This window comes from Phalacrocorax aristotelis, chromosome 1, assembly GCF_949628215.1.
Source record: "Phalacrocorax aristotelis chromosome 1, bGulAri2.1, whole genome shotgun sequence".
Taxonomy (NCBI): Eukaryota; Metazoa; Chordata; class Aves; order Suliformes; family Phalacrocoracidae; genus Phalacrocorax; species Phalacrocorax aristotelis.
The window spans coordinates 88,582,206-88,653,485 of record NC_134276.1 but is presented as its reverse complement, the minus strand read 5'-3'; the positions used below and the strand labels follow the sequence as shown (position 1 = coordinate 88,653,485).

Below are 71,280 nucleotides of genomic sequence, written 5' to 3'. Positions count from 1 at the left end.
ACCACCATGTGCCAATATCCTTTCTTTTTCCTTCCAACGCCTAGCCAATGTGTTTAATTTCTACCACATGTCCTATAAACTTTCCCAGTGCCACTCATCTCCTTTCACTTTCCTTAATTATACCCTCTGCCTGGTTTGGACCTACATGTGATGATTTGCCTTTTAGCAAAGCAAAGCAGAACAGGTAACTGTTGAGCTCACACTGGAGATGCCATATCTTTTTCATTTATCTAGCTGCCAATTTGGGGAAAATTTGTAGAAATTTAATAAGTTGGAGGTTTCTGTCTTTCTGACAAATGAGGTTGACATTTGGCAACGAGGTCAAAAGCTATGTGTCTTGAACAAACGGTCCAATCTCATTAATCTCATCTTCTCAGAAGATGCTAAATGTATTAACTAAGTTAACAATAAACATACAGATAATAGAAAGCCAATTGTAAGGCATACCTCCAAATTAAGATAGTTGATTAAAATATTTTTTACTAATATAGTTTAAATGCTACTTATAGCTTATTACCTTTTTATTATGCTAAAAATTTATGACGAGTCCAAACGCTTTGATATAAAAAGTAGGATTAGATTTTTGCCACTAAGAAATACTTAACTTGCTACTTTCCTGCGTAAAATGCACCATGATTATCTTCACAATGAAAAAATCACTCTTTATTAATAGTATTAGCCACAAATTTATATATGTATGGGATGTTGGCACTCGGGTTGAAGCAGTCCTGTCTGCTTTGAGAGCAGTGGTGGATCTGTAGTTTTCAACACTACCATCATTTAACTCTGAGGTATTCGTGAAACAAGTTTTTCTGCTTAAAAGACAATTCTCATTCTTATGGATCTATTAAAGTATTTTATACTGGTCACCTTTTCCGGTATCAATAAATGTAATTGAAAGACCACTGAGCTGAGCTTGCTCTATGTTTGGGAGGGTATTTTTGTGTACAGGTGTAGTGATGCAATGACCTTTAGCCAGGTGGTTTAAACTGTCTTAATGTCTGCGAAGTGCAGTTATGTCATCCATGTAATGGACTGACATGATGAGAAACTAATGTATATCTCATCGATGTTAATTCATGAGACAGAAGTTGAGCTTAGATTCAGTTGGGTGAAGTTAACCTGGTCAAGTAACTACAGCTGATACATATGTCTGGCAGTCTTAAAGTGCTTGTCAAGCATGCACTTTCATCAGAATCCTAAAACTTGTTTTGAGAGCTGAGCTGGGGAGCATATTTTACTCTCTGGTGGCTAGTGTTGTGGAATGGGAAGTTTCTGACGTATGATCGATTAGTATTCACCTAGATTCAACATATGTGAAAACTATACTCTTCGGTATTTTAAAACAAAATGGTTCTGATCTTTTGTGTGTCTGTGCTTGTAACATTTTGGATCCCTCTGTGCAGAAAGCCTAAACTGGGTTATAGTGTAAGTTTTTAGGAACAGAGAGTAATATGAGCTGAGAAACCTATCCATTATGAATACGTGCCTATGAGAGCACCAGCACATCAGCTTGAGTTAGAGGTTTCTCAAAAAGAAAACTGAACAAAACAATGTCTCCTACTACTGTACTCTTATGAAGATAGCTAAAGACTACTCAGCAGGGTTTTAGCAAACTTAGGGTGACATATAACCATACTGAGCTGAGGCATGATCCGTACTGAGTTTTAGTATGTTTGGTTATACCTAGTTCTGATAATGCTTCTAGGATAACCATAATGACTTCAGAGACTCTTAATATGACCTGATGCAGATTGCTCAAGAGATAGCAACATGGGTAAAGATTGTAAGAGGAGCTGTCGTGGTCAGATATGTGCCCCTAAGAAATTCTTCGTGCAGTGTGGACAGTTTTGAGGAGTACCCAAGTTTTTTAATTTCTAGAGTTCTGGCAGTCTGGTTCCTCTGACTGGCAGCAGCAATCGCTAAACTCCTAACTCCTCGCTTCTAGAGTAATCCACCATTTTTGGAATTCTCACCATGGATTGGGTGACGTCTTTAGTTAGCGTGAACCTCCCGATGTGCTCAAGATAAATTGTTTCCCAAACTTCGCGTATTCATTAGAAAGGGCTTCAGATAAAACACACACAAACTTGATGTGTTTCTTTGTTTCCTACGTTTGCAATAATTGTAGCAATGGAAAGTTTCGACATCACTGATTATTGATCTGTCTCATTTTTACATCATTCCTTCTGTTGCTGTTAGTGGAGAATTATGATGAAAAATGGTGGTTCAGACAAGGTTTTAGTGTCAAACCATGTAAACAAAGGTTTAATTTGGGGGGGATAAATTATACTGTGTAAACGTATGTTTGTACACTCACTGCATTCTCACTCGTTGCAGTACGCTGCTTTCAAAGGCACAGTTTTTGGTGATGAATGTGCTGTTGTGAATGTTTTGCTTGTATGTGCAAAATGCCTGTGTGTATTGTATATTTGTACATGTGTATAACATTTGACTGTGGAGAAATGGGCTATTTGTGCAGGAAAGTGTTTGTTTTAACAAAATTAGGGTCAGAGAATTCTGCTCAAAGCAGTCTTTGCTGTGGACCTCACTAAATAAAGCATATCTAATGGCTTTAAAATCTGCATTTAAATGCACGCGTTTGATGGATGAAAGAAATGGGATAGATGAAATGGATTATTGGATTTTAAGCTCTATTTTAGTACTTTGTGTAACCAAAGTATGGTTCTGTATGTCTGGTGAAATATCTTTTCTTGTAACTCATGGATACAGTATTTTATTATCTGAAAATATATTGTTCAGCTGTGTTCACATAGGTGCTTTCTCAGAATTTTTATGAGGTGGGTAGAATGAACAAGAACTTCAAAATCTATGAACAAAGGAACTTGCCAGTTCTGCCTCAGCATCTCAAATTAGTTATTAAGGAACAGCAGTAAAGGAAAGCAGAAATCTGCCTTTCAGCTGGTGTGCTGAAATTGCGTATTGGCAATGCTTTCTCAGGACAATACATTTCTATCCCTAGAAAGTGCATATAAGCTTATGTATTACATAAATGCACTTATTTAGAGGGCACTTTTTTCAGGAAGTACTGCTTTTGGATAGATTTTTAAATCAAGCGGGGCATGAGCCAAAAGCTGGTATTCCATAACTTCCTTCTCCTTAGCCTGTGCGTTTAGACTCCATTTCTTCTGCTTGTGACTAAGAGCCTCAGACACCCTGAGGAAAGAAGGTTGTTCTTGTTTAGCAAGAAAAAGCAGTCTGGAACAGGGTTTTCAGACTTTTATTACAGCTGTGGAATAAAGATGAGAAATCAGTGTTCCAAGTAAGTGCTTTTACAGTCATGGCAGAGTAGGCTCTGTAATGCATTATGTGCCAAAAGAGAAAGAAATGTCAGGAAAAGCTAATAAGCTTAAGAGTATTTCTCTTTTGGCTTTTCAGCAGAGAATTTTCCTTCCTGTGCTGCAATATACCGACCAGCTCTAGTATGTGCAGAACAATGCAGAACGTCAACTTGGATCTCCCCCCCACCCCCTTTATTGTTTATACATTGGAATTTTTTGTTCCAGTTTTCTTACAGACCACTGCAGGCTACGTGTCTTCCTTAGGATTAAGTGTGCTATTGTGATTTGCATGGGTGAAGAAAATCTAACTCTGAGTTTTGCATTTTTACTGAAAATATGAAAAAAAATTCATGATGTTATTGTCCTCTGGGAAATAAGCTGCAGCGTTTGAATAGTGCATAGAATTACATCTAAGATTGCAAGTCTGTGTGTGGGAGGAATGGCATAGCTACGCTTTAGAAAAATGACTTAATTTGAGAGTATTCTGTATTGCTTTTTAAATATTTGAACTACCACATTGCTATTTGCTTTTGACTGAGGATATTAGCTACAGAAAGGAACATTTTTACTAGTTAATCATAATATGCATTTACCTATCTAGTTTCCCAGTCTCTGCTCTTTTAACCCCCTCATGTATTTGCACTGGCTGATACTTTTTGGTGTTGTAAAGAAAAATGTATCTGCTGATATTGTGTATGGATTTATGCCAAAAAAAGGGTATTTATTCCTTTTATTTAATTCAGGAAGACAAGCAGTCTTTTGCTTTTCCCTCATAGAATTCTGCAGCTTCTTTAGATGGTGCTAGGGAGAAGTCTTATTGGTTTTGTCTCTACTTAAATATTCCATTAAATGCGGCCTGATGTTCAGGAGGAAAAATATTTTGAGATTGAAAACTGTAGATTTAGTATGAATAATATAGGCAGGGATGTGAAAAGAGGGCTTAAGTGACTTAAACCCTCACGTATTTAAAGTATTCTGAAATAATAATTTCAGACTGTAGACCACTTTGTTACCATTGTAGAGTTTTGGAGCTGACTTCTGGTTTTAATATATTTTTGCAGAATATAGCCAGTTTTAGGGAGATGTGAAAATTAGAACCCTAAAAGGTGTTCCCCAAATGCAGGGTTTTTTTTTTTAAACATATTCCTAACACCTTATTTTTTGATAGATTTAAAATTTGAAGGGTCGTAGCTTATATCTGATTTTTGTGTGTGTATCTTACTGCTATTTAATCAGAATTAAAAAGGATGGTTGAAAAAAAAACCCAGTGCAGTCTGTATGTAAAAGCAGCTTGATCACAGAATCACAGACTAGCTGAGGTTGGAGGGGACCTCTGGAGGTCATCTGGTCTATCCTGCCCCTGCTCAGCAGGACCACCTAGAGCCAGTTGCCCAGGACTCTCTCTGATGTAGGTTTTTGGGTTTTGTGTATTATTTATTTGTTTTGATCCTTAAAAGGAACACTGGAGGTGCTCCTCTGGTTTCTGTGTGTTTACCCTCTGCCATTTGTCTCTGCTTATCTTCACCTGCCAACTTTTCTTTTTTGCTTGTTTGAAAGAGGCCTTTTAAAGCCATCCTATGTAAAAGCTAATTTCTTTTCTTTTATTTGCAGAGTGCCTATAATGTAATGATCTTTCTCAGGTTAAGTGGAAAGACCCTAGTATGTGTTTGGAGCTTACTGGTATGGTGGTTCTGTGTTGTTCATGTACACAGTTACGTATGTACTGTTTTGAAGAAATCCTTTCCGTGAGATTGCTGCTTGCATGAGCCTGCGTGATGGGAGATCCCATTATTTTCAGATTAATATGCATTGCTTCAGTCACCTGGTGAATGTTGCTTTGTTTCTGATTTTTTTTTCCAAATATATTGTTGTGTTGTTCTGTTCATGTCTCATGTTTGTAAATTCCAACTGTCCTGTCCAGTCTCTTTGATTGAAGCTAAGCCATATGTCTCAGTTGGTCTGCTAAAGGAATGTAACTTGCATAGTTGTACTGTCTGAGAATCCTAGTAAACTTTGAACCTCTTGGCCAATTTCAAACAAAATTGAGACATAGTTATTTCAAATTGCTGTACATTTCATGACAACGGGTGGCCCTTTTAAAGGCAAGTGACCATTAAATCTCTTAAACAGGAAAGAATGAAGTATGAGCTCAACTAGTATTAAACATCAGAGAAGTGGGGCGGGGGGGGAGGTGTTACAAGTGCTCTAGTGAAAGAAAAAAAGCTAATATTTGTGTTTACCTTTTATTTGATATCAGAAATACAATTAGAAAGCAAAATCCTGAAAAGTCAGGCTTTATGCTTCCTCCTCCGTTGCTTCTTTTTGAGGTGCTAAGAGTTAGTAAGTAATTCTCCTCTTGTCTGCTTTTGTGCAAGAATTAGTAACAGCTTAGAAAAATATTGGATAGTAATTTTTTTTTTCTGGTAGGCATGTACTGTGTTCAGGAATAAGGGACTTGTGATATGAAACTCCAGACCAGTTTTCATTTTGTTTTCTCTCTGTCTTCAGTGGCATTGAGGGGAGTGTGCTGGCGAGAAAGTGATTGGATTGTCAGCTTTTCTCTTGCTTCTGCTCTTACTTTCAGGAATTTGAATTTTGTCATATTGCCTTTTTGCCTTAATTTTTATGAATGCTCCCAGCATTAACTCCATTGTGCCCAGAACCTGTAAGCAGGCTTCACCAGCGTGGGAGCAGTGCTCGTTCCTTGAGGTGTTGCAACAAACACCCACTCACCATTTTAGTTTTGCATAGACGAAGAGAGTATCTCCAGTGTTGTTTCCAGGATGTGTGCTGATGAACTAAGGAGAGGAGATGATTATCTGTTGATGAAGACTAATAAAATACATTCCAGTTAAAATGGCAGCAGTCAGGATGTGGTGCTTGAGGAACTGGGAGTAACATGATAACTGATCTCTGAAATTGTGAAACCTGGGCCAACCTAGAGTCGCTTCTGTGTCCATATACTGCTGTAAAGTTCTATAACTTTTAAAATTAGCAGGTTTTTAAATGTGTTGGTGTTGCTGTAATTTAGCTTTTCTCGTAGGTTACCAGTACCAAAATATTAACTTTAATTGTTACAGGAAATTCAGTGTTAAACACACAAATAACTGAGTGAATGTTGCAGTGTAATTTAAGGCGGGATAAAGTGCAACAGAATCGGTTGAACCAGTTCTAATAGCTGATTAATGCCAAAAAGGGAAGACGTTACTCTTCTTCCCTGATCCTGCCCATGTGTTATGTCCTGCCCTCTGCATCAGCTTGGTTCATGTGCCAGCCCCCTGCTGTGTCAAGTCAGGAGTCAGCTCACAGATAAGCAGAAAGCTCTCTGGTTTTGAGGTTTTGTGTGTGCTGGGGAGTGGTGGTGGTTGTTTTGTTCCCCCCAGCCCCAGTTTAGTTTTCTGTCAGGTTTATGAGTTGAACTGGCTTTCTAGAGCAGTCCAGTGAGCCCCAGAAATGGCTCCAAGTAGGCAGCAGGAGCTCAGACCCCAGAATAAGGACAGAGAGGGAGAATGGAGTGCACTGTTCACCTTCAACTAGTGATAAATTGTTAGATTGGTTCAAGCTGCCTTGTGCAACTTCACTCTACCTAAACACAAGGAAGTTGAGCAAGATTTTGAGGAATTCCTGGATTTTGAATAGTTTTTGATACAGATTTTTATTGAATATTTATCTTCCTTAACTTTAACAGGGTAGGATCCTGCTAGTCTTTAATTTCTATTTAGCTTTTTTACAGTTTGACTGTAGCTTGTGTGTAAGTAGCACTGCATCTGCAAATGTTCAAATGCTTAATAAGCAATTAAGATTCACTAAAGCCAGTATACAGGGTATTATTTATTGTGACCTAATCTTGTCAGTGCTTCCTGTTGCCTTAGTATTTTGCACTCTATAAATCTCATCACCTAATTAATCCCTTTAGTAAGAAATGGGATGGGGGGGTGGGACATGGGACACAGGACGACTATGTTGTTACAGAGGAAATGAAACAAGTGAACTTAAATAGTGCCTCTGAAAATGTTCGGTTTCCTAGAAATAACTTTTGAGTAAATTGACATATATTTTTAAAGAGACTGAAAGTTTTTTTAGGTTATATCTTGTACAGGTTTACTGAAGCTTGTTGCTGATGTTAAGGAAGTCCTGCTTCCTTTCAGAAATCTTTGACATTCAATAGTGGATGTTTTAGTGCTCCCCTGAAATGAATTCTTCAGAAAGATTGGGGGTTCGGGAGAGGAAGAAAACCAGGACATTTTTAGGGTTGCGTATTTGCTTTCTGACCACTAAGTAGCTTGGAGTGAGGAATCACTCTAGCAGTATCACATAGTTATTCTTGTTTATTAGCCTTTCTTTAAAATGAGAATATTTTGCGGGGAGAAATATTTAAAGTTTGTGTTTTAAGTTGTTTCTTAGGTTGATTTTTCAGCTGACGAGAAAGCAAAAAGGGTGGTGAAGACTTCTAAGTCTTAACGAAAGCAATCTTAGGATTTATCTGGTCAGGAAGGGCTTGTGATGTGTTATTAGAAATAACAATTTATTTTTCTTTTTATTTATTTATTTTTTCTTCCCCCCCAGGTGATTCATGGCAGGGGACGTGGAAGGGTTTAGCTCCTCCATCCATGACACCAGTGTCTCTGCTGGATTCAGAGCACTGTATGAGGAGGGATTGCTTCTTGATGTCACACTTGTCATTGAAGACCACCAATTTCAGGCCCATAAAGCCCTGCTTGCCACCCAGAGTGATTACTTCAGGATTATGTTCACAGCTGATATGCGAGAACGAGATCAGGACAAAATCCATTTGAAAGGTCTGACAGCTACAGGCTTCAGTCATGTCCTGCAATTCATGTACTATGGAACTATTGAACTGAGTATGAACACTGTTCATGAAATCCTTCAGGCTGCCATGTATGTCCAGCTTATAGAGGTGGTAAAATTTTGCTGCTCTTTTCTCTTAGCTAAAATCTGCTTAGAAAACTGTGCAGAAATTATGAGACTTCTGGATGATTTTGGTGTAAACATCGAAGGAGTCAGGGAAAAACTGGACTCCTTTCTGCTAGAGAATTTTGTGCCACTCATGTCCAGACCTGACTTCCTTTCATATCTGAGCTTTGAGAAGCTCATGTCTTACTTGGATAATGATCATCTGAGCAGGTTTCCAGAGATAGAGCTGTATGAAGCTGTTCAGGCCTGGCTGCGCCATGATAGAAGACGCTGGAGGCATACGGACACCATCATTCAGAACATCAGGTTTTGTTTGATGACACCATCCAGTGTTTTTGAGAAGGTTGGTGCATTTGAAAAGCAATAGGCAGGATTCATCATTTAGCTAGGGCAGCATGCCATTAAATAGGTAATATTCCCAAATCTAGTAGGAACAACAAAAAGACAGCATTTATTTTTCTAATAAACCCATAGAAGACAAACATCTAAAAGTATTGTCATCTGATTATTAGACAATAGTATGTACAGTGGCTGGGGAACAGGTACGTTTACGATACATGTTTTTAAGTGACTTCAAATGGAAAGGACATTTTAAAATAAGATCACTTAGATGAAGTTTTATTTTAATCATTCTCTTTTCTATAAGTTGCTGCTTGCTTTCCAGAGGTTTCAGAGCTGCATACAGTATGTAGGGCACATGTCATGATAATTGTTATCAATATAATCAAAACATAGTTATTGTAGATTTTACATGTTTTAAGTACAGATTTCTTGTATTTACAAATGAAAACTAGCATCTGCTGTTAAATCTGCAGGGTGTTGGTGTTGTTGTTTCTTCAGTGCTTGTGCTGTTACACAGCAGTTGGAAGTAAGCCCTGATTCTGCAAAGTTACACATACATTTGGCTCTACGCAAGGCACATAATACAATCAGAGGTTACCGATGGTGTGAAATGTAATGATTTACTTTAAATATCAGAGGAATCTTCGTAACAGGTGATCTAAAATTCAGCTGACCATTGTATGTATTAAGAGGTTAAAAGAGAATGTGTTTTTTCTACTGTTCTGTTGAAGAATAGACCAAAAAAAATATTGTTTTCTAGTTCCTGAGAATCTCTGAGTATTTGTCAACAGCAGAGAATTACAAAGCTATGTAAGCAGCTCTTGCAGGCTAGTAACAGTAAGGATATTCAGGTTAGGAATTACTTTAACTTTGCTGTTTTGTTTTAACACTGTTAATTTTGTGTGATAGGATACAACTTTAACTTCTGTGTTTTTCACCTTTCAGTGAATTAATAGGATTTAAGACCCTGTGCTTTTGTTTGGCTTCTAACAAATTAATTTCTGATACATTTTTACTTTGGTATCTAGTGAATATGCAGATAAGGTTGTATTGTTGTTGGTGGTTTTAAGGGCTACTGGATCATTTCTGCAGTAATTCTTATACTTTGTATTTTAAATTATAAAAGCTATTAATTACTTCAGAGACCAGTGAGTTTTTATATTTTGGATTTGGGGTGTGTGTGTGTGAGTTGAGTAGAGTAAGTAATACATAAAATATAGTTATGATCCTATATTAGCCTATAGACATTGACAAAGTAAATATGTAATCATATTTTAGAACAGTGATGTAATGTTTATATTGGGTTAAACATTTCCAACTAGTAAGAGCTGAACTCTGCAAGATGCTGTGTAGCATGTTGGTTTTAATAACACTTTTACCTTATTAGATCATATAAGCCATTCAGCAGGAAAACTGATAGGATTCACAGATTATTCTTAAGGTCAGCCTAATAGGGTAAGACTTGTCTGAAAGAGTTTGCGTCAGCTCTTTGAGTTTTTGATATACAAGTTCAAGCACCAAGCTGTCTTCAGTTCAGTTTCTGTAAGTGCAAGTGGAAAGTGTATGTTGACCTACAGCATTATGTTTAGGTATAACTTCTGGAGCTGTTTTTGGTATCTGTGGTATAAATCCTGCATACAGTGCTTCTCATGTTTTATCTTGACAGCTAGCAAATGGCCAGATAGGTACCGCTTAAGGAGAGAAGTAATTTTCCGCATCCCACACGTAAAAGCTGTATCTACAGATAAATAAATAAGTATAAAGATAAATAAACAAGTAAATACCTTTTCCATTAATGGTATGTGGGAACACAGAGAAGCCAGTGCAGATTCTGAAGTGGGACAGCTCAGCAGAGGGAAGCACACCTAAGTATGTCATTTGTTGCTGCAGCTAAGAATGTATTTGTGTTTTGCCCTGGCTAGAGAGCATTGAGTAATCTAGCATGACAAGTGACAAAGGACCACTGCAGTTGGAGCTAACATCAAGACACAGACCACTTTTTTTTTTTTTTTTAAATAAAAGAGCAAGTCTGTTAACTGTTCTGGAAGTAACCTGAGGAGAAATCTTCTGTGTAGAAGGGGGAAAATATTGGTAAAACTGTTTTTTTTTTTTTGGGAGATCCACAAACAGAATTCACCCTTTTCCTGAAGCTGGCACATACTGAATGCCTGCATGAATGTACCAAATACAATCTGAGTTTGACTCTTACGGTTCAGCGAGCTCTGTATCCGCTATATGCTGGCTTGCTTGTCATATGTACTCTTATGTAATCTTTCTAATACACATTTCTAAGGTGCCTGTTGTTATAGTATTTAAATAACTTTTGCAAGTCACAGTAAGGATACTTTTGGCCTCTTAAGCCATTCTATTTCTTATATCATTTTTTGGAAGAGATTTACAGTCCGAGTGGGATGGCTTTTCCTTTTAAACAGGAATTGATGAGCGACTCTAGATTTATACCTTGACGCTGATGTGCATTTGGAGTGAAGGTGCAGCCTGTTCGCTTACTCTAAACTGTCCTGGAAGAACTGCATCTGAAGTATGAACGGATACTCCTTTTGTTCCTCATCCCTTAAAATAGATATAGATGTGTAAGGGGAAATGACAAGATAGGTGTCGTAAGGATGTGGGGAATAGTTGGAAAAGAAAGGCAAAGTGTATGGGGGGAAGCACAAATTCCACTAGCCATGTTATACTTTGCGTTATTTGAAACATATCCATGGCTCTGTAAGTCTTGAGGGAGGTTGGAGATAAGTTAGAGGGCATTTCTCCTAGATCATTGAGTTCATCTCTGTGTTATTGGAGGCAACCATGTAATGATTTCCCTTTATATACGTTTAAGCTCCATTTAGTTTCTGTGTACTGCTCAGATTGAAGTCTTTTTTCAAAACCTCTGTCCTTAAAATCAAAAGGGGTTTTCAGATGTCCAATCTGCCAGTTTTGTTAGGGCTAGCCCATACTGATTTATAAATTCCCACCTTAAATCAGGCACTTACTAATTACTAGGTGCATCAGCTTCTGCTTTAGAGGCAGGATGAATATAGCATGTTATCCTCGAGTGGATGCTTTCCTGTGCCTAGAAAATACTAACTTTTGAGAAAAGGTCATTGTAATTTTATGTCATTGTGACTTTACCTTTGATAAATGTGTTGAATTTCTCCCTTCCCCCCCCCCCCCGCTTCCTTTACCTCCATGTCTAGTAATTCATATGTATTTACTTATACAATGTTGTGTGCTGAAGCTTAGGATAAGAAGTGTCTAGTGGATGAGGTTAGTGGGCCCCTGTTATCTTAAATAGGTGCTGCACTTGCTATTTTTATGTCTAAAGGTTATTGCGGACTTGGACAAATTTGCTAGCGGTATTTGTTATGTGCTGAGTATCTCAATTCTGGCATACAGATTGTTGGCTCCACTCTGATTTGACACATTAGATTTGAGTTAGATTCCACCTTGATTGTGATAATTTCTCTCGCCTGTTTCTAAAAAGTAACAGCAAAATAGTTTGAGGGCACAGTCCTTGCTGCACAGGGGCTATGTCGTCTCGTCTTTCTGTGGTTAGGCTGAAAACCAGTATAGGTGATTTGTAGCGCTTGTCAAGTAGCCCTTCAAAGCCCTGTACTGGTACTGACCAGTTTTTGTACTGGCTGTTGGAAGTAACTAAGTAGTGACCCATGCTAGAAAAAGGGAAAGTTAAGTACAGCAGCTTGTCCAATACTATGCATACTGATGCTTGGTTGCAAAGTAGTTTTGGCTGCTGCTGCTTGAGACGTGTGTGACTTTTTCTATTTGACTGAATTTTGATTTGGAATAAATGTGTTAGCATTTTGATAATGTTTGACAGGCTTGTGATTGTGCTTAGAATATGACCGGAGAGAAGTAGAAGTGAAAATAATAAAATCATATATATATAAAATCAAATAAAATCATAGAATCATTAAGGTTGGAAAAGACCTCTAAGATCATGAAGTCCAAGAACTACCATGCTTCCTAAACTATGTCCCAAAGTGCCACATCTATATGTTTTTTTTAACACCTCCAGGGCTGGTGACTTCACCTCTCTGAGCAGCCTGTTCCAGTGCCTGACCACTCTTTCAGTAAAGAAATTTTTTCCTAATACCCAGTCTAAACTTCTCCTGACACAGCTTGTGGCCATTTCCTCTTGTCCTATCACTTGTTACTTGGGAGAAGAGACCAACACCCACCTCGCTACAACCTCCTTTCAGGTAGTTGTAGGGAGCGATAAGGTCTCCCCTCAGCCTCCTCTCCTCCAGACTGAACAACCCCAGTTCCTTCAGCTGCTCCTTGTAAGACTTGTTCTCCGGACCCTTCACCAGCTTTGTTTCCCTTCTCTGGACACGCTCCAGCACCTCAATATCTTTCTTGTACTGAGGGGCTGAAAACTGAACACAGTAGTCAAGGTGCGGCCCCACCAGTGCCACATACAGAGGGGCAATCACTTTCCTGCTCCTGCTGGCCGCAGTATTCCTGGTACAAGCCAGGATGCTGTTGGCCTTCTTGGTCACCTGGGCACACTGCTGGCTCATGTTCAGCTGGCTGTCGACCAACACCTCCAGGCCCTTTTCTGCCAGGCAGCTCTCCAGCCACTCCTCCCCAAGCCTGTAGTGTTGCATGGGGTTGTTGTGACCCAAGTGCAGGACTTGGCACTTGGCTTTGTTAAACCTCATACAGGTTACCTCTGCCCATTGATCCAGCCTGTCCAGGTCCCTCTGCAGAGCCTTCCTCCCCTGAAGCAGATCAACACTCCCGCCCAACTTGGTGTCATCTGCAAACTTGCTGAGGGTGCCCTCGATCCCCTCATCAGGTCACTGATAAAGATATTAAACAAGACTGGTTCCAAAACTGAGCTCTGGGGAACACCGCTTGTGACGGGCTGCCAACTGAGTTAAATCAGTAAGGATCCTGGTTGTTAGGATTGCTGGATCTTTAGTTTTGATTCAGCTTGATCTCTAGTAACATATCAGTTTTTTTGAAAGTAAAAGGAAGAATGTGCTGTGATACAGACACCATCATTATTCATTGAAAAGGTGTAGCATAGCTTCTGTATTCCTAGTAGTTGAGTTTGAGTTGCATCACTTACCCATTCCGAATTGGCAGTTTTAGAAAACTTAAGTAAGCACAATTTTGTGACCTTTGAAGTAGTTCTCTGCTTATTTAGCTAGAGACGATAGAGTCACATTTATGAGCTATCCAGATTTTCCTGTGTTTTTTTACTGGTTCTACAGAAGGAGCCAAGCTAATATCTGCCCCACATAACAACATGTTAAGATTTAGTTACCAGGTGTACAAATAATAGATGTTTAGTTTGGGCACTTCAAAAGTATCCTTTCTTTATGATTTTGAAAGGCTTTTCCTAAAAGCCCAAGTAACAAAAATACAAATAGAGCAATAGCTGTAAATAGTCGTATGGGGAAAAAACCCCAAAACTATATTCTGAAGTCAAACCTATGTTAGAGAACGTTAACCTTGCATTTCATTGCTCTTCCTGCAGCTTATTAGTTTGCTTAATTGTTTTAAGGGAGGGGAAGATGATTAACATAACATGTGATACATCTGGTCTTTTGTGGGGATCACTTTTCAAATCAGAAACTAATGGATTAAATTTTTGGCTATACTTTTTCATGGAACATAGATGGGAAGTTCTGAAACTTGTATAGCTGCTGCAACTAGAAAAGCATGCACTGCAGTATGGCAGAAAAATAGACAGTGATTAATAGATGCATTAATTTGGAAAGCCAGCAGTTTTTACTGAGTGTTCTACTGATTCAAAATTAAGAAGAGGAAGTGCATTTAAGCTTCAGTTTACTGTGGCTGGAAGGATGGTGGTGATTTTGGTGAAGTCTGGATGTTTTTGGTATTGACTACCTAGGGGATGAGTAGAGGTGGATGTTTTTAATTATTTTCTGCATCTTTTTTTTATGGAATGACACATTTGATTTTGTTCATGCTGTTCCCTGTGTAGCTGAAAGTCCAACTGTGAACCACTGTAACTGGTAGATGATGCAATGAGATGGTTCACATCAGAGTTCTTCAGGGAGCTCCTACATTAGCACTGTGTCCCAGCAGAACCTCTGTAAGGTCTTGCCCGGAAAACTGAAGAGAAAGAGTTGGAAAGAATGTAAAAATTAATGAGCAAAGCTTTATCACTTGGATTAAATTCCTTTTTTTACAAAAAGACTGGGGTTGGTAAGGAAGTTGATGATGTACTCATAAGAATGCACATTTGTTTTACTTCCAGGTTTATCAGTTCAGTGTGTGTTTCCATCGGTTTTGGATGTTATACAGAAATTTGTGAGCATTCTCTCTAATTTAGTATGTTGGTAATTAGGGGCATGTTCCTTCTAGAGCTTCTCCATTTGAACTTAACAGGAAAATTAGGCTGTTGGTAAGCTCTTAGATATTTGTTGATCAACTACTTGTTGCTACTTAAGGTTAATGGCAGAAGTCTATTTCTGGATGCTGAGGGATTTCCTTCAGTGTATTTTGGGTATCGGACAGTCATTCCCACAAAAGGCTTGCCGAAGACTGTGTTCTTTAATCTACTAAAACTAAAATATATGCACAACTTATGGTTGTGTTTTAATACCTAAACACCTAAATTTTAATGCATCTCTCTGGTGATTATGCACACAAGTGATTAAAAGTACCGTAACATTATTCAGAATTGTAGGTGTTTGGAGGGTTTTCCTTACTGTGGGCTGAATAGGACTTTCAAATAATTCTGGAAGATTTCACGCAGACAGTGTGTGAAGGTGGAAGTAGGCAAACTGTCCTACATTAGCTTAGTCTTCATTTGCATTAAGCAAGTGTGAGCAGTCAGTCCTTTCATACAGGCATATCCTAACATTCATCTTAGACCATCATCTGAGCCTCAGGAGAGGTACTGCTCCTCTGTGGCAGAGCTTGTGCTGGTCAAAGGTAGAAGGCTAGAAACACTGAAGTTTTTCCTCAACAGCGAAGTCTAGGAAGCCTCCATCTACCTTTTCTTACCAGAATTTAGATAGTCCGTCACTCTGTTTTGCTTTGTGGGATCTTTATTTTTTTTTCCTGAATATTGTAAGAATTGCTAGTGCTTATGTATTTTCATGTTCACCTCTTCAAGATTGTGCTTGTGGATATTTCCTCCCGAACTTTAGTCTGAAAGAGTTGTTTATAACTGGTAGTTACATTTGCTTCTTGATGTCTTTCTGATTTAAGGTAAGCGATTGAGGCTTTGCTTTGATGTTAGTGTCTTTGTCAAGATAAGTAGTAGTAACCTAGATTGATTCTCTGGTCTTGAGATTCTGTCTCTGGAATTAGAGATATTCCTTGTTTCCTTTTGCACGCTGTCATGGGGTGAGATTTAGGCTACGTGAAGGAGTTAGAGTGGTGAGGGTATATGAGGCTTATTTTAATTCCAGTTTCTGGCTGGCATTTTAATTTCTCGATCTCAAGACAGAGTTGTAAATGTTGAGGGGGAAATAAAAAACACTTTCCATCTCTGCCGGGCTTTGCTGGCATGCTTCATGTTGTAAGCGTGTTAATCCTATTGTTTTCCATAATCATCCAAGAAAGCTTGAAATGTATAAAGGTGGAACAAAAATTGTTTCTCTTTGTTTAACTCCAAAAATGATAGCTCCAGTTTGGGAATGCGTGACATAGTCACACTGGTTTAGAATTTGAAAGTTACTTTTAAGGGTAAAGTAACCCACCCACGATTCTTTGTTATTTTAACTCCCTGCTTCATTTTTTGTAACCTTTAAGGCTTTATGTATTTTACCATTTTTCTGTACTGTGGTTTTCCCCGCCACCCCTCCCCCAGCATATTTTTCTGGAATTTATGTTCAGCAGTCAGACAAGGTATGTGGTTTATTCTAACAAATGCCATATGAACAGATCTTCTGTGTTTGTATGATATAGTCTTTATTTGCAATAAGAAAATACATCTGTTATTCCGCAGAAAAGTTGGGCTTACTGTAGGTGTTTTATGAGCACTATACCCAAGTAAACCTTTTTGCTCCATAATCGCCCCCAGTAAAAGTGGCAGAAAGAAGTTGGATATTGCTCTGAGAATAATATATGCAATTTGCATGTGACCATCCTCGTTTTCCAAGCAAAGATAAGTTGAACTTGTCAAAATAAAGTGGGACAAAGAAAAAGTGTAAATAAAAACATAAAATCACTATAACCCTTGAGCTTTACAACAGTAGGTTAGTATTTGGGGCTTTTTGAAAATCTGCTGTGTAAAACAATCTCAAAATCTGTGCAAATCATGTGCAATAATAACAGTTCAAAAGAGTTTAAAAAAAAAAAGTTCATCTGACAGCAGAATGTCTTAATTACTATACAAGGAGAGAAATGATTAACAGAAAGCTAACAAAATTTGAGTAGTATGTGTTCATGGAACAAGCGACTACTTTATTCACAAAGTATAAAGAGTTTGTTTCCAAATTGGTTTTCATGTACATGAAAACTCACACCACCACCCCTTAGGTAAGTGGTGGTACAGGCTTTTGTCCCTTGGGACAGGGAGTAGGAGGAGTTGAGGGAATAGATATTGAAAAATAGTAGCTTCTGATGTGATACTGTGGTCGCTTTGAAATTTTAGAGTGGCCTGACATTTTTTCAGAGCATTGCTTTTCTTTTTGGAGCGGTGGGAACTAAAGGCATTCAGAGTGTTTGAAAGCAATCGAGTTTTATGTGAAAAAAAAAAAACAACAAACCTGGGACTTCAGATCAAATCTGATAGAGGATTTGTGGATTTGGCAGTATCTAGCAAGTTTTTATTTGTTTTAGAAGTGTAATCCAGGATGCTGTGTTAGACCAGACTGTACAAGGGAGACTGAAGCCTCTTTGAAGAGAGTCACACGGTGACCGGAGGGCTGCCTGGAGCTAGAATTATTAAACTGTTCAAGACAGGGATGTGTTTTGGAATTGTCTCAGAACCAGTCTCAGGAAGTTAAATTGGTTTGGATATTAGGAAAGGTCCTGGAACGGTAAATTCTTACAATCTTCCTCCCCTCAAACTGAGCAGGGATAGCTCATTTCAAACTGAGATAGCACCAAGAAGGAGCACTTCACTACTATGTGGTAATTCAAAGGTTGTGACTCTCACCTGGGAAGTGGAAATTTAAACCTACATTTGCAATTTACCAAATAAATGTGCAACCAAAGGATTATAGGTTGAGATGTCTTCCTCTTATGTTGAAGGTGTGCACTAATATGCGGAGACTTACAGAGGGGAAACCATAACGTAACCGTCTTGATGAGTGGTTAGCGCGATCACATGTTCTGAAGGAAGGGGTTTGGGTACCTCCCCTTCCCACCCTGCCCCAATTAAATAGCCCTGTGAGCAGAGTCTAGCACTTGGGAATACCTGCTTGGGCTTGGTTGTGAGAATTCAGCAGAAATTAGATTAGGGTAGACCTTGGTAAACACAGAATGGGTATGCAGAATAGTTTTCAAAGTCAGGAAAATAGTGCATTTTTAATTTAGGTGCTTCATTGATTAAGCAGAAGATGAACAGAGGCTTTTTGGGGGAGAAGGGTAATGATTTTTAGACTTGAGGATTTCAGTTGTGCCGAATTCTGGCATAAATTCTGCATGCGAGTATTCCACTGAAAATGTTAGTCATTGCTGTTAGTCACTAAATTGCCTTCTGGATTTTGGATAACAGTACGTTAGTTTAACCTTCCATGCACAAATGCAATTGCTCTCAAGATTACCTGAATGAAACTAAATAAAATAATCTTCTAATGACACATAGTCATTTAGGTTTTCTGGATTGTTTCTCTTGGTCAGAAATTTATTATCTTTTAAATGTATTCATAGGTAAAAACATCAGAGTTTTATCGATACTCCCGGCAGCTGCGACATGAGGTTGACCAAGCCATGAATTACTTTCATAGCATTCACCAACAGCCTTTGATGGAAATGAAATCGAACAAAATTCGTTCTGCCAAACCCCAGACTGCAGTATTTAGAGGAATGATAGGACACAGTATGGTAAACAGTAAAATTCTTCTCTTGCACAAACCAAGGGTCTGGTGGGAACTAGAGGGCCCTCAAGTACCCTTACGACCAGACTGCCTTGCCATTGTGAATAACTTTGTGTTCCTATTAGGTGGGGAAGAACTGGGGCCAGATGGTGAGTTTCATGCTTCATCCAAAGTATTTAGATATGACCCAAGACAGAACACTTGGTTACGAATGGCAGACATGTCTGTCCCACGTTCTGAGTTTGCTGTTGGAGTTATTGGGAGGTATGTTTATGCAGTGGCTGGGAGAACCAGGGATGAAACGTTTTACTCAACTGAACGGTATGATATTACTGAAGATAAATGGGAATTTGTGGATCCCTATCCAGTCAATAAATACGGACATGAAGGGACTGTGCTTGGTAACAAGTTGTATATCACTGGTGGAATTACATCCTCTTCAACTTCTAAGCAAGTGTGTGTGTTTGATCCCAGTAAAGAAGGGACAGTAGAGCAGCGAACAAGGAGAACTCAAGTGGTCACTAACTGTTGGGAGAACAAATGCAAAATGAATTATGCAAGATGCTTTCACAAAATGATTTCTTATAATGGTAAGCTTTATGTCTTTGGTGGTGTCTGTGTGATCCTAAGGGCCTCCTTTGAATCTCAAGGATGTCCTTCTACAGAGGTTTATGACCCAGATACTGACCAGTGGACTATATTGGCATCTATGCCAATTGGTAGGAGTGGTCATGGTGTAGCTGTTCTGGACAAACAGATAATGGTTCTTGGAGGCCTTTGTTACAATGGTCATTACAGTGATTCGATTCTCACCTTTGATCCAGAGGAAAACAAATGGAAAGAAGATGAATATCCGAGGATGCCGTGCAAGCTGGATGGCTTACAAGTCTGCAGCTTGCACTTTCCTGAATATGTTCTGGAGCATGTTAGACGTTGCAGCTAAAACAGAATGAACAACTCTATGAAATACAAAAAGCTATACCTAATTTGTCAAAAAACACAAACCAGTTGAACTCCTTCAGAGACATTACCTTGTGTATAAGGACAACTGCTAAACGCTTAAGAGAAACAGGATGTACAGGGAGACTACTTATCAAGTTTATTAGAAAAGCTAATAGTTGGTCTGATATTGTAAAAGCGTTGGTTTTGGTTTTTGTTTTTAACAAGCATAATTGTAAGTAGGGGAAAGAAAAAATATTTTTAAGTGTGGGGGGTTTTTTTGGTAACATTTTATGTCCATAATATTTTTTTTTTTAAATGGCCATCATACCACTAAGCTTCTGAAATCAGCTGAGTTTAACAAAATATTTGGGGAAGGAAGAAAGACTTCATTTTCATTTTTATTGAGCATCAAAATAAAGCTCATCTGTACTAGGATACAACCACGTTTTAAAAGAACAAAACTAAACTGTTTCTGTATTTTATGTTGTCTTTTGCATGCTTTTCCCATTAATTGCAAAGTATTCTCAAAACTGCTGGGTGTTTTTGTTTTCCCTTATATACATTGAAGAATAATCTTAAGCCCTTTGCATGACCTTTTTCCTGGTTTTGTATAGTAGTACCAGTAAGTCTGCCAAAATGCAAATTACACATTTTCTACTAAATTGAAAACGAAACATTTTTATATTCAAAACACTATTTCTATGCTGCCTTCTATTGTCTGCATTGAGTTTGTTGGTGAGTAAAAAACACATACACATGCATACACTGTAAAAACTCTCTATAAATACATCTTTTTATGTGCAGTTACAATATTATATTTTAACTAGTGCACAGATTCAGCCATATCTGTTGAATTTAAGGTATAGTACTATCCTTTAATGAGCTAAATAATTTTAAGTTCTTGAGTAACTGGAGGCCTTGTTTGGTATCAAAGTATCTTATCTTTAGTATATACTGATTGATTCAGTAACTTTAAACTCTTTATATCGATACTACATAATGAACTGTTGATCATTTGTTATTTTATAAATTATTTTTTAAAAAGTAAACACATCTTACCTGAGTTTCTTTTATGTTTGAATGTGCTGCCCAGTCGTCTTTTTTATGAAAATGGAAAATGTCAATAAGCAAATGCTCAGCACTGCTTTGACCCACAGTTATTTTTGGAACTGGATAAATTACAGTTTATTCTCAGTACTTTGCTTGTACTCGTACTTCAATACAAGTATTTTGTTGTACTTGTACTGAAGTGGTAGAATATTTTTTATATTATTTTAATTATTGACTGCTATGAACTACTGTGTTTTGAAAATAGGGAGTTAGGTGGCTGGATGGTTAGTACCATTTATGTTCCTTTCACAAAAAAACCTACACAACTATAGCTACTGACCTCGGAGTGCCTGAATCAAGATGTGTTGTCCAAGAGGGCTTTGAATAACTGCATTGTCTTAACTCGCAGGTATTACTGACAGTAGATTGGTAAAAATTATCTGCCAAGACATCAATAATAATAGTAATTACATTCTGATTATATTTAATGATATGAAATTAGCCACTTCTAGAATCTGGAGGAGAGGTTTGGAGAAGTTAAGGCTCACGCTTAGTTCGGATGTGTAGGGGCAAAATGCTGAAATGTGCACCTGCGTATTTTGTAAAATCTTACGCTGCTGTGTTTCACTTTGAGCAGTAGACTTGACTTTATATGCAGCAATGCAAAACCACTTTATTCAATATCTTCCAGTCAGAAATCACTGTAGAAAAGGAATGTATAGTACTCAGGGAGTTCAAAAGAATGCACTTAAAAGGGACCAAAATCACCCTAAATTTCCTATGTTAAAAATAACACCTACTTGCCTAAACTAAGTTTGAGATAACTGATGGAAGTTAAAATAACATGTAAAGCTCCTCATACTTGTATTTTGACATTTTTTTAGTAATTATGTTCTGGGTTGAGATGTGAGGATTTGGAGCTATATGGCAAGTTGGCAGATTTTTTTTTAAATTAGAAATGATTTATTGATGGAGTATTTTCTTTCCATATGTTTTAACAGAAAGAGAGAATGTACGCCATCATAGCTGTAGTGGTAAGTTGCTTACACCAGTAGTGACTGGACCAAATGTTGATTCAGCCTTCTGATGCAGACTGGTTTTCAGTTAAATTCAAGTCTGTTTTTAAATAAAAATTCAGTTTACTGAATTGGAAATCTAATTTACTTTCTGCATAGCTTACCTTAAAGCCAGCACGGCTTACGCTAAAACCTCAGTTTCACTGTGAGACTTGTGTGTACATTACCCTGCATGGGTAGGGAGATAAACAGACTCCAGTAGGTGCTGGCTGTGCACAAGTAAAAAGGTTCTGCTGTACATAGTTAATGGAATATTGGGACACAAGAAGAAAACCAAGGGTTTTTTTAATTGTTGTATTGCTCTTGTCACCAGCTCATTTCTCAATAAGTTTATGGGGCAGCAAAAACGAATCCTGCCTGAGAAGGCTTTTGTGGGCATGTTGCGTATAGTACAGAGTATTTCACTTTTATCTAGGGCCAGCCTGGGGAATGGACATGGTTCTGGATATCTGGTCTTCCATGATTCAGGTGTAGTAAAGAGACATGGCCAAGACTTTATTAAAAATAATGGTAAGGATGAGGGTGTCTCAAGCTATGTTTCTGAGTCTGCATTTAAGCAACTGCTGCTAAAGTCATTGGTGAGTATTGACACTTGAAACATGAAGAACCAGATCATTTTTAGGTGCTCTGCTTTTAAGTTCGTATGTATCTTCAGGCACCCAGTTCTGAAAGATCTTGTTCAGGACGGTGGTAGTAATTATTCTGTGAAGTTCTAACTTGAACTGTTGGTTTCAGCTTCCCTGAAGTTGTGTGTCCGTTGAGAAGCTGGCTGTAACCTTTTGACCATTAGGTATGATTGGAATTTGCTTGGGTTTAGAACATGGGGGTATGTGAGAATGTTTTGTTCATTTACATTTCTACTGTGCTTTTATTTTTTCAAACATGAAATATAAAATTAGCTTATTCTCTTCTCCATTGCCATGGAACTTTTGAGGCAGTTATTTTTTGTTACTTTACATATCAGGGGTGTTTTCTTTCGTTTTTTCTAAACTGAAAGTTTCTGTTTGTGTTTGCTCTTAGTATTTAGCTCCAGATAATCTAGTGTTTAAATAGAAACAAAAATTACTGGCTAAGAATTGCCTATTACTGTCAAATTTAAAGTAGTATAATCAGATTAATACGACTTTTAAAAACATTTAAATGCCTCTCGTTTGTCAAGGAAAAGGTAAGTTATGATCTTTGATTAGTTAAGTTTGGGTGTGTTTCTTCTATTCCCACCCCAACCATAATGGAATACCAGCAAATCTGATCTCACCCGCATATTTAAAATTTAACATATGACCTTCTTTTAAACAGCAAGTATACTTGCCTTTTCTTAACAAGGTGGACATAGTGAGTTACAGCCTAGGGTTTTTTTCCCCCATGTTTATAGCAAAAATGTATCAGCTTCACGTCTTAGTCTAGCAACTAGCTGCAGGAGGAAATTTTGTTTTCAAATGAGCCAGAATGGACAAAAAGCACAGTGCTCCTCTAAAGGAGTTGGATGTTGCCAATTCCCATTCCGCATGCTGCTATATCTGTTTTTAGGGGACAGATAACTTTTCTCAAAGAACTGCATAAGGAAGAAATAGCTCATTTTTCCCCACAAAGTGTTGGTAGTAGTTTCATAGTGGGAAGTATTAAGTGGCAAAAAATCCTTCTGAAATGTTCTTCTGCATTGATTCAGCTGGAGGAAGGCATGACTTGATTTTACAAAGGCTCTGCTGTTTCAGTAAGCACTGCTAGCAAGAGGGGCTAGTGGCAGCGTGTGAGCTACCTGGCAACCTGCTTTTATGCTACTTTCTTTTTGAAAAGTGTGGTTGCCCTACTTTCTGCAGTATGATGGCAATCCTGTTGTAACTGGCTCTAAGGGTTTGTGACTTCAATATTTCTCTGTTTTCTGAGATTTGCAGCCATTTTTTCTTGAGGACCTCCTGCTTTATAAACCCAAGTGCTGCGTTTTTTCATGCTGATAATATGATATCATCCCTTACATCAGGGACGAAGCTTCACTTGACACTCAGGAAGCAAAGGATAAAATTCAGCAGGTACAAATTCCAATTGGTTTCAAAAGAAAAACATTGCTTAACTCATTATGTCCGTTCTTTTGCAAAAGGAGGGTAAGTGTTATGGGGAGATGCTAACGGCTCTTTAAAAATAAACTTCAGGCTTGTGCCAGCATTTATATGACAAAGCCTTTTTAGAAATAGTTGCATTTATACAGGTATTTTGCCTTTTCCTTAAAAAAAAAAAATAGTGAATCGGGCCCCTGATTCTTTTAACACTTCAAATGTGTACTTCACATATGTGAACAGTCCAATATAAAGAAAACAGAAAACTGTAAGGTACTTAAAACATACAAACGCAAACATTACTAAGCCTGTGCTTAAGTGTTTATAGGGTTGGGGGCATCAAAGAAAACACCTGTCCTGCCCTCCTTCCGTTAATAAAAATATAGCTGGTGAGGTTACTTGAATAAGCATGGTCCTTCACATGTAACAGGGCCCGCTGGAGGAGAGTGGGAAAGCACGTGTAATCTATTTAAAACAAAGCTTGCTGGTGTCCTGTAGCTAACATTTTGAGATTTTAATGTTTGTAAAACAATCTGAAGCTGCTTAAAATCAATACTAATGACTGCTTTTGCATCTGTATTCTATTTCTGAAAGTTGGTGAGTAACTTTAAAATTTCCATTTGTGTGGGTAAACTTCATAAAATGTAGTTGTATGTGACAGGTGGCAGAAAAACTGACTTGTTTTGAGCACAGTTTTCCTGGATTTCCCTCTACTAATTATTTTTTTCCACTTCCCAAATTCCAATTAATGTTTATACAGTCTTTTAAAAATAACTTTCAAAGATCGATTTCAAATACCTTTGGATTAATATTAAGTTGCTAGCTAGGGGAAAACCACTCCTGTTTGCAGATGGTAGTTTTTATTTATGGCTCTGGTAGAAAACCTTACTGTAAGTCTAGGAAATACAGAATTATGTAGGACTGTAAGGTTGGCTATACTTAGAGGGCTTTTATTACCTCAGTGGGACCCACCTAACTTTTATGTCAATTCTGGGAACAGGTGAAAGGAAGAGTGAGCTATGTTTTTATTTTAAATATTTTTCCCTATATATTGTTATTTTTGTAGATCTTTTTAAAATAAATTATTATATGCTGGAGATTGCCATTCCGCTATAGTATCCCACTTGATTCCAGTGTACAATATCAGATTGTTTGTATTGAAAAGAATGTATTTGATAAGTATTTGATAAGTTAACAGGAAAAGTTATTTTCAAACTGTGCCATGTTTCTGTCTAGCAATTGGAAATACTTTTCCTAGAGAAAATTAAAATTATATATATATGACCTCATATGTACATTTGGATTAACTGTCTAATGATTACCCCAAGGCTGCTATAGACTTCTCTGAATAATTTAAGAATTGCCTCTTTTTAACTGTTTTAAAGCCTTTTTTCTTGTCTTTTTTTGGCAGAAAGTAATTTTCCCTAGCTATGGATACAGTATGCTCAGACTTGCATATGCGCTCTGTTTGGGTTTTAAACTGAAAAAAATGTATAAAATGTGTATAAAGAAAAGTGTAAATAAAATATTTTTAATCTTTAAACACTCTTGTGTAAACTTTGTAATACTGAAAGTGTAGTGGACTTGGATTACTTTCTACGGGACTTCAGAGTTTACACGGTTAAGCAACTCTTCAAAAATGCTGTGTTCCTATAATTCATAACATTATGTTAAAGTTATCCCAACAAGAATAGCTGCACGTCCTTATATAGCATCAAGTTCGCATCTTTAGCTGTATCTTACAATCTCCTCAGTTTTAATTGCTGTAGTGCATGCATGTGCCTACTCTGCATTTCAAGCTTGAAATAATGTTTGGAGTTGGCTTCATCGTTCTATTTGTAACTCGGTGTCAAGGCATAAATTTAAACTGTAAGACTGAAAACTGAAGCCAGCCTTTGGTGTTGGCCAGCAGCCAGAAGAGACTGTTCCCCGCTGTCAAGCACGTGGAATTGAGGGCTCCGAGACAACACGTGTTCATCTCGCGCTTGGACCTCAAAGCACCAGAAGTCCAAGGCATACCGCTTAACATGTCCCATAACAGGAACGGCAAACTTCATTTCAGGATTAAAGTGTCAGATTAGAATGACATTCAATAACAAGAAGTGGGGAGGGGGGTGCACGGGGCAGGTAAAACAGGATGTTATGATCTTATTTTCCCAAGCAGACTGATGAAAGCCTTCCTTGTCAGCCCCTTGCCACCCTTTTCTCAGCTGCTATTTTTTGGTAACTCTCTTGCTGTCAGATCAAAGCCCCTGGTTTAAAAATCTACTATCAAAAATGTTTGAAAATAACTGGTCTTTTTTTTTTTTAATACTGAGTTCTAAAATAGCATTTTAATACTTTGAATGACTTAAAACTATTTGCATGAAGTAACTTTCACTGCCCCCCTCTCTGGTAACTTGACTTCATTCTACACTTAGTGGTACCATTTAATGGGAGGATGCTCTGGATTAATTTGTGCTGGTCCCAGTGGGATGGGTCATGGGAGGAAAGGCCTCTCTTAATTGTGAAGTGTCCCCGTGTTTTGGTTCAAAAGGAGACCAAGTGTCTTAGACTGCTGTCACCTTCTCTTCCACTGTACCAATCTTTTCACACTGTAAATGTTATTTACAGTTATTTTGTTCACCTATTTAATTTCCCTTCTCTGAGAGCGAGTTTGCATTTTTGGCAATGCCTTTCTTCCATGATGCTATGCAGGCCAGCTTGACTGACTTCTTAGCACCTCTGGAGCTGATAAGGAGTCTCCAATCATGGTTCCATTATTTCACTAAGGAGAGCTCTCACATTTTAACTGGTTCATAGATGCTCATACCAAATTCTTCACTTTTTTGGAATATGCGGCCTTATTTTTTGGCAGCAGCTCAGTCATCTGTGTTCACTTGTTCTGTGTGACATGAAATTAATGTTAGTTTGGCAAAGGGTTTTTTCAGATAATTCCTTCCAGATTTTTTGGTATAAGTTATCCACCCTTGTTGACCTGAAATCCTGAAATTCTTAATTTCAACAGATGTTCCCCCTTTGTTACAGATTGGGTTTTGGGGGTTTTGGGTTTGTGTTTGGTTTTTTTTTTCCTTTTCTGACTCCATCAGCTTCATAATATAGAAAGGAAAACTGTTGCTGTGGGTGTTGCACAGATTCTGTATTAGTTTTGTACCTTTGGAGTTCATAACATGCTCGTGGATGCGTGATCCCCAGCCAGCCTGTAGCCACCTTTAGCCTATCAAGTTTTACTGGTGTTTCAGGGGCATTTTTTAATCCAAGTGCCTTCATGTCCAAGGCAACTTTCTTGGCATGTGCAAAATTTTTGGTCTTTCAAGGGAGAGGGTAGGGAATATGTGTAAAGACAGCTCTAACTTCTTTTCATTAACACTTTCCACTTCTATGCTCGATGCTTTAGTTGCACTGACAGGTGCTTTAGGCGATGTTTACAGGTAAAATTAAACCTTATCATGGTCTCTGTTTCAGTACCCAGTGACTCTTCAGTCATCTCTTCATTGGAGTGAATGCCAGCGTTAAGTATCGCATGCTGAGCACCCAGCCTTCTAGACTGATGCTATGTAGTACTTGAACTAAAAAAATATGCTTTTTGCCGTGTATCTGATGTCTGTCAGATGTGGCTCCTGGTGATGTTGCCCTTGGTAGCAGTTCCCCTGTATTATGGATAAATGTTGCTCAGTAAGCGGTGCTGAAAAAAGTACTCATGATATAATGAGATATATATATGAGATAGATATATATATATGATATATATATGAGATATAATGAGATGGATGGCTTTAATGGTTAGCCATGTTATTGCACTGTTTAATTTTACCAGACAGATGCGTCTTTGGCCTACTCTGGCAGCCTCATTTCCCACACTCATTTCAGTATGTCCTCAGGCATGCTCTAAGCATCGGTTTGTTTGTGCATTTTTTGTCACATGGCTCATCTTACAAGCTTGACTTACACCAACCATATAATTCTTTTTCTATGTGAGAATCTTTAGCTCCTGTGGTGAATTGTGCATGTTTTGGGCCTGTTTGTATGTATTTGAGTACTACTGATGAGACTTTCTGACTTCATCATCCCTTCTTTGTCAAAAGAACTGAATAATGCTAACTGAAAGCAAGTATTTCTCCCATTTTTAACTTCCATAGTCTCAAGGTGGTCAGTTTACTTTCCCATATTGCTGAAGTCATACAAAATGCATGGGATTGTGCTTGAGGTGGTGACACTTCTGCCAATGCAAGGCATGGCCTAAGCGCTTTCCCCTATGTTGGTGTAGTGATGGCCTTCATTTTCACTCCTGGAAAGCAAGAAATTGCTCTGCTGTTGTCTTGTACCTCTCGGAAAGCCCTCATGGCTAATTTATTCCCAGGAAGACGTCATAGTCACTTGGGTGTCCTTGGTCGGCTGAGGATGTTCCATGGGATTTGCCTTGTGTCACATGTGCTCTTACTTCTTCCTCTGGCTCTTACAAGGATGTTCTACAACGATGTTTTTATCTAACGCAGGGGGTAACTTGATACCAAGAACTTATTTTAACTTACTATAATAAAACCAAAACATCAAAAATTAAAGTTTCAGGTGAAGATGTTTCAGAGTGCAAAGCAATTTATATGTGTATATATTTCTTCTGATTCTCAGTTCATTTACTGCAATCAGGAAGAGTAACTGTCAAGTAATAGTTTTTCCTTCCACTGGTTCTCCTGGCAGATTATCCAAAACACTGAAAAGAATTACATAATCAGAAAAAAAATAAGGTGATGATAATTAGTTGAACTATAGCTTTTGATTTAATGACTTTTCACGGTCTTAAAGTTGGAAGCTGATCCCGTTAAGAGCTTTATTGGAAGTTTTTTAGCTGATTTCTGAAAGAGCTGGATTTTGGCTCAGTACTGTTCTCTGAAAACAAGGGGAGTGAGGCTGACCTCTACATAAATTAAATAAATCCTCCAGCCAAAGAAGTCTCAGTACAAAATTGTTAACACCCAAATAATCAAACAGCTGTACTTTGCAGAAGTTACAAACCTTACGAAATGGTCACAGTTGCTCGGTTTTACTTTTGTCCTAGCTTTGCCGTGCAGAGATTTTTATTTTTCCCGTGGTAAAAATTAATTACAGGAATGTATGTTTTGCTAAACTTGTTAAACCGGTGAGGGAAGCCATGCTTTCAGATTTGCAGCCTTGTTCGAAGCAGGGCAGAATGCATTAAAGTGACTAGGAGGGTTAGCAATTTTCCAGTGCTTTAACTTTTGAAGATTTTTGCATCTGCTGTGGATGGAAATTGCCCAATATCCTCCAGAGATAATGCCTGGGACCAGGCATACAATTTACCTGCTTCATATTCCCAGTCTTCTCTAGCAACAGATTGATCCCTCGGGCTTTTCAATTCATGAAATTGCCATCCCTTGATGTTCAGCAAAGTCACTCCTATTTGTAACATCCAGCTTCTGTACCTGTGTAATACCAGGCATTGTTACATGCATGCAGGCGTAAGAACCTATTCAATCACGCTTGAGAAATGCGATGTTTTTCTCATCTATAAAACTGCCAAAAAGCTAAAGCATTGGTTTTTTAACTGTGCCAGCACCATATTGTGCTAATTTATGAGACAGAAGAGGTAGTTTCAAATGCTGCGCTAGAGAGAAACAGTTAAAAGCAAAGACCGTGTCAGTCTGTACCCCACCATCCTGTGGCCCTTCAGTTCCTACACCATAAGCTGCAACTATGCCAGCTGTAGCCCTCCTTTGTAGGGTTGGGGGGAGAAACGTAAATGGCTTCACATTGTGAGAAGTGGTAGATGATAACACCTGTTGAACATATAAGGGCTCACTGGGGGAAAGTATCTAAATGACAGTTTTCAGTATTGATTGTGAAAAATCCCTGAAACATGTCCTAGAATTTCCTAATTGCACTTCAGGGTTAAGTTAACCAGGGTAAGGTTGGGTGTTACTCCTTTGTGGGAAAAGTTCCCAGAATGGAAGCAGTTGATGAAGGTAACAGACACGATGGGTTTTGCCTCACATTCATCAAAGGAATGGAAAGGTGGAAAACCAGCCTGAACAATGGCATGGTACCAAAGAGCGAGGAACTTGCAAGTAGGACTTCCTGGTGAATGAGTACTCTCTACAAAACACAGGATTATGTCCTGAAAACGGCACCTTGCTTCAGTTCTGCCTCATACCTCTGATTCTCTCTCAATCCAATGTATCCTCTTCATAGCCTCTAGCTAGCCTCTGTAGAGCTTGAGAAGAGCAACATGTTGGCTGCGTGGCCACCATAGTGGGCCAGTAAGAGTAAAATGAAGAGGTGACTGATGAATTGTATGGAAATGAAGATCTAGAAAAGAAAAATATTTAAAAGCCAGATACAGGCTTTTCCTCTCAAAATTGGTTTTACTGTAGGTTGAACAAATAAAGCAATGAAACTCTTACACTATTTTCCTACTACATGAAATGATGGTGGCAGCATCAGTGAAGAAATCTGGATGATTCTTCGTGTGCTGCTCAGCTCTGTCCCCTTCTTGTTCAAGCTGCGCAACAAACCCCTGCAGAACGGTCTGCTGCTCTTCTGGTCCCTAGGATCCTGTAAGGCTGCAAACCCCAGGCAAGGGGATTAATGGGGAAGCAAGTCAGAGCTTAAGCCAAGAGCTAACCAACAGGCTAAGTATCAGCTTCACTAAGCAAGTACACAAATCTTTGCCTATTTCTCACTAACTTGTATCGTGCAAGATGTCACGCAGCAGGTGGTGGCATATGCTGCGTTCTCCAGCTTGTCTCTGAGTGGTAAGTCCCATGGACCTCACTGTAACTCCTTGCTCTTACAAGTGTGTGTGGATACTGTTAGAAATATTAAAATGCAATTTCCTAACAGCAAAAATGAAGATGCTAGAACACTTTCAGTAATAGACCATAATAATCATGTAATGATACATGTATGTATAGTAAGCATCTAATACATTCTGCTTCTCATTCGTGGGAGAGCTACATCATGTGCCCTGGTGGAAAGTAAAATAGAAGTTAAAACCCTTCAAAAATCACCATCCTAGAAGTCAGTTTTAAGTAACAAAGTAAGCTCAGCATGTCACAGTTAATTGTTAAAGAGGCAGCACAGTAAAAGAAGGAATGCATGCCTTTAACTGGAAATTATTTGGTAGACCTAGAAACTCATTCAGGTAAATAAGGTGATATATTTAATATATATGTTTATGAAGATACTGATGTCAATACATTTACAGGCAAATGAGATAAAGATGTTCATATCATCTTGGTAGGAAATTAAGGATTACTGTCAAAATAATTTTTAAGGTAAAAAGGTCTGTTGTGCTAAATATCTGAGACTGGCAAGAGATGCAAGATCTTTCACCTTTTAGCCTCAGTTAATATCCAGAATGTATCCAGCTGGACTGAAATTCAAGATGCATTTGAATTTTGACAGGAGTTGGACTTTGTTGTGATGAGTGCTCACATGCATCAAAAAGGTGTTTGTGTTCTCACTGCCACTAGTAGCATATATCTGCGCTTTAGTAGGCGATTGCTACACCACACATTAGATGACACCTCTGCTGGTAGTATCAACAACGTGGTAACAGAAGACTTATTTGTCAATGCTGGAAAGGAGTAACTGAAAAATGTGGAACTAGAGCTACTGATGGCTGCAGTGAGAAGTCATGGATTTGAATTGGGGAAGGAACATTTTGGGGTTTAACCATGGCAGTATCAAAAATGAAACTATATGCAGTTGGATTACACTGGGGTTTTCTGCATGTTTCTCTTTTTCTACCTATCCCGTCTTAGAATATAGGATCTTTATTTGGAAAGCACTGAGTATATTTTGGATGCTGTCAGAATGTGACAAAGCTGACGAGACAGCGCGCACTAAAATTCAAGTACCAGTTTACTGCAGGTGCAAATGCAGTAACGCCTTTGCTGCAATTAAAGGTGGGTCAGTGGGAAAGCACAAAGAGCTCTGCAGTGGCATCTGTTTACTTTCTGAATGTATGACTTCAGACCTCGTAGCTGCCATAATAGTACCTCTGACAAACGCTGAAAACTGACCCACCTTCAGTATAAAAAGCAGAAGCACAAGGTAAGTTTCACTCCAAATGAAACAGTATCGTTAAATACAAAAATCTGTTCAACCCCTTTTTTTTTCTTCCAAGTTAGGAAGTGAATAAAGTGGAAAGAATGAAAGAGCGTTCTTATGAATATGTGAACTACGCTCCCTTCGTCAAGACACTGGGAACGGTCCATCATTGCACACCCCTGTAAACGCCAGTTCACTTAGCTGTTTAACAAGTATGTGCTAAAAGTGACAGGAACGTGAGAAATGAATTGGGTACTTTGGAGACGGACCTAGAAAAGCTGTGTACCTGACATGTCACCTCTGACTGTGCTTTGTGCACAGCATTTAGAAAGCCAGGCTCACGGTGTTAAGTGAAGCTGCTTAACAACTGAAAGTTGACTTTATTGGAGCCCTTGTGGTTGTGTATTTTCTATTAATTATGTATTTTCAAAAGAACTTAAAGAGGGATCTGCCAAACAGCATTCTTTTAACTTAAAAAAAACAAACAACAAAACACCACAAAAAAGCTGTAAGAGGCAGAAATGCAGTTTGTTTTATAATGACCTTAAAAATAAATTCTAAACAGGCTGGCAAAACTGTAGTGCCAAGTCATGGTATTGAAAAATTAAATCATTTTAGTGAATAAAAGGTGCATGGAAAAATGTAGGGGGTTGTTTTTTGTTTATTATGTTGGGTTGTTTTTTATTAATATACAAGAATATTTATCATGAAGCGGAACATCAAAATAAGCCAGCCTTTCAGAATTACAATGTTTTCTAATGATTGGTATGAGTAGGTAGCTGCACTGATATTTTATTGGGTAGATGTTACAAACTAACATTTTAACAGGAATGTGAAACAAATCAATTTTTTTTTCTACTGTACCTATAAATGTGTGGCAATAACTGCCCTTGTATTGCTAGCGAAGGACCGTTCTTATTTTTCTGACAAAAAAAATTAGACTGTAAATAAGCAATCTAATACAACATTAGGAAAGCTCAGACTGTAATGTCTAAGGCAAAGGTTTAGAGATCAAGTTTCTTAAATTGTATTTCTGCCTGGGCTGACATAGTTTATGAACTGTGGCAACATTTTCAAGCTTCTCTGTGCTGCAGCTTTCTAAAACAAATATTTCTTTCACAAGTATTTAGAAAAGCCCATTGCCAAGGAAAGGGAAAAATGCATGCAAAATAAAACTGAAACTTGTTATACATTCTTACATTAGAAACAGCCAGGAGTCGATCATGCCAAAGCTCTTTATTCTGTGGCCTCAGCAGCAGAAACTTCAGCTCCTTTTTAAGTCTGTCTGACAAAATGTTTTGGGCTGTGCGTAATCCATTATGGCACATATTATCATCACCGAGGGAAATTTTGCAGAGACAACCTTCTCCAGCAGTTATTCCTGCCACCAAAGTACACAGGGCTTTCATTCAGATTACTGGTACACTGTGGGAGAACAAAACACCTACATGAAAGCTAATATATTTGTATTGTTCTTCTCTATGAAGGTTTTTCCATTCTTTTTTAGTTAGTCATAGCAATCACTTTAAAGATGAACTTCCACATTAAAGAAAAAAATGCACTGAGGATGCTGGAGCTGATGACATTGTTTCGTTTGAAAAAAATTATAAAACAACTCTGTTCTTCAGATATTTGTATCAGTGTTACATAATTATATCAATAAACGCTGTGTGGTCATTGGATAGAAATTGTTCACAAAAATATGTATTTGTAACATAGAGACTGGATTTTATGTCCAGAAACAATTGGAATTTTCTTTACTGTTCATGTATCAAACTTCAAAAGAAAACGTGCTTGAAATATTCTTATGTCTGTCCTCTGTAAAACTGGGAGACAGACGGTCCCACCCGCAGCCTGGGACTGAGCTTTGGTTAAGAACTAACCAGAGCAGGTGCCATTATTCACCTCAACGCCATCACTCCTCTTGTGGGCTCACCTGTCATTTTGAGCTTTGAAAATTTTCTTTCTCTAACTCCTTGAGGATGACCAAAATGCATCAAGAAATGCAACTGCTCTGCAAAATACCCGGTCACTCTCCATGCTCTCACAAAACTGCCATAAAATACCACAAAACTGGTTTTCCACAAACATTTGCTGCACCCTGGCTGCCCTTTTTCCACAGGTACAGCTGCCTGCAAAGCCTAATGCAATGGAGAAAGAGGCCCCTTAGCATTCTTCACCCTTTGCTCACTTACATACGTTTTAGATGTAACTTTTCCTTGCTAAAGAGGGAATCTTCATAACCAAATCTGTAATAAAACTTTATCATCTGTTATCCTGTGGTTTGGGTACTGAAGCTCATCTTCCTTTTGTTCACGGTATTTCTGACATCCCATCCCAAGCATCAGCTGCTGCCTTTGAAATGCAACAGAAGAATACAATGAAGCTTTCAAAAGAAAAGGCAAAACCTGAAGTCTTTTCACTTCACCTCACGTTGCTCCTGATGACTGTTCAATGTGCCAGCAAGTAAGAGGGACTGTCTGCTAATTTTACAGACAGCTCATTAGGAAGCATCGCCCAGTTCTACAATGCGATGGTTAAACATCCCCATTAGTTAGGAAAATATTTGTTCCTGCTATCACTGGTTCTGTCAGGTCTGTAAAGAGACTGCAATAAAGAAATGTAGGACTTTCTTTAAGAGGGAACAATAAAAGTTATCACAAAGAAATTCTAAGATTATAAGAGGGTGCGTACCTTGTCTGTCTTTCCACAATTCTTTTCCTGGTGAACTCTCTGCTACCTTGTTTTTCAGGTGCTTTACCTTGAATATAAAAATTCGATGAATTTTACCATGACTAATAGGGTGCTATTCTTCATATTCTGAAAGCAATATTAATTATTTTAAATTACTACAATTTCAGGGGGAGGGCACCTGAGAAAACCCATGAGGAGAGGATCCACATTATTTTTTGGACAGAAAATTGTTGTTGTTTATCTTATTTGATGGGAATTTAGTGCTTGTTGTTTCTAATGTTCTTCTACCACTGAGTAACAGGTCAGACAGCACGGGATGTGTATGAGACCCTCCCTTGCAGCAGATGCGAGTGGGAAAAAAGGTGCTCTTGTCCAACTCACCCACTGAGCTGGAGATGCCAAGGCCAGGGCTGGAGAAGCCACAGAGCATTAAGATAACAGAGAGAGGCATAGGTTTAGTGTTTCTAATTCAGTATTTTGAGACCGGAAAGGCACAGAACCCAATCTTGATCTCCGTACTCTAGCCCCATCCAAATTCTAATGGCATTGAGATATCTCTCAATATATTTTACAAAGGTGGCAAGGTAAGACACTGAAGCATGCTTGCAGGTGTAAAGGACAGCGTGTAAGCACTTACGGCACTCTGGCACTTCTGGTTTTTAATAAATTCTAAAAGAGATGTTCCTGCGTTGTAGCTACTGAATTTTATAATACTTTCTGTTACCAAGCTTCTTCCAGTATACAGTAAGCACTAATTGAAAATAAGATCCGAGTCCAAAGTAAGTCCAAATTTAAAAAAAGGACGTCAAAATGTCCCTTTACGTACCAGACACGCTTGCCTTGCTTTTAATATTGCAAACCACAGAAAGCTCCACTGCCTCCTCACCTCCCCCGGAACAACCCGCTGTGCCCCTTTGCCCTAACTCCGGCCCAACACGGCTATCGCCCCTTCTGCTTTTACCTCCTGTTCCTCCCTCCTCCCGTCCTCGCTCCCTTCGGCCCCGGCTGCCGCCGCCGCCGCCAGCGGCGGGGGGGGAGGATGGGCGGGGCCACACGGGGAAGCCCCGCCCCTTCGGCGGTGCCGGGTTCCTGCGGCCCCGCCTCCCGCGGTGGGCGGGTCTTTTTAACGTCAGAGCCCAGCGACGCGGTTGGTCTTTACCGCCCGCTCGGCGCCGCCATGTTGAAGGTGAGAAAACCGCTGTGCGTGTCCCCGCCGCCCGCCCCCCCGCCGTTGAACGGGGCTCCCCGCCGCTCGTAACCCACCCCGCACACCCCGCGGAGGCGGGTGACGGCCCATTCCGCTCAGGCCTGCTGGTTCCTGCGGAGGCGGCGGCCGAACTGGCGCTGTGGGGCTAGGCCGGCAGGGGGCGGCCCGGGAGCGCGGCCGGAGGCGCCCCGCCCTGAGGCGCCCGGTGAGGGGGGAGCTCCGGCGCGGGAGGGCACCGTTTCTCCCACGTTAAAGCTGTTTTTTGTTGCTCAGATGACGAGACGCGGTAGCCAAGACTCTGACGTTGTTACCAGCGAATGATTTTTTTCACGTTAAAACAGTCCTAAAATGCGGGTTGTCTGGCAGCTCTGCCCGGGGTGCTTGGTCTGTAACTCCCAAGCTGTTAGTTTTACTCTCGTTGCAGCTGCATAATCTCTCTTTTTTTTCTTTAATAGTTCAAAATTGCGTGCCCCGCCCGCGTTGCGCAAAAAGAAACACGTGAGCACCACATTCGTTATATAAAGTTACTTATCAAATACAGCAGCCTGGAGCTATGAGTGAGTGTTCTTACAGAGTTTGGGTTCCTACTTTTGGGAAAACCCACGTCTTGAAAGTCTCCCTTTATTGCATGTAGGTTGTCAGCGGAGTCTGTAGAAAGGAGTGAAGGTGCTCGGTCTGGCCTTAAATCGGGTAATTGTCTCAAAGGTCTTTGCCTCTGTTAAGGAGAGCCCCAGATCCGTTAGGGCCGAAAGCAAGTCGTACGTGTCAATCAGATTGTTTCCATGACTGCTCAAGAAGCAGGAGTTTTTTAAAAAATGGGTGACTCTTGATTCTTGAAATTCGCTCTCCTTTGTGCCTTTTTTGTTTGTCAGATATTGATAATTTATGCTGAGCAGGCTACTTTTGCTTTACTCTTGTTGCAACTTCATTTTTTTTTGGTACTTTAATGCTGGGCCAATTGCTGGAATTCTTACAGAAGGATTTTGTCTTACAATCGTTGAGAATTCCATAAGTGATACCGAATTGTCATTAAAGGGTTATATGTGAACCTATGGCTTGAGGCACTATGCTTAATATTACCACTTTTATACAACCATTGAGGTTAGGCACCTTCCAGTGCTTCAGGCCAACCTAATTTTTTGCCTTTAAGAGTAAAAGGGGAAGGTGGCTTCTTGTCCTTGATATCTGTGCTTTAGGGAACAGGAGTGCTTAGGAGTTTGGTTTTGGGGTTTTTTGGTTATTTTAGCTGGTGTTGAGAGATGAGGGAAGAATGGAAAAAGAAGAGAAAAATGAAGCAGCTTCATATATTAGGGCAAATATCAGCCTTCACAAAAGTATGATGAAGGACTTTTTTCCTTTTATTCTTCCTTTCCGGGGTTTTGACAGGCTGGCAATAACAGTAATAAGTGAACTGAGAAACCACAGACAAGAAGAAAAAAAGACCAAAGTTGTAGTTAATCTTTAGCTGCCCCCACCCCCATTTGTACTGAGAACTAATGTGGGATGTATTCTTCGCAGAGGCTGTTTTTTAGTTAAGAATTTAAAACACAGAGAAAGGCAATAAAGCAAGACAATGGAAGGTGAAATGTCTTTTTCCCTCCAGCTTTCAGATGGAATTTGCTTATGAGTAATCTGGTTTTTACAGATAAATTTGAGTTCTTCAGCTAGAGAAAGGAATAAACTTAATATCTTTTTTTACTTAAAGTAAATGCAGAGCATTGCCTAGAGAGAAGAATGTCAGCTCTACTTTTTTTCGTGTCAATCAAATAGCTGTAAGATGGGCTGACTGAAAGCACAGCTCAATCAAAATGTTTTACTAAACCTATTGGCCTAGTCATATGTGGTTAATATGAAATTAGGAAATAAGATCCTAAAGTGAATTTTGGAAATTAAAAGTAGAATGATTTATCTTTCATACTAGTGAATAAACCTTTTAGTGTGTGCATATATACAGTACTTTGGTACTGGCCGATCTGTCCCATAAATTCAGCTGATGTAGAAGGCCGTTGCAGTATAGCTTGAACAGTGCATTTAAAAAGAGATTCTTCTTTTGTTTAAAATGTAAATATGAAACCTTTGGAAAAAGTCTGTACTTCAGTATTCTGCTAATATGATGTTTTCAGTATGAGTAGTTCTGTCATCACTGATATTTGTTTGTGAAACCAAGGTCGCTCCATTCTTATGCGCTGCTGTTTGTGAGCGTCTTTATGTACAAATCTCAGATATGTAAAGCATTTGGATTTACTGTTTATGCTGGTGATGTTTAGAACATTTTAAAAAAATATAAATGGTGTTGAATAGCAGCAAAAAACCATACCTGTTGTCTAACACAGCAGACTGGATTTGTTTTTCCTAAACAGAGGTTATGCATAATAAATCATACTTCAATTAAAGTAGTATTTTTCTGATGTTGCTGTATGTTCTTTTTTTCTTTTTTTTTTTTTTTTCTGTGAGGGGCATTTACAGAAATGTTAAATAGAAGATACAAAACCTCTGCACGTGTATTCATGTAACAAACTTTTGCCATATTCAGGAATTAAGTTTTAGACACTTGTCTCTGAGTGGTGCTCTCTGAAGTTGTGTTTTTCAAGGCTTATTTCAAAAGCCTCCTCTGCTGCTAACATCTTTTGAGTGTAGCATATGCCATTGATTTAGTAGTTGCTCTGCCAAAGCTGTCTGTAGTTTTAGACTTGTTTGAAATGTAGCCTCATACGAAATATTTGCACTGAACGTGAGTGTTCAGGTAACTGGTAGCTATACTTTAAATAAATTTGAAACTGCTTTGAGGAAAGTGATTGGAGTCTTGAATGCCTTGGTGTCTTTTCTAGCTGTCTGTTTCATTCTTAAATGTTCCCAAAATCACAGGAAGTCATGTTTTACTGAAAGCATATCTTTCAGAATGAAAGTGCATTTCAGATTTTTGCCTTTTCAGTGACAGAACAGTTTTGCAGTGAAAAAAGGAAAGAATGAGGAAATATATTCTACAGTTACTAATGGTTAGTGGTGTCCATGTTTTTAACTTGGCTAATGAAAGTATGTGAAAAGTGTTTGTTTAAGCAAACGTAATTAAAGATCATTTGTGTCTTCCCTTGGCTGTGAAACAGCTGATCCAGTCATTGTGGTATTTCATTATAGTGCTGTAATAATGAGTCCATAAATACAAATGAGGAAAAACTTCCATTTTAAGCAAGTTTTTCCATACCTCTTGATCCATCAGATCCCTTACATCTTTCTGAAAAGAAATCCTATGACCTAGTTCTTGTGTGCTGTTTCTTTACACAAAAATGACCATTTTGAGGAAGTTTGACAACTATATAGTCTAGTTTTGAGTTTGAGAAGTCTCTTGGTTACATTTAATAAATATTCCATCTGCAAAGCAGTGGAAGAAATCTAAGCTGCAAATGCTGGTCTGTATGCAATAAGCATGTAGTCTGGGTACTTTTCTAAGAGTTCTGCAATGGGCAGAAACAAAGTTTCACAGTAATTGTCCTGATGCTAGGTCAGTTATCATCATAACAGCATGAAGGATGGGTTGGTTTGACCAAGGCTTCAGTTTCACAAGCAGCTAGGTCAATTTCTGAATTTCTTACTATTTCTGAAAAGGAAGAGGGCTTGCTGCCTTCTCCTTTTTCATCCCCTCTTCCCTGGCCACACAGTTCCTCTGGTGCTTGTCAGGCTGTTTCATGGATGGGTTCAATTTACTAACCCCACACAAAGCTCTCCGCTTCTTTTTCAGGATTAATCTTGTGCCAAAAGGGCGAGGTGAATTGCCTCGCAGTGGAAGCGTCCGGCCACCAAAGCTAGGGCAAGGTGAGCAGCAGGACTTCTGGGAATGGATGCCACAAGCAGAGCCAGACCTCTTCAGTTTGGTGGCCGCAGGCTGTTAGATTCGCTCACACTGTAACTTGATACAACAAGCCACTGGCTGTTGTAACTCTGCACATGTTTAGCTGAGCAGTAACATAAATACGAGATGTGCAATGGTTTCCCATTGGAACTGCTTTTTCTTGAGTTAAATGTTGTTTTTAGTAAGGTTGTGCATTTGTTGGAAAGTGCTTTCTGTGCGTTCTTGATTTGCTACACAGCTAAGATTTTTATCATCTGTTTTTTAAGTTAAAGCAGTCTCTCCTGTTAGGAAATACAGTATAGGTCCTGAATGTAGGAAGAATTATATTTACCTTACTCATGGTGGTTGTGCCGTGTGACTGTATTGAATCTGAAGTATTCAAAACCAGTCAAATATCTGTCATGATGCACTGTAATTCATGTTTCTCACAGAAAAGTAGGAGACATTCCTAATGTTTTTAGAAAGCAGTGATTATGTTCTGATACTTTCAACTGTAGGTCTCATTTTTTCCCTAAATCTAGCTGCAGACAATAACTAGAAATAAAATGCTGAACAACTTGGTACTAAATATGGAAGAATGGGGCTGTAACGGACATTCACAAAGTTGTTTAAAATATGAATGTAACGTTGTTAATATCTATACTAAGAAAGCTGACAAAAATTTGTTTCAAGTGAGAGAAAACAGAAATCTCTTTGCGAGATTAAAACTAATGAGATTAGCGTTTGTATCTACTGTCTGCTTTATCCTTAGGCTTTTCTGAATACCATCTGAATAATTTAAGTGTTATCATTTGAGTGCCTGAGAGCATTAGATTGTGTACCACTGACTCCCCTTTCTCCTACCTTCTAAGCATCTTAATACATCGCTTATTAACATCTACGGGGACATAAACATTGTCTACAGGGATATGTTCAAACACGTTACCAACTTGTTTGAACCTAATGATTTACGTCTCTTCCTATAATGTTTCTAGGTAATTCAGCTGGGGGCCACCCCTGTTAGCCTGAGTTTGCTCTCAATCCAGGTGTATGCCTCCTCGTCAGAGAAGGAGACAGCCAAAAAGGAGTTGCTGAAAATTGAGGAGGTAAGTATGGTTAGAGCCGTAGTGCTCTTCTATTTATACAGAACTATCTATGGAATTCTGAAAGACATGGTATTTTGATGTGTGCAAGCATTTAGGTACATTTCTTCACCCTTTGTATTCTTGCCTTGATACTTGCTTCTCTGTTTTCAGTAATAGAGATGTTGATATGGCTTTGCTTCTTTTACATGAGGGTTGCATTTGATGCCCTCTGTTTGGTAGCATTAGGCTTGCTTGTGAGCAAGATCTTTTTCCTACATTAAATAAAACCTTCTGTTCTTCATTCAGAAATTGGCTTTTCCTGTTTGTGGATTTACTTGTGGTCATGTTTCAAATCCCCAGGAATATTTTCTTTGCTTTTTATCTAGGTAACACCATGTATTTTTTTAATTACAAATACTGTTGGCAAATTCTAATAAAATTTCATTTACATTCTCCAGTAAAACAGTGAATAAGAAGTTTTTAGTTCTAAAAATACTCTCTTTTACAGGCAAAATTCTTGTTTGGCAGTGCTTTGAATCCGATATAGTAGCCCGCAGAGTTTTATCTGTTTTCCTTTCTTTACAGCATTCAGACCTAAGCAACAACAAATACAACAAGTAGTGGTAATAAAAACCTGTCGCTTTATTGTTTCTCTAAGATGTTACAAATGTCTTGGTTATATCACAAATAGAGCTCTAAAAGCACCCTGTGAAACTGTAGACTCGCCAACATTGTTGCATAGGCTTTTAACCGTCTCCAACATTAAAAAGAAAAGAAAAAGATTGTAGTTTGTAACTAAATACAGCTTTATATCCACGAGAGTTTGTAGATGTTCAAAATTTTTAAGTACTTCAACCCAAGCTAAAGTGTTGTTACGGGAGCAGTGAGACTAAATGAAACTTATTTTTGTGTATACTTAGGTCTTTTGCATGTGCCTGCATAGGCAGTTCATTTGCATGATATGAGAGGATCAATAGTTGAAGCAGTTGCCTGGCTTCACCCCAGTGAAGTAACCTGAGCTTGGGCTGTCGCGTGCCCTACACCACTGCTGGCGTGAGTCAGTAATGAGGCAGCAGTTTGAAGTTGCATGTGTGCTGAATAATTGGCTTCAGCAAAGCAGAATGTGCAAGCCAAGGAGTTTTGGCTGCCTTTCTTATCATTCACAGTGTTATGTTAGTTTGCATGTCTACTGTTAGCTGTCTAGTTTCGTAAAACGTATGGGAATCTATCTCTGAGACTTCTGTCCTTGTGCCAGACATGGCTGTTAGGTCATCTAACAGGATCAAAGCTAAACTGATTGTGACCATGATTGCCAGAGATGACCGGATTTCCTAGGGAAAAGAGACTTAAAATGCTGGTGTTTCAAAGTGTTATGGGAAATGCAGTTGCAGTTGGCCCAGAGTTATTGAATTATTTGACAAATTCCGTGTCATTATATATTTTGCAGCTTTCTTATTATGATAGAGATACTATTGTTTTCCAACTTACCTTGAAAAGAGGGCTAGCTACACTTTGATGGAACAATACGTGTAAACATCAGTTTGTAATAAACTACTAAAGGTAGTATACATGTTGTATAAAATATAAGCTCTTTATACTAAACATCAATGTAGTATATAAATTGCTAGGAGTTTTAAGAGGTTTTGTTTTGATCTAAACTTTGCTGTTCATCTTCAACAGCATGGACTTTTTGTAATGGAATACAATTTTAAATACTTTTAGGTAATTGCAATAAATACCTTGTGATGCTAAAGCCTAAATATTAGTATTTATTATGTGAAAATGCCCATTGCTTTTCAGGTGGGTGTTACAGTTCCTATTTGCTCAGCCCTGTGGTGCTATTAATGCTGTCAGTTGCTGATGTGGTTAATGACTGCAACATTGGGATGTCATACCATTTTCTTGCTCAGTAACAGACGGACAAGTTTGTTTTGGATGTTACCTTTGTTAGAAGCTACTTAGACTCTTTAATAATGGCTTGTGCAAATATAGAAAATGATCGATTGTGATTTCAGAGTTCTAGTGCATTTAGTATGTTAACTGGGAACCAGAAGTGCTGATTAAGACCAGAAACATTTTTCACAATTATGTTTTGTGTTCTTATTAAACTAGTTTAATATTAATTTATAACCTGTGACTTGGATCATATAGGAGCTATGGATGAATTGCATAGCAATTAGAAGTCATCTTCATCATAGTATATAATTAAACTTTGCTCATAATGGTTGTCTCACAGCTGTGCTTGAATTATTATTATGCATTGTTTATGTAGTAAGCACTGTGTTAGGTGTTCTGTAGTTAGACTGTTCATGCCCTGAAGACCTACTTACACAATTACGCCTTTGTTTTTAACCTCTTGTTTGCTAATATTCACAGATGTCACTCTACTCCTCTCCAGCTCGTGAGACTAAATACGTGGAGAATCCACAAACCCAATTGGAAGAGGGGGTTTCACATTTACGGCATGTTATGGAACCATATACAGCCTGGTGTCAGGTATAATGGTTTTATATCACATCTGGTAGTGGTTCAGTGATAAGGGTTGAGCTGGGAGGTTTTTTGTTTTGTTTTGTTTTTTAAGAGGCAAAACTAACAGATAGCAGCAAAGTAAAAGTTGATAGCTGTAGAAGCATTTTTCCAAAATGCTGCATTACTTAAAATTTTCCACGGTTTGGGTCATAATATTTACCCCCTCCTCACACAGAACCAGGTGTTTCTGCTAATTTACTGAACTAAACCCCTGCTTTTTCGCAGTTTTATCCCTCCAAAAGAATTAAAAGAAAATTAACAAAAACTTATAATTGTTATCTGAAATAAACTTTAAGATTAAAGGTATCTAGGGATGTCTGGAGTTCGTACTGTCCTGTGGCCGAGGAAGATGGGAGAGTGATTAAATTTGCATTTCCCATGCTCAAGGAGAAGGCCTTAAATTATCAAGCAGTGTGTTTTAGAGTAGCAATAGTTGTCCTTGCTGTATCTGTGACAAAATACAATTTTGCAGAAATTAAATCAGTATTTGCTGATCTGGAATGTTGGGGGAAGGAATGTGGCTCTCTGGAAGAGCAAAAATCCCAGGACACCAGCAGTGGCAAATCTAGCCCCCAGACCTTACCCCAAAACTTTATTATGTATTTTATTAGGTAGCATGTTTATACTAAACAGTCATTAAATACAAAAATAGTCTTTGGAGCATAGAGGAAACCCAAGATCTTTGTAATGAAAGCCTAAATTATTGATCTGAGATTGCAGAGTCATGTGATGGCTTTCTTGCTCTTTCCTAACAAATGCTGAGACATACTTTTGAAGCAAGGGCATCCTTGCCATTTGGTTGCCTCTTGGCAACTTAAGGTGATTCTCTGCTTTGCACTCTGGCTGTTGTGAATCCTCTTCTTAAGCTGCAAGCTGGTTTTCCAGTTCTCCATAGAAAGCCAAGCTGTTCAGATCAGGTGTCCTTTCTGCCTAGAAGTTCTGTGCTGTGGTGCTAAACTTTAACAGTACTGAAACATTTTTTCAGAAATACTGAGGGCTCAGTCTAGTGATGTGTTTCTGAAGTGCCACCAGCAGGAGTACTGACTTCAGTTTTGAAGGAGAAGGGGGATTTTCCACAGTATAGTTAGAGCTCTGACCTCCAAAACACATGGGTTCTGTTGGTTGCCTGCGGTAACCATAACTGGGAATGAAATTTGAGACGAGGTTAGTTGCCCGGTTGGACTGACTGCAGGTAAGCCTTGAAAACAGTGCTTTATGTCTCACTGGCCTGTTGTTTTCCTATTTGCTTTATTTTTTTGTCTGTGTGGTGATTGTTTGCATAAGATGTGTTCTTCTGCTAAGACACAACAAGCCATTTCCTGGCAGTGGTTTACTGACTCATTTTATGAAGTGGGCATGTAAACTTTATGGGTTTTGGGTCATCTTTCTTGCTTAACTGTAGTCAGATAGTTTTGGTTTTACACCAGCCCCACCCACTGCTATGTTAAAGAAAATAACATTTTAGGTGTGTTTCAGTTGTCTTTAAAAATAAAAATATAACCCAGGATAATGAGAATAAAATTGATTATGTTCATATATCCATTTTACGTTCTCAAAATTGCTTGCTTAATTGTAGTGGAAAGTCCATTCAAAACACAGACGTAGAAATGAGCCAGTTGACAGAAGATAAGACTTAGTCTCTGGGGTCTTTAGAACGTGGTCCTTTTTCACTGGTTTTCAATAAGGCCAACATCCATTTAGTGTTATGTTGTGTGTCACATGCTAACACTTTTTTTCATTACAAGTTGGTTTTTTTTTTAAGTCACTCTTGCCAGTAAGGAAATGAAAGTTCTAAAGATATTATCCCCCATGCAGTATCCTAAACAAGTGCTTTCACTTCTGCACAGATGCAGCTCAAGTGGTATTGCGAGACCACTCTCTGCTTTAGCTTTGGGCATACATGTTTATGAAATTGTTCCGTAATTCATAGCAGTCTTACACTGTCCCTCCAAAGGATTAGTAACACAATAACAATTAGCAGGGTTGCTCTTAATGAGATGGGTTTTCTTCTGCTTTGATAAAAGGCAGTGTGAATTCTTCTACTTCCTGCATATTTTCAGTCTGAGAAAAATATCTAGAACTAGTTTGTGGGATTGATGCAGTGCTCGTTGGTGTTTTACTTTGGACATTGTATGGACATCTCATTTTCCAAGTCACTTCAAAAATGCAGTTTTGTTACCCTAAAATAGTCTCTTGGAAGGTGGAATTTATCGCCTTGCAGAATGAGTCATGTACCCCTGTGAAGTGCAAAGGAGGAGTTTATTACAGTGTTATACTTCTTTTCTTTGCTTCAACTCAAGTATCTTTGCCATACCTACGTACACAGAGAAGCCTGAGATAATCCTGGGTTTCAACTACCTGATTAGGAACTCAATGAAATATTGAAGTTGACTTCTGTGTTTTGAGGTATTATATTTCATCTGTGTCCAAAAACTGCTTTGAGAAAAAGCTGTACCTTATGCCAAACATAATGTTGAGCAAGCTTAGCCCTGTAACTGAAGGGTGGAAGTGAGAATAAAAAGAACTTATTTTAGGGATCCAACACGTTTTTTTTTTTTTCTTTTCTTCATCAGGTCAGCTACAGTCTGTATTTAATATTTTACTTACTTGGTATCTATTTACCATTTTCTTTTTTTTTTTTTTTAGGATCTTTATGCCAAAGCTATGCCCAAATTAGAAAAAGCTGTTGAGCATGGTAGAGGTAAATCAGTTTAGTTTTCTAAACTAGCAATTTAAAATGCAGGACTGTACTGTATCTTTTGGTAAAAGGGAATTCCATTAAGCATCACTATATATATAATTTCTAATGCATTTAAGACTATTTGCACTGTGTATTTGTTTAAATTTCCTTTGTAGGTCATTAGGACACTACACTTCTAAACAATTAAAATCTAAGACCTGCATCTGTGTTGACCAATGTCACTAAAAATGACAGTTATGCAGGAAAAGAAGGAAAAAAAGCCTCACAATTTATTATCAGTTGGTAGTATTTGCTTGACCCAGCCTAGTAACTGAAACTTCCTGCAATGTTTATTACTTGTCACAAGTGTTATGTCTTGTGTTTGTAATGTTTAGCCTTTTCATTTTGGTTTACTTCCTTGGATCTCCTAAGAATTTTTAATTAATCCAAAATAATTTATACCTATTTTTGGTTTTGGGAGCATCCTTTGATACTTAGGCTCATCAGGACTGAGCATGGACGTGATCTAGAGCTTATTTCAGATGCTGCACCTCTTTTCCTTAAACTTAACAGTCTCGGTCTTTTGAATTCCTTTGTATGGAAGGTTTTTCCACAGTTTTCCATTCCCCCATTGGACTCCCATCTTGGAGTGAGCTTTGTTTATGCTGTGTCTTTCCTTTGTTCTGTGATTTGTTTTTTGTACAGTGTTTTGCCAAAACTAATTCTTGTTCACATGTAAATGTAAGAATCCATTTTGCAGAGGTTTTAATCACTAATTTGAAAGAGAGATAATCGAGGTGCAAAAGAGCAAAACAAAACAGATGGCCCAGGAGCAAAGGCAAAAGCCTGTATGAAAATTGGTAAATACAATACGATGTTCAGTTTCATTCATGTGTCTCTAGAGAAGATCTCAAAGGCTTTGAATTTTATGCCAGCAGATCTAAAATGTGCAAGATAGTTAAATGTGTTTTGATAACTCTTTATGTTTTGTAATAATTGCTAGCATGTGTTGATGATTCCTTATCACAAAAACGCTTTCACATTACATTAAGGCACTTCATTCTGACTTCTTTTCAGAGGGCTGTGAATTTCTCCAAAACCCCCCTGCTGGATTTTATCCAAGGCTTGGTGTCATAGGTTTTGCTGGAATTGTTGGATTGTTTCTTGCTAGAGGTAAGCGGGAACCTTTTGAACTACTTATATTATGATTTGGGATAAATAATTTATTTGTGGTTTTTGGATACTAATTTTTAATTGTGACACATGAGATCTGACTTAACTGTCAAGCATGTTTCTGCCATCTTCCTCCAATTATAAAGAAACTTCATGTAAAAGATATGTAATAACCATCAATTGTTGTTCATGAATACTGTATTTGTTGCTGGAATCTAGTCTTTGATCTTTTCCAGTTCTAGCTTATTACAGCAAAAGTTGGAAAGGCTTTTTTTTTTAATCCAAAAAAAATCTTTTTAATTACTGAAGTTCTTGATCTCATATGTCACTGTAGAAAACTGCAGAGGAATAAATGATGATAAAATACAGAGATTCCTGAACTACGATGCATGTACAATTAGTTGTATATTCAGGTTCCTTCAAAATATTGTGTGTCCAGGCACAGAGCTGCTGCAGATGGTGATAATCAGCAAAAATACTTGTGAACTCTGGCTGTACTATATACGCATGTGCGTTTTGTGCTATAGAAATGTGATACTGTTGATTTCATCACACTAGCTGAAGAAACTTATATGTTTGTGCTTGCATGGAAATAAATGTTGTATTAAGAAATTTCGTTGTGAAAAAGTGTTTTGTGTTGGCATTGAGAGATTCTCCATATAGTGAAACAAAGTAACACAAGAAGAAAACTTATAGGTAACACAGCTGTAAAGTTCTATAATTTAAATACCGGTGAGGGCTTCCTTTGGATAAAAAATAAACCTTTGTGGTGTATTTGTTCAACAAACTGGAAGTGTGTGCTTGGCTATGTAGAAATGGAAAGCATTTTGTGAATATGCATATGCATATTACATATGCACTTCTCAAAATATTTAATTTTTCAGTGAAGGTGATGAAAACAGTACTTCTGTTTTTTTTCCTAGCATCATTTTTAAATGAAAATCAAGGTCTCCAACTTTACCCATTTGAAGTTTCTCTTCAAATTCCTCCTTCTTGAGTTGTGTGATTATGAATGAGATCAGTTTCCAACCTCGATGACTGTAGCAAAATTGAGGTGGGGGAAGTTTTGGGGCTGGATCTGAAAGATTAGAGGGTCCTAAGTTTAATAAAAATAAAAATCCCTCGTAATACAAATATCTGATTTGTGAATCTTTTAGGATGGGAGCAATAATTTTAAAACTTTTTGTCTGGTTGTGGTTTACAATACTGACTGATATTTCCAGAAAGTATTCAAACTGTAGAAGGAAGTGCCCCTTAATTTTGATGCTGCAGAAAGTTAAAACGAAATGTCGTCTTTTATTTATTTTTTTTTACCCCTTCCCCCATTGGTCTCACTGGAAAAAAATTTCCCTCTTGGAAGGTACTGGATAAAATCTTCCAAGTCTAAACATAATGTTTGAAGATACAGCTGCCCACTAAGTAGAAAGTACAGTATTCAGAGTTCAGTCACGTGACTGTTTGCAGTCATCCAGCTTGGTTTAAAATGCTGTTGAAGATCATTTGCTCTAACCGTGTTGAGTAGTACTGGAATTGACATGGGAGTGTTCCTAAACTTCCCTCTAATGGGTGTCTCCAGCAGGTAGCAGCCTGCTGGAAGGCATTAATATCTTCAACATTTACATGTATTCCTAAAGTGATATTGTAAGCACACTGATAAGCTATCACGAAGGAAGATTTCCCCATTCCCAGAAATTACAAAAAAGTGTGATTTTCCTGGTTGTAAAGATGCAACGAAGCTTGCCTTTTCTGTGCTTTCTTATAGCTAATTGGTACCAAGTTCCCTCTTCACAAGGCTAGCAACATCACTTCATGAAGGTCTCTTGTTTACTGCTAAGTTTCTCATCTCATGAGCATATGTTAGTGGAAACACTAAACACTTCTCATATGCATTTCCCCTTCAGAATTCCTTATTCCTTTATTGGAAGCACATTTGGCTTTTCATATAGAACAGGCTGTTCTGTGAGGAACAGAACTACTGCATCCTGACTCCTGTACGTCTGTTCTATTACCTTTTTTACTCCTGCAGTGTTTGCTTTTCTCCTTTATCTGCTCCCTTCTGTGTTCCTTTCTGACTGGATGCACTGCAGCATGCCCTGTAACTGATTCAGTGATGCGTATTTTCACTGGCCAGCCAGGATACACAGCCTGTGGCCAGCTGTGATAAGAGGATGAACTTTTCAGGCACTTAAATTATTTTAGACTTGTGTAGAAATACAAGAGAGTATTGTATTTATGTATTGTATGTAGAACAGAGAGTTCAAACTGATTAAAATGTTCAAAATTTCGTTGGGGGCTGAGCAATAGGCGTATAGCATAATTTTAAGTACTTTAAAAGTATTTTCAGATGCTTTGCGAATTGCTGTAGTGAATCACGAAAAATTATTCATACGAGCAGTTGTGGAAGAATGAATATTTGTGAGCCAAGGTAACTTAAAAAGTTTGTGTTGGAACGTCTTTTGTTCTGTTTGATGTATCAAAAGAATGCTATCCTAACCTTTCTTTGCACAAGTCCTTCCTTTTAGTTTAGGAAAGAGTATCCATTGGTATAATTCACTGAAATATCTCCTAACTGTGGCTTTTACTTCATTATTCAGTATTGAAATAAATTATGTATTACTACAATGAATATAGTTGTAAGGTAATTTTCACTATGGAAAGAAATTAATAAAATATTATCTTAAAAAGGTTGAAAAAATAATTACTGATCAGAGTAATCATGTTTCTTAAGAAACCAGTAGTAGGACTGAACAGAAAATATGCTAAACTGTTTTTAGTAAAATTGTTTTGGTTATAAATAAAAGGGTAGGGCCATTCGTCTGTCATGGTTAACATACTCTAACAATGTTTTGGGTGTTTTTTTTGGTTTTCTTGTTATGAAACAGGCTCAAAAATAAAGAAGTTAGTGTATCCCGCAGGTCTCATGGGTATTGGTGCCTCCATGTATTACCCTCAGCAAGCGGTTTCTATTGCAAAGGTCAGTGATATGATACCTTTCTTTGGAGAAGTGTCTTTTGCTTTGATTATTGCCTCCTACCTTCAAATTAACTGGTAATCCATTTTTAAAAGCCATGTCAGTGTGCTCGGCGCTTAGAAAAATGGTAGTTATTTTGTCAAAGAACATGCAGTCTAGGCTGAAAGATGGTCAGACATTCTGTTTCTTTTAGTAACATTTTTTTTCCTAACGTCTGCAATAGGGTCTTCAGTTTGAGGAACATAATTTCCTTTCTGAATCTCTGACCTCAAGTAATTATAAATGAACATAAATATGCTTAGTAAGTGCAGTTTGCATGTTTACTTACAATAATAAGGAAACCTGAAATATCTGGAGAGCAAATGAAAACAGGGTTTGAAAGAAGGAAGGGAAAAAAAATACGGGGGGGGGTGGGGGGGGGTGATTCTGTAGAGAAATTGTAGGAACAGCATTCTGAGATAAACATTGTTACTGAAGTTTTCTGCTTTTTGCTGGATAGAGTTTTAAGCAAGATAGCATGCATGGGGAGTGGGGTAAGAATTCTGCTGCTTACTGGGTGCCTTTACTGTTTATGCATTTGTTGTTCCAGACACATAAGAAACATATTAACTTACAGTTCCTTAAGTGGTTTTCCTGTGAAAGAATGAACTGAAGAGACCAGGGAATTGTTTGCAGCCCCTTCTGATGTCAGTTCATATGCCTTGCTGTCTGCACTTCACTGTACTGGCAGATTTCTCAGTTCTCCACCATGTTCTTTTTCAAATCCAGCTTTTAACCGCTCCCAGGGCACATATTTTAGTGTGTCAGCAATACTTTGTATTTCAGGCTTTGTTAAATTGGCTGTCCAGTTATTGGTGACTTGTGAGTGACACTGAGATGTCAGGATGAAAAGACGATACTCGCAAGAACATATTATGTTCTTTGGAAACTGAAAGGTCATTGACTCAGGGAGAGTCAAAAACGCTGTGTTTGAACTCTGCCAGCATGGTGATACCCTGCTTCCAGGATTCAGATACAGATAGTTTCTGTTGGAAACTGTGGATTGAAATTTCAGTTGCCTTCTGAACAGTGAAGTGGGAAGTGATTGAATGGCGTTTTTTAAAGAAGCTCAGTTTAGTCTTAATCATGGATTTGCTGCTAACAGCTTCACAATACTTTGCTTATTTTATGAAAACTTTGAAGTGCATGATTGCCCTTTGATTAGTTCACAGTTCTTAGTTTGACTGTAACAAAGTCTGATACAAGACCGTGAGCCTGAAACTTGACTGGAATAGCTTTAGCTTTGTTGACTTGGTCAGGACACTAGATGTATGAGTTTGAAAACTTCTGTGGAGAGAGTGATACCCTATATACTGTTTTGGTTTCTCTAATTTCTCTCATGCTTTTCTTAAAGAAGAAAAGTTTTAAGCGTATCAGATCTTACTATCCATATCTTTTATGCTTTAATCTGAAATTGGAAGCACTTTCATCTCTAGTAATTTTGAAATGTTTCATAGGCCTTTAAAAAAATTTCTGGAAGCCTAGGAAGGAATGCCAGCAGTACAAAGCTCACTTGCCAAGTTAATAGAAGAGTATAGGAAATATTCTGAAGCATAAATTTTTAATTTTTTATTTATTCTTTATATTATGTTCTTTTTTTCTTCCACATTCCAGTACTTCATCACTGCTTTTTCATTTACCATGATGTAGTTCGCTTCATTTGGTAAACTTGCAGATTTGACAGTACTTTAGAAGACTAAAAAAGTTTTGGGTGGTGGTTTTTGTTTGGGTTGTTTTTTTTTTCTTCCCATCTTTGTTAAAGACTTTCCATTGGAGAGTTGGAAGTAAACACAGCAAAATATGTTTGCAGTTGGTACAACACTTGATGCATCTGTCTGGAAGAAAACTTTTTTATTTAATTAAAATGTATGAGTTGCTAAGTGAAGTTACAGCAACAGTGTTTGTAATTTCAGACACTATTCATCTAACTGGAGATAGAAGTGCACAGACTAATTTTTTTTTCCAGCTTTAGTAATCATTCTAATAAATCACAAATTTGTAAGGGATTTATTTCCTCACTGCTCGTATAACTTTAATTTGTATAACTTTGAACAAATGGTCAGACTGTGTATGTGGTAAGGGAACAGAATTCAATACTAAAGTTTATTTTGTTCTGATGGAACTTTAACTAGTGTTTTGGGACTTTGTTGCTTTCCAGCTAATCTTAATAAATTCACAATATTTACTGTGGCTTATGTTCCATCTGGAAGAAACTTCCCATTATGAAGTTACTTAAATCAGTCTCTTGATCATTAGAATGAATTTTTGTTCCTTGTTGTAAGTTCTCAAATTGCCTAAAGCAGCGTGTTACGCTTACCTCCTTCTTGAAAGATAGAAAAGCTCCCTAATATGTTTATTTCTTTGTCAACAAACTAAATTATTTCTGTCTCTTGAACCTGTACCTCGTCCCTTGCCCAGTTCAGTCCATAAGGCATAAACAGTTGAGCTGGTAAAACTGAGAGCATGACACGGTTACAGGAACTGTGGGTTGAAAAGGAGGAGTTGGGGTCACTTGATCCATGTTTGCTGTAGAATGAAGTGTTGGTGAAATTGCACTATGACTACTTCGTTAACAATATCAGTGTAGAAAAGCCAGCAGATTCTCAGTTTAGCTTCTCAGCATGCAGTGTAGGTGAAGAATTGCTAACCATAATTCTGCTCGATAATCTTGACATATAGCATATGGTATAATCAATATTATATGCTTATGGTCCTGTGTGGAATTAAAATATGGGAGCTTGTTTACAGGCATATTAGGCCTTAGAGACTGCTGCTGCTACCCTGGTAGTGCCTAGTATTGGGTGTCTGTGACCCAGCATCACTTTCAAACCATTTCAGATTCTGACTTTTCAGCTTGAATTTTAGCAGGGAAACTTAGAGTGTTGCATTGAACAGAGGTGGTATTTTAGTATGTTGTAATTTAATGCAAACAAGCTGGAGATTGTTACCTTCCAGAAATAAAGAATTCCAGATGACAGCCTGGAAAAACTTGTCTCCCTTTAAAAGGGAGTTTTTGTATGAATGTTGGAATGAACACTTTGAACAACTGAATGAACTGTTTATATTATGAGTGTTCCTTTTACTTTTCCTGGTTGGAACCACGACTCCCCAGAATAGTGGTGGCAACTGCAGTACCCACCTGCTTCCTCTTCAACTGCTCTGTGACAGAGAGGTGTAAAACACAAGCCGAATGCATGACTCTAGTGTTGTGTTCATGAGAGAATGCATTGGGTGGTTATAAAAATCTCTTGGCTGTGTTCCTGTTGACCCTGTAACTTGCAGCTTACAGTCTATCTAGAACTGTATTTTTCAGCCCCTGCGAACTGTGAAGGTGTGTGTGGGTCCCAGCTCTTGGGAGGTGTGTAGAGTGTTGAAACATTGGTTGTCTGTGGCAGACTGAACTATCTGGGTTGCTGTACCTTGTGATGTAGCTACTTTACTCCAGCATCATGAATGACCAGTTTCTCGTTTAGTGCAATTCATAATTCATTTGATGTTATGACTCCTATAATAAGAATATTTTAAAATTTGTACTGTTAGATATTTGGGGTGTTTTAAAGTATTTTAATAGAGTATTTTTAAGGAGGAACAAGAAATAGCTTATGGATAGTTGTTATTTCTTGTTTTATGTTGATATCTATGTCCTCAGTAACACTGCAGACAAAACATCCCTCTGTTTGTTTATTGCGGTTATTTTTCAGGCCTGGTAGGTTTGTATGGCTTGCACACTGATCACACTGTCTTTCCAGATGAGCCACAGGCTCCTCTGACTTTCAGAACTAATTTGATGAAGTACTTGAGGATGAACACTCCCGATACTGAAAAAGAAGATAACTGTCTATGCCTGCAGTGTTTGAATGGAGGGGTTTTGGAGGTTTAACACATTCATCCCTGGAACAGTTAGTGTGCGTTTTTCTGATGACCTCTATCACCTTCAAACGTAGAGCAAACTCAGTGCATCCTACTGACTTGTTTGGAACCAAAGTACAACTGTAATTGTCAAATGTGGTGACAAATACGCTAGCTCGTTGGATTTAAAACAGCCTATGTTTTGGATTTAGTTGTGACTCGGAAATGTAGTTGCTGATTTGGTTTTGTTTTAATTCTAATTATCAAATAGCCTCTTCTGTAAGGTAGTGACATGATTGCTGCCCAGAAACACATCCCTTACCATTGTGGTACGTAACCAGTGTACTTAATCTTGTTCATACAAACAGAGGGAAGTGGTTCTTCATACCATGTGTGCCTAGCAGTAGAAGTGCTTGGCACAGCATGTTGTGGATGCTAAAAATTTGCATGGGATTCAAGGGGAAGTGCAACATGTTCATAGGAGGGAAATTCCGTGGGTGGTGTTACACGCATAGAAATCACCTCTTCCTCAGGACATCTCTGAGCAGTAAATGGTTGGAGACTAGAAGAAACTTAAAGGTTTCCTTCAGAAAGTATTTCAGAAACATCATTTATGCTTGCCCTGTTTTCATAGTTTTGCTTTTCTAGCTTTGCCTGCTGTGGGAGATAGGGTGATACCATCTTATTTCTTGATTTCATAAGTTTTTTAGTTTAATGGCTGTCTTGTTGGGCAAATTGTCCATTTTTTGCTGTTCTTATTTGTAAGAAAACTGATAGTGATAAGAAAGTCAGTACTGACCTGAGCCTGGAAATGTAAAAACCTAAAACTCTTGAGTTTTAAAGGATGCTATGAATATTACTGTTCCGTATAACGTAAGGGGCAGGAGATACTCTTTTATTAGACTTAGGGATTTTTCCTGTCGTAAAACTACCTGTTGGTGTGATATAGCAAACATAGTCTTTCCTAGCTGTCTTCCATTTTGAGAGTTGACAGACATCTATCAGCAAATTTATGTATTTCTTCTAATTAACAAAGAAACAAAGGGGTACTCTTCTGTAAAAGCAGTGGTATGTAAAATTGCAAAATAGTGGCAAATGAAGAAGGGGATTTTTTTTGTCTTTAAAATGAGTATGGCCAAATTAAGAAATAATTTACATATGTTAAATCCGTTGAATGTCAAATACTAAGAAAACCAGAATTGTTTCCATGCAGCATCACTCCACCCTTTTTATACAGATACATTTTCAGGCAGTGTTCAAACAGTTCCTTAATAAGTTGGCTTTTCTTATTCCTCATGTTTTTTTTCCAAGATGCTGTACACCCTGAGCTTGCACAGGAAGATGTCAAAGATCTTGTGTTTTGAGACTTGTTCCACTTAAAAAAGAAGCAAAATAATATTTTCCAGATTATTAAGTTCATGCTTTTTAATATCTTTGTTTTCAAAGGTTGCTGGTACACAGCTGTATGACTGGAGTCTTCAGGGATATATTGCTGCAGAATCTCTTTGGAAGGATAATCCTAAGAAGAAGAAATCTGGAAAAAAAAGTGATAAGGTAGGAAGTTTGAGGAACTTGATTTCTGAATTTGCCACTGCATTTTCAGACAAAGAATATACACACAGTAGTGGGTTTTTTCCCCACTCTAACTCAGCTTTGATTTCTGAAGACAAAGATTTAATTCTGTCTTTCTAAGCTGTGGAAAAATATTAAGCTTATTTTAAGTTAAACTTTCAGAAATGCTGTTTGGAAGTTTTCTTTAGTATAATCTACTAAGTGTTTAATAGGCAAGTTGGAGTATTGTGATTGGAATGCTAGGGATCGAGCCTCTTATGCTCTTGATTATTTAAAAAACGAACTTTTTTTTATTTAAAGTAGTTTAGTTTGACAAGCTCCATCTTAAAAATCTGAAATAACTTTTTTTTCATGACATATCTCCTTTTTGAAAGAGAGAAAATACAATCTTGTTTCCAATTTATTCCCTTTTTGGCTTTTTCCTTCGAATGTTCATGAATATTTGCTCTAGCATGATGATGTCATTGTGTGCTGCTCTATTAAACGTTACTATCTAGTCATAAAGCCAGCAGTTTATACGGATATGTGGTTCTTAGGGATTTAGTCATAAATAACTAGCTGCATGGTTTAATACTTGCAGCCCTATTTTTAGAAAATTTGGTTTAACCAATTCTCATCCAGAAGGCTGCCAGTAAAGACTGAGTTTCTTTTGAATCTGCTTTGAACCGGGCATCCTGGTGAGGTACCAAGTGCAGTCATTGCTGAAAGTTTCTGCTCTCTAGATTTCAATTGTTAAACACCGTATGGGGGTACAGCGCGAGGGTGAGACTAACATTCACAAAAGCAATTTTTAAAAGTTTTTTTTTTTAGTTATAATAACATCCATCTTTATCTTCTGTTCAACAAGTCTACTTTTTTTTTCATCTGATATTACGGTTCTGTGTTAATGTCTTGCCTTAGAGATGCCTGCATCTGGTGACAGAGCAAATGCTAACATAATGGCTTTGTTTTCCAGAGTTTGGCAAGCACCGAGTTTTCTTTAAAACAGCATTTTAAATTAACATTGTTAATATGACTAAGGGAATGTCTGCATGCTTATTTTAGGTTTTAGAATGGAGCAGCTTTCCTTAATCCCCCTACAAAGCATCAGTGATACAGTGTGATTTCCTTGTATACTTCACCAGAGAAGGGAAGCCTTTTTTTCCAGCACTCCTGTGTTCTGTGCATATACAATACCACCATTTTAAGGCGTGTGTACATTTAGTTACTTTAAGTCTCATTATCTCAGCCAGTGTGCTCTTCCATAGTTATTTATAGTCATCAAAGTAGTTGCACTATATTTAAGTCATATTATTCAGTGTACAGGAATGAATTTTTCCTTTGTTTTGAGTTAATGTTTGTGTTGGTATCTAACTATTCACTTATGTGTTTGTGTGTTAAAGCAGTGTATATTAAGACTTTATATTACATGATATATGTTTTTTTAAAATATCTATATTTCCATATAAAACTACAGAATGGTTGAGATTGGAAGAGAGCTCTGGAGGTCATGTGGTACAACCCTACTGCTCAAGCAGGGCCACTTAAAGCCAGTTGTCCAGGACTGTGTCCAGACAGCTTTTGAATATCTCCAAGGATGGAGACTCCACAACCTCCCTGGGCAACCTGTGCCAAGGCTTGGTCACCATCACAGTAAAAGAAGTGTTTCCTGTTGTTCAGAGCAAATCTCCTCTGTTTCAGTTTGTACCTATTGCCTCTGGTCCTGTCACTGGGCACCACTGGAAAGAGCCTGGCTCAGTCCTCTGTGCCCTCTCCCTGCAGGTATTTATACACACTGATGAGATCCCCCACCCTGAGCCTTCTCTTCTCCAGGCCAAACAGTCCCAGCTCTCTCAGACCTTCCTCACAGGAGAGGCACTTCCGTCCCTTTGTCACTTTCATGGCCCTTTGCTGGGTTCTCTCCAGTCTGTCCATATGTCTCTCATACTGGGGAACCCAGAACTGGACACAGTACTTAAACATTGCCTGTGGAGTTGCTCAAACATGATACACAACTGTAGTGAATTGTAGGTTTTTAGTTTTGTATATCTAGAATTGTTTGCTTCTGCAAATTGCTAGATGTTATGACTGGATAGTAATGCCCAAAAGGGCAGTACACAGTGACATCATTACGTTAAAGGAAGTATTCCTAAATACTCCCCTCAAAAAAATCCAAAATAAAATTCTGTTTTGCTGCTTCAAATGCATTTTGCGTTTTACATAATGCTACCAAGTTTCAAAATAAGTGCAGTGTGATTGATTAATGATATAGTTGAAGATTAGCACTGACTTGTGAAGAAATGGGAACTTGTTTTAATGAATCATTAAATATTATTGTTACCTAGTTCCCTAGGTAGGTCCAGGTGTGGGAGTAGTTCCAAACAAGCTGGGTTGAAGGAGCGCTCGCGTGTCCTGCCAGTTGCTGAGTCTTACGAGAGTGGAGATGTTCATCAGTGGATACTCATCCTGTACTGGTCCTAGGCACTTCAGTAAATGCACTTGTATAGCTCTTTGAATAAACAAAGGTTGGTTAATCACACTGTACCTTTCGTAAAACGTAGGCTGTCAAAAAGTATCTCAAAAAAATAGGCAACGTTAAAATTTCAGAAGGACAAACTGACAGCATCAGTAAAAATTAGCTGAGCTTTTTCTTCTATTGTGTCCCAGGCTTTCAAAAGGAAACGTGGTTGTTATTGGAAGGCAAAAACTTTTGAAGCTTTCATCTTATGATAAGGCTTATTCAAGTACTTGCTACCTCAGCAGAAAAACAAACGACAAGCGAAATTGCAGCAACCACTAAGTAAACATGCTTCTTTTTCTTCCTCCCTGCAGAATCTTTAAATCACCCCCCTTCGTTGCCAAAATATGTTACTTGCACAAAGGAGTGAAATGCCATTGAATGGTTTCCTCCTAAAGTTCATCTAATTGATCAGATATTGTTAATGTTTACTCTTGCCATTTAAATTCATGGATTAGGCAAGGTACAAAGATCCTGTGACTCAAATGAAGAAGCACTATGTACTAGATGAAGTTGCCTGCATTTCAGATGTCCAGTGATCTTTTACCACTGGATTATACACCCTCATTGTTTCTTTGACCTGTGGAGTTGTTGAAGAGGGAGTAGCCTCCCTGGTGTCTAGAGAAGCTGTACAAGAGTTGTAAAACACCACATGCTTTTGAAGTCACTAGAATGTGGACCGGAAAGTATTTCCAGCGGAAGAAGCCTGCTCTGAAACTTCCTTTTGGTGAAGCAGTATAATACACATAATTGAGAATTTGCGCGGGGGAGGTGTAGGGGTGGGCTTAGGGAGTTTTTTGTTTTAGTTGGTTTCTTTTCCTTTGAGATAGTGTTATGATGTTCTATCAGGATGTGTCAGTCACAGCTGATAATGAAAACCTCTACCTCTCTACCTTTTCTTTTTATACATATAAGCACTGGTGTGTCCGTGACATGAAACATAAGAGGTGAAGTTTACCCTAGAAAAATTTTTTCACTCCATCTCTAATGCTGTGTGCTTATATTAGTGCAAAAAAGTACTTTTTGTTCATACAGATTATTAGATCCATCAAATATGTATCAACTTTTCCAGCAAAAGAATTTCTGTTACAAATACAAGTTGCATTTTTATTGGAGCTTTTACTGATACATAAGTGTCATGGAAGAAAATAAAGGCTTCTAACTATCAGGTACTAAAACTGGCAAAGCGTTCTAGCACAGATCTTTAAGACAAGGACGTCTGTCTTAATTTGACAGCCCTGCGACAGAATTGGGTTGGTTTTGCACATTTATTTCTTATTGTACTAGGCAGCTAGATTCCTTAACTAATGAAGGCAAATATAAATGTTATTCTTGAGTTGTTGCTACAGCAGATGTAATCCATTTTGTGAAATCCTGCCAGAGCAAAAGATGTTATTTTTGTTTGTTTTGTGACATTCACTCTAGCATTTTTCTGTTGCTACACAAAGGATTCTTGCAAATAGTCAAGCAATATATGGGTGGCTCTTCTTGGCTTGTGTTAATTTGTTATGTTGCTCATAATTTGGTAGTCAGAGGTACCACAGCTGTGCATAACTTCACGTTTGTGCAGCAATATGTCATTAAAATAGATGTGGTATGTTAATTTCTGAAGCTTTTATGAAACAAAAACCTGTGCCAAATTGAGGTCATATCAACTGAAATCTAAGTTCTGCCAAGAAAGATGAATTCCAGGACCTTCTGCTGCTACATTTCAAAACACTGTGGTTGGAGCCTCTCCACAGGGCAAGTCTGTCTGATAAGGTTTTGAATACGCTGTTTACAGTATAGCATTCTGGTATCCTGAAGCTGGCGTGTTGGAGGAGCCAGCTCTTCAGGATGTCAGGATGAAAGCCCTCTGCTAAAACTACAGAAGTACCATAAGTAAAAATCATTGCTCACATTTTTTTTATTTTCAGGAGGATTAAACATAACTACAGCAGGAGTAGTTATTCCGCTTCTGTATACTTTATCTTGATATAAAGTGGACAACTTTTCTACTTCTTCCCCCACGTAGAGGAGTTGATAGAAGAAATGTAACCATCTTGTTGGGGGACCAGGAATATTTTAAGGGTTTTATCTTCTGAAAATCTCTTGCTTGCTTGAGTGATGTTTACTCACAAGAATTAATTCCACAAAAATCAGTGGAATTAGTGTTAACATTTATATTATCAGGTTGTAAATCTTCAGGGGAAGCAATAGTGAAATGGAATATGTGTCCCTCAAACCTTGTTTACCTTAAACTCAGTTTGCAAAACTTACGCCTTTATGCAGTTTTTAGAATGGCACGTCTGAAACCCTTCTGAGTAGCCTTAGGCAGCATCAAACTTTCATTACTGGGGTTTTGCAATTATGAAGGCTAATACCCTGCATTGCCTTCAGCTAGTCTGTGATTAACGGGTCTTTCTGTCCAATAATCACAGAATGGTGGGGGTTGGAAGGGACCTCTGGAGATGACCTTGTCCAGACCCCTGCTTGAGCAGGGGCACCCAGAGCAGGGGCCACAGGAACGTGTCCAGGCAGGTTTTGAATGTCTCCAGAGAAGGAGACTCCACAGCCTCTCATAACATCATAGTCAGTGCAGGATCATGTTTTTCTGTTTGTTTTCTTCTACACTTTTTTGCCTTCCAGTGCCTACTGAACTGGTGAACTAGCTGAACTGTTAAGCCAGTGAATTGCAGCTGCTTTTTTTTTTTTCCTCCTTATCCACAGTGATCTCTCTTCAATACTGGCTGAGTTTGTCAGCTTTAATACCTGTCCTTAGGTCAGAGAGGTGGACGAACCATAGCAGCTTGAGGATTTTGTGCAACAGCATAAACTTAAGGACTGTGGTTTTCTATACAAAGGATTATAACTTATTTATGTAAAACTGCTGAAAGATCAGTATTTCAGAGCCACAGTTCAATACATACCACCTGTAAGTTTCTAACAATCGGGTCCTGTTTGTCAGTCAGCTCATTTGATGTTTCTTTTCATGAAATGCAGCCTTCTTGCCCTTCCTCTTCTACCTCTGGTTTCAATACTTCCATAATTTGTACTGTTTTATTGTGCTGTAGGGTTGTTACCTCTCATACTATCATGACTTCGTCCTCAAGTGGCAAGGGCATGTGTTGTTGGCACCAAGTCACTTAAACCCAGACTTTGTTCCAGCCAGTGAGCTAATATGTACTGAAACAGATAGAAAAACAGTTTTCTTTGTTTAGTTCTCACTTCATCTTGTTTTTATACTACTCAAAGACTTTTGCTGTATTTTCAGTTATTTTGGATTCTTTCTCTTTCCCTAACACTGAATCGGGCACCTGTTGTTTTTTACTGAAGTGGCTGAAATGTAAAAAACCACAACAGCACTAGAACTTCCTTTTCAGCTCTTGTTCCTTTCATCATATGTGAGCTCTTTCCCACTTCGGTCCAATCAGTAATAAGACCAAACAGCTTCTGAGATTGAAACTCTTGCAACTTGTTAGGTTTTTCATTCCTGCGTGGTTTGTTGATAGAAACCATCTGTGACATACCAATACTAATTTATATTTTTAACCTATATATATATTTATCACACATCTCAAAAATATATAAATATTTAAAATATAACTATATATAGGTATTTCTGGGTATTTTATTAATTGCTAGCTGGTGACAGAGTGCTTCCACGTGCAAAGACTGCTCCGCTTTTTGTACTTGTTTTCTGCGCTTGCTCAGAGCAAATATCAAGGAAATTGTGGTCCTGGATTTTCCTCACCTGAAAGCTCTGGTGGAAGTTGTGATGTCAGTGTGTTGACTGGGGAGCTTTACTGCAAGCATCAGGGACAGTGACTGTAGCAAACCTTAAACTGTGTTTTAAGAGGAGAGTTTTTAAGTCATTTGTGCTTCAAGCATCTTTAAAACACAACATGAGCAGCTGAGAGAGCTTCTTTCTACAGTAAATGCTTGTAAGACTTATTTTCGGTAGCTTCTGAATAGACAAGCAAAGTCTTGGTCATCTGAACTAAAAGATAAACATCTACTTCTGACAGAAGATATTGTTTCCTGTTATATGCCCTCCTTTTATTTTTCGGCATTAAGAAAAACAACAGAGGAAAACTTGTAAAAATTATTACTTCTTTTTGGATTGGATCCTTAGTTGTGATGAATTTAAATGTGTTAGAAGTAGGAAAGGCCGAATCTACTCCACAAAAAGACTAGCTTCTTAGGGCAATTTAAGAGTAATATTTTTAAAAGTGCTTCATATTTCTGAGAGAGTTAAGTTCAAGCTCAGCTAAAAATAAAAGATGGAGAATAAGTTATTGATTGACTGGGGGAGGATGAATGAGGTAAACCAGTGATGTTCTCTTTATGCTAAGCAGTACATTGCAAACAAAAGAAGACAGAAGAAGCGGTAAATTATTAATCTGTGAGGCTAGATGAGCCTTTGTTCTGCTTTTGCAGTTGTTTTTTCTGGTGGCCAGATTCTACATTTCAGGAGTTTTCCATAAGCATAACAGATGCATACCTATCTTTGGAGTTACGAAACCTAAGGTTAGGTGCCAGTGTGAAAGGGCCTGGCCGTCTGCAAGGCTTTCTCAGAGGGGGCAACAGAAACTTAACTTATGTGTCAGACTGGGCTGTACTGTGAGAAAAAAGCCACTCCACATTAGTATTTTTTAACGTTAGGGTAGGTTGCTTTTGGGCATTTTTCCTCTGTATGGAAGGAAAATTTTCACAGAAATAATTGTGTATAATCCCCTTCTGCTGTGGGATAGAACTCTGATGTGTGAAGTCCTCTGGCCACCCAGATATATTATGGACTGGTTGTGTTGAGCCAGAAAGTAGAAAGACCGTCTTGAATACATGCCTGCTTCTAATTATGAGAGGTCATCATGGCACAGAGGCGGCCTGTGTTCTGGGTCATTGATCTAAACACTTTTTGCTTCTGATCTGGTTTTGAGTGTGACTAGAGGACCTTGACGCTTTGTTGTAAAATTAGGTGTGATTATGTCTTGCGCTAGCTCAAAGGATGTCCTGTTCTGGCTATCCATATTGCTGCTTGATCAGTCTCACTCAGGCTCACTGCTTAAGTAGTGGGCACATAACAGTGGATGGAGTTAGAAGAACAACTTAACTGCTAATTCAGCAAATGAATTTGTGTAAGGAATGACAGTTTAGTGGTGGATTGGCTTGAATTAAATAACTCGGGATTAATAGATCTAGTGAACACAAACCCTGTGAGGAGATCTACTGTGCTCGCAGAAACAAAGGAACTGAGCAAGATGGCTATTTTCCTGTATGTTTGTGTGCCTGTGTGTATGTTTATATGTTGTTTTTTTTTTTCCCCCTCTTTCAGGACAAAAAAAAAAAGCTTACCTAGATGGTATTTGCTTTTTACAAGTTAAAACAAGCAAGTGGAAAACATAGAACTCTCTGAGAAAACTTTATTTTTAGTTCATTTGCTCAGGATTGAGTAATGCCTAGATGAGGCATCATGAGTCACATTAATCATTGTAAATTGTAGTAAAATGTTGTAACTTACAAGTTCCTGTACAAGAAAATTACCAAGCAGATCATTGTTTTGAAATGGGTGTGGTCTGCAGTGTGATTTCCTATACTATGAAATATCTGGGGTAGCGATTGAAACAGAATGGGCTTTTGAAAGAAAGACATCTTTTAAATGTCTTGCTAGGCATATTTGGAATAAAAAATTGAAGTTATCTTCATAATTGAATCTTGATGTATTGAGTCCATATCTCCAGCACAGCATCTGCAGGGTCTCATAGACTTTGTGCCTTATACATAGTGTTTAATTTGTGCTGGGACTTAAATTTGACCCATCCTGTGAAAAGTTTGTTTTCCAGTCTTTGCTGGCTTCTTTTGTTACATTTTCTTTCACATTTAAATCATATTGGTAAAAATACCTTTTTAGAATAAAAAGAAAATGCTATGTAATTTTCACAAGTAGAATTCAAGAATAATTGAGGGTGGGTGCAACCTCTGCTCGTTTCCTCCAACCCCCTGTTCAAAGCAGAGACAGCTTTGAAGTTAGATTGGGTAGCTCAGGCCTTGTGTAGTCAAGTGCTGAATATTTCCAAGGATGGAGATTCAAGAAGTTCTCTGGAGGACTTGCTCCAGTGCTTGTTCAGTGGTGTGATATATTTCCCCCTGACCCCACCTTAGATCTAATAGAAATTTGCTATGTTCCTGTGTCCTTTTGGTGTGAACCTCTGAGAAGAGCCTAGCTCTTCCAAATATGTAAATTCCTATTGAAGAACTGTAGAGAGCAATTAGGTTTCCCCTTTGTGTGGCCTTCTCCAGACTGAACAGATCCACATCTCTCAGCCGGTCCTTGTATGTCATGTGCTTCAGTCCCCTAGCCATGTATGTGCCCCTTTAAGTATTTTTCTGTCAATATCTATTTAAAACTCTAATCAAATGCCTGTTCGTTATAGCATACTTGGCAGATAGAGAGACCAGACACTCTAACAAGCCCCTCTTCGTTCTTTGATTTCTGTAATTTATTTTGGGGAAAGTGTGAGAACTGTCTTTCAAAGGATATGTACTAAAAGAGACCTATTGTATGAATCCACACAGAATTCAGAGAATGCAAAATAGAAACTGCTCTGTGGGAATTCATCCTCTGTTATTAGTAGAGGCAAATGAGTCAATTAAAGCATTTCTGTTGGACTACTTGTTCTTTCAAATCCTTAATTGCTCAGCTAACTACAGGAAGACTAAAATCTAGAAACCATTTTGGAGAAGATAATATTTGAGTATATTATACTGAATTAGTCTCATCAACCACTTGATTTTGCAAGAAGTTTTTGTTTCAGCTTTTGAAGGGGGTTTCTGTTCAGGCAAAAACACTAATCATGGATTGCCTCAACTGAAATTCTGTGCATATTTTTCCTTCCTCAAGGGTGATGCAGATGGTGACAAGCCCCTGGAAATCCATGCTACTTCAAATGAAGAGCAAGCCCAGAAGTAGAAGACCAGATCACTTGGCATCAAACAGGTAAAGGATAAAGACTGATAACAGTATGTCGCTACAGCAGTAAAATAACCTGGAAAAGCTGAACATTTGCAAGTTTGACCTGTAGTTCTCGTCTTCATATTGATGAAGAAAGAGGGGAAGAGAGGTAGTAATTTTATTCGTCTTAACATTTCTCAAGAATATGTGTGCTCCTTAACACTACTGAACTTGACTTATCTGAATTCTTCATCTTTAGAGAATAGCAAGTAAATCTGTGTCTCCTCCGAGGGTTCTGAGTTTATTTAGCAAGGCCTTGTTAATGTGTTGGGTTTTTTTTTTTCTTCTTCCCTTCCCATTTCTGACCCCCATCCCAAAAACCTCTTTGCTGCCTTTGTTACACCTGTGCACATATGAAGGAGGGGAAAGAACCCTCTTTTGTACTCATACCTTGTCTCCAAAGATTTGTCTATGCCAGTGTACAGTGTTATCTTACAGCCTGTAACAGTCCATGATGTGCCTGACCTTTCATGTTGATGCAGCTCCCTAATGAGACGTGCTTCGTCACTTGGGAACGAGTGATGGAGGAAATGGAGGCAGCGCTTCCCAGTTCTCTGAGCCAGAAGCTTGAGCTGAGACGCCACTTTTGTTTCTGACTTGGCCACTGGGCTACTTTCTAAACTCAAGCAAGTCCCATGGTTGTTACAGTTTCTAGAAAAGCAAAACAAAAACACCTTCTCAACTTTTTAAAGGTGGTTCAATTTCATAGGGCAAAACCTGCTCTCTACTTGAGGCTTATTACTAATTATAATGTAATTGGACATAATTTGGTACAAAATCAGATGTCTACTCCTCTATCAGTTGATAAAGGATGTCTTTTCTGAATGTGTTTTCTAGTTGCTTGTCTTTGCCCTGTATTATTTTCACATTATGTTAAAGATGTACTTTTCATCAGAAAATAATCCTAACATTGTTGAGACTCCTCATTATTTTTGTATGCAGCATTCCATTTATCAGTAAAATTGTTCTTTTCCTAACTGCCAACTGTGTAGAGTCCAGAGCTAGAAAACTGCAGCAGTTTTTTTCTTCCATGCATCATCACCAGTCACAAATGCTTGCAGATGTGATGGAATGCACGCATCTGCTGAGCAACAGCGTTCCACTGTTACATGGTCAGCCTTAAAAGCAAAACTAGTTTCTAATGTTGTGTTAATGTGTTTTTAATTGCTATAGCTATTTCTCACAAGGGCAAAAAGGTATGTTGGCTGGCTGATTTACTGAGTACATTGGTTTTTCCTTCAGACGTATGAAGCCTTTAAGAATATGTGTTTTCCGATTATTTTATAAAATAGCTATGTAAAATAAATTTTAAAAACCCAAGTTTTGTTTTGAATAAAGGTACCGAGGAGAGCCAAGAGGAAGAAAAGCTTCTCTAAAATTCACTAAAATCTTGTGCTTGTTGTGAACTAGGACAGAGCTACTAAATGATGAAAAGCCAGGAAAACTGAACTTTTGTTTATGATGTGGGGCACTCATGGTTCATTACAAACAGAAACCTGTAAATAGCTTTTTGTTTTTTTCTTTTAGCATTTCTTACTCTGTGAATATAATTTCTTGTAGGTCATTATTCACTTTTTGAAATGATAGTGCTTTTTGCTTAAGGCACATTTCCTTTTCAAGGAGGGGTGGGTGGATGAAAGGAACAAAGCTGTCAGGAAGACTTTTACTAAAGTTGGTATCCAGACCTTTTGTCCTCAGGATTTTAGTTACAAATATATTCATGCTATGTAAGTAAGTTTTGAGGAAAACACCGCTAACAGCTGCTGTCTTTCATTTGAAGAGTTAAGATAATTGCTTAGGAGCTTAAAGTACCTGGGTGCTGCCGGCTTTGAAATCTGCCTGTTTTGCCACGTGTTTCTGGAGGAGATGCATAAATGGAACTGCTAGATTTTTGACCTAGAGCAACCAGATGGTGAAAGTTCAGTTCAGTATCAATTTTCAGCTGTTCTGTGGGGGTGGTGATTTGTTACTTCTGCTTGAAATCAAATCCAGTTATTTAACTCCTTACCCAAGTCCAGATGTTTTGCTGGATTTGGGTGATCCCAAAGGTTGGAGAACGCTGCTGTGATCTTTGAAAAAAACTTTTGTTTGTTCTGACTTAGATCGGTCCTGAAAGTCTCACAGTATTTTCAACTGTTGGCAATATTACTAGTTGAATCTGGTTACTAAAATAAATACAATCTCATTTTCATCATAAAGATTTGCCACAACATGAGACTCTGAATTGTGAATGGTCAGCCAAGGACAAAATCACTTTGGGCTGGAGACAGTAACATATTTCTTCATTCCAAAAATCAGCAGCATTGCACCTCCTTTATTATAGTGTGTTTGTCATCAATAATTATATGCAAAGTACAGCTCAAACCACATCCCATCATGGGAGAGCAAGCTTTAATTTTATCCAGCTGTTGTGCTGAAGAGTTGCATGGAAGTGACATGGCTTTGTGTTTTTCCATGGAGATAGCAGATCTCATTTTCACGCTGCTAAAGTTCTATATTTGTGCAATTCCGTTTCTTTGCGTTAAATTACTCTAGCTTTACACCAGAGTAAGTGATGTTAGGAAAAAAATGCAATTGGTGGGAACTAAAAGGAATTCTGTTTGAGAAAGTTGGTTTATTACACAAGATTCCAGTTGGTGTTTTGTTGCTATGAAGTGTTCTTTCCCTTTTGTGTGTCCACACAGTTCAACTATAGGAATTGAGTTCCCTAGAGCAGACATAATCATTAGTGCTGTAATGTCAGTAATACGAAGAGTTAAATCTCTTTACTAGAAGGTAAATTGGTGTTGAGACTTCTCTTTGATGTGGCAAATTGACCAAAATCTGTTTGAGGAACAAAGTTTTAATTGGACTTTGACAATGGAAAGAAAAGGCCTGTGATACTTAATTCTGCTTTCTCCCTAACACCCTCACCCCCTTATACTCTGCCCTCTTTCCTTGGTTGTAGGTGAACAAAAAAAATACAGATATGAGAACAATTTCCCAAGAAAAAGAGGAAAAACATCTGAATCCATTTTGATTTTGAATGTGACTAATTTGCCTTCTGCCTCAGGAAGGACTGACGGTGTGGCTGCTTGGGCTTCTGGTATGGAATCTGTGAAAGGACACTACGTATCGTGGGTCAGTCTTGAGACCTTGTCCTCAATTCTGCAGTGGGATTCAAGTCTGTCCATTGCAGGATCAGCATTGCAAGTAGCAAGCCTCAAAAATCTTCAGTCTCTTGTTATTATTTATATATAAAATAAAATTCCAGTTACACAAAATGGTCCTGGTTTTTTCCCTCCTCATATTTTCTTTAAGCTCGTGTATGTGACATTTGCACAATCCGTGGAAGGTTCTCGAGATGCTGTTGACAATGCCTGTATTTTTTAACAGTGAGGAAAAGCTTTAAGTAGTATGATGTTTTGGCTAACATTAGCTAATAGAATTAGGAATAAGAACAATTACAATGACTCTTGTGTTTTGTCTGAGTCTCCCCTTCCTTTCTATACAAATCTTCTGCCTCATCAGTGCCAGCGGGAGGTATATAATGAAGCGTCTGTGAGTTCCTGTCTAGGAGATGGATGGGAATGGAGCTGTTAATGTTTGTTCTTGTTTTTGCTTGAATGCACAGCTCAATGGGAACCAGAACGTTACCGTGGTGGGAACCAGCTATAGAATAACTTGGCTGTTTCCTTAGTCCCAGCTAGGGGAGGGGAGGGGAGGAAAAAGTGAAGCAAAGGGAAATACAAAAGGATTTCCAGCATTTTGAAATCTTTGCACAATGAAACCCTTTCATCACTTGTTGCGATTCCTATGAGTCTCTCTTTTGGGGCATGATGCTTCACAGGTTACTGTAATCTAAGTGGCTCAGAGCATTTAAAGCTCTACTGGTGAGTCTTAAATGTTCCTAAATTAGTGAATATGAGGGCTGGGGGGAAGGATGGAATTAAATGTGTGCCTGTATATGTTAACTTCAGCAAAGAACAGGGAAGAAAATACAAAGTAAATCATATTCAAAATGCTTTTAAACATCTTTGTAGTTACTTGGTTAGGTATTCTGGCTGCGTGCATTCCACAGACTTTTAGAGAAAAACAGACAGACCTTGGCAGTGTGAATACCCGTCTGTGTGGGCATTATAAAACAGGGCAACGCTTTTTTAATACAGGCATAAGGCATGTGGTTGCCTCAGGCAGGAAAACAATATCTCGCAACATGTTCAGTGCATGTTTTTATGATTGTTTTAGGCTGGTAAAGATGGATGCTGATTTAGCAAAGGGAGCAGAGTTCCTGTGTGGGGTTTGGCGGGGGTGTGTGTGTGTGTTTTGGTTTTTACTTTAAATTCGCCAACATAGTTCAAACAGGCTTGGGAGGATCAAAGTAGTGTTTTTGTTGATAGTGGAAAATTGGGAAATATCAGTCATAGCTGTAACTGCTCTGTTACACCACTCTTGCAATACAAGCACAGATCTGTTTCTTCCCTTTTAACGACAGTCCTTCATTTATGCATTCTCATATCCTAGAGAACATGATTACTGTTGAGTTAGGAATACATATTTAGATGCCTATATCTTTTCAGTAATATTTGGCATATGCCACATTGGCATTTAAGAACACAATCACTCGATAATTCAGGTATTTTCACCCTTAGACACCACCAAGATGTGCTTTCTTCATTCCCCTTTTAGACGCAGTAGTTAGCCATTCCGTGTCTTTTTGCTGCCCGTGAGAGCAAAGTGGAACTTTTCATGCCCTGTCTGTTTCAATAGCTAATCCTCATTCAAACACAACAGCTTTTAATCTTTGTTCACATATATATGTGTGTGCATGTTTATAATATCCTGGGTGTTAAATAAGTATCACTTAATACATCTTCATACTGCATATTTACACTGCTGCTTAAAAAACATCCCAAGTGATAGACATCAAAACAGAATGCTTTTATCTAGCAGGAAATGACTGCCTTGGAGCACCTGCATGCACACATGATGAGGAGACGGTTCCAAAATGTGAGCAAGATAGCCCTAACTGAAATCCTTTCCTTCTGTCTTCTGTGTTTTTACAAGTACAGGAAGCAAACAAACAAAAAAAAACCAAAAAAAAAAAAAAAAAGTTTAGTACTGGTAAGAGCGCAGGAGATTATAAACATTCAACTAACTTGGCACATAGACTTTCCTACTGAGAAACAGGAGAGCAGTTGACCACTGTTCATATATATGTATGTATGTACACATACACAGATGCATGGAACTAATTTGTGTATCATGTGTTGTTATCTTTTGCCAGACTTTGCCTGTGGGTATTACAACATAAGCTAGAAATGGTATATTCCCCACCCAGATTTCACGTCAACGGTTTGGTCATCCTTCCGCTCAAAGCCTTTCGGCTTGGTAACTGGTGTCAGTGGAACTGAGGAAACTGTTCCATTTCAGCATCCTTGGCCGTAGTGGCCATTAGCAGATATGTTGGGGCTGGGTTGCAGTGCTCTCTCTTAAAAACAGAATCTTTAATCTCTGCAGCATGTGAAAATTGTAGAACTGGAGATCATCAGGATGGCCTGTGCAGTCCTCAATGCTGGGATGACAGTTCCTGTAGGTAGTGTCACTTGCCTGAGTAAAAGTAGACAGTGTAGCTTTTCTGCTTTTCTCGTAGCTTTTGCTAGGCTGGGCATCACCAGCCTGGAATAATCCTCTTAGTCCAGGTAAATATGAACAATCTTGCAGCCTTGAATAAAACCACAGTATTTTGCCAGAAGTGTTCCTTGCAAAAATCTGGGTTCAACTCTGCTCTAACTGTAGAAGGCCCCAGACATAGACTTATTAGCAGAGGTTGTAACTGAAATCTTTTGGAGCATTCTTCATTGCATCTGTCACCTTCGAAGAGAGCTATAACTGCAGTGCAGTAAAGAGCAAGATTGGTAAGGAGGGAATTGTATTTTAGACCGAGAGAAAAGAATGCTCTGGGAGTTGAAGGGGCTTGCTACTGCTCTGTTCATTAGCCCTGGCAGAAGAATCTCAGTGTGAGCACGTTTGCTTCAGAACAAACATGAGCTCCGGCTGCATGCGTTTTTGTCCCTTTCTTTGTTTTGTAAAGGTTATTTCCATACCTTCTCATGAATCCCAAGCTCCTTGTAAAGCCATTTTTATCTTAATAAACAGCTATTGGCAGGGAATGTTTCAGCTCTTCAGGCGTGCTGGGGAGGCTTGCATAACTTCTCACTGGACCTTCCTGGATGTAGCATCTCAAAGCAGGGTCAGCTGTTGCACCTGGATGGCCTGGCAGCTGGCTAGGTCAACCCCACTGCGGAGTGTTTTTGACAGGTACAAAAGCTTCTTGTTTACAAGGAGAACCTTTGATAACAATATCTTAACTACAAAGCAGAAGATGTTTTAGTAGAAAAAAAGATGTTTCTAATAGTATAACA

At 38.3% G+C, this 71,280-nt stretch overlaps 2 protein-coding genes and 1 long non-coding RNA gene across 15 annotated transcripts in view; 2 read left to right on the top strand and 1 right to left on the bottom strand.

Moving 5' to 3' along the window:
• The window catches only part of KLHL15 (kelch like family member 15), a 25,705-nt gene extending 5,126 nt beyond the window's left edge, over positions 1–20,579 (top strand). For 3 of the 6 annotated variants that reach the window (XM_075097143.1, XM_075097132.1, XM_075097153.1), the window contains 2 exons: positions 7,869–8,580; positions 18,408–20,579. In XM_075097143.1, coding sequence (XP_074953244.1) covers positions 7,876–8,580; positions 18,408–19,517 — 1,815 coding nt within the window. In that variant the 5' untranslated portion in view covers positions 7,869–7,875 and the 3' untranslated portion in view covers positions 19,518–20,579. Of the gene's footprint in view, positions 1–53; positions 185–7,868; positions 8,583–18,407 lie in introns of those variants that run through there. The other 3 variants (XR_012661166.1, XR_012661164.1, XM_075097162.1) reach the window with 2 other exon arrangements.
• Positions 20,580–32,407: 11,828 nt separating this feature from the next.
• LOC142059060 (uncharacterized) lies at positions 32,408–35,491 on the bottom strand. Of its 2 annotated transcripts, none has more exons than XR_012661189.1 (3): positions 35,419–35,491; positions 34,458–34,524; positions 32,408–34,370 (listed from the first exon to the last, which is right to left on the bottom strand). It is a non-coding gene; the product is annotated as an uncharacterized LOC142059060 (long non-coding RNA). The 2 variants fall into 2 exon arrangements; XR_012661188.1 differs by having other exon boundaries at positions 32,542–34,370; positions 35,284–35,473.
• A 67-nt stretch (positions 35,492–35,558) lies between these two features.
• APOO (apolipoprotein O) lies at positions 35,559–68,139 on the top strand. Of its 7 annotated transcripts, none has more exons than XM_075097082.1 (10): positions 35,604–35,643; positions 39,401–39,474; positions 40,486–40,596; positions 42,952–43,071; positions 45,751–45,805; positions 46,862–46,957; positions 49,840–49,931; positions 55,263–55,370; positions 64,766–64,861; positions 67,824–68,139. In XM_075097082.1, the coding sequence occupies exons 4-9, from the start codon at positions 42,952–42,954 to the stop codon at positions 64,832–64,834; spliced, it is 540 nt and encodes a 179-aa protein (XP_074953183.1). In that variant the 5' UTR covers positions 35,604–35,643; positions 39,401–39,474; positions 40,486–40,596; the 3' UTR covers positions 64,835–64,861; positions 67,824–68,139. The 7 variants fall into 7 exon arrangements, with proteins under 7 accessions (XP_074953161.1, XP_074953151.1, XP_074953183.1 ...); XM_075097071.1 differs by lacking the exon at positions 35,604–35,643 and adding an exon at positions 38,597–38,660; XM_075097060.1 differs by lacking the exon at positions 39,401–39,474 and having other exon boundaries at positions 35,559–35,643; positions 67,929–68,139.
• The last annotated feature ends 3,141 nt before the right edge of the window (positions 68,140–71,280 follow it).

Excerpts from the sequence above, each read along its gene's own strand:
- APOO (XM_075097031.1), top strand. The coding sequence starts at position 38,631 with ATGAGGAAATATATTCTACAGTTACTAATG. Across the intron at positions 43,072-45,750 it reads CATATACAGCCTGGTGTCAG|GATCTTTATGCCAAAGCTAT; the intron begins GTATAATGGTTT and ends TTTTTTTTTTAG. Across the intron at positions 45,806-46,861 it reads AGCTGTTGAGCATGGTAGAG|AGGGCTGTGAATTTCTCCAA; the intron begins GTAAATCAGTTT and ends ACTTCTTTTCAG.